Below are 70,308 nucleotides of genomic sequence, written 5' to 3'. Positions count from 1 at the left end.
GTTTGCTGCTTACTGCTATTAGTACATGCTGCGGGTCTGTGCCCAGTCGCTGGGTAGAAGGGGGTCCACTGCAGCAGGTCTAGATGTCATACGGACTTTGTTCCTGGCTCTGTAGTCTCCAGCCCGTGTCCTCTGGTCATCCAAGAAATTTCATGAGCCACCTAATATCCTTTGTAAATTCCCCCTCTGCATAAATCAGTCAGAATGGTCTCTGTTGCTTACAGCTAAAAATCCTGATTGAAATGGAAATTGGCTCCAGGTTATTTCACTGTGATTCAATTCAACAGACATTAATTGAGTATCTGCCATATGTTGGATCTATTTTAGGCAACAATGATACAAAGATGAATAAGACAGAATCTTACTATTAGATAATAGCTAACATTTATTGAGCATTTGGATTCTGCCGGACACTGTGTTAAGTACTTTTCCCGCTATATCTCAATTCTCACAACTACTTTGTGTGGTAGGTACTACAATTAGCCTCATATCGGAGACTCAGAGGAGTTAAGTAACTTGTCCAAAAACCACACAGCTAGAAAATGGTGGAGATGAAATTAATGAGAAGATGGTGGATGTGCGGCCAACTGACTGCAGTGACTGTGCTTTTAACCATTTGCCTTCGGGTGACATCTGTGTTTAGTGGGAGCTCTCATGGAGATCCAGGAAGAGATGTTGTCTGAGGTAAGTCATGAGGGAGGTGGGGAACTAATCAGAGGAGGGGGCGTGAGGAGGGCCCTCCAGACTGTGAGAACTGTACGTGCAAAGGGCCAGGGGAATGAACTGGCATGACTTGGCATGGCCATATTGCAGTGTAGGGTAGGGGGCACGGGAGGGGAAGAAGGCAGGGCCCAGATCCCACAGAGCCAGGGGCTCAGACCAAGAGCCTGAACATGATCCTGGAGGCTGTGAAGAGTCATGGAGGGATTTTCAGTGGATCTGCAATTCAGAAATCTCTGGCAGAGCAGGAGGACAGGTTGTAGGGTGTGTGGGCTAGAAGCAGGGAGCTATGGGAGGTCTTTGCATAATCCAGGTGAGAAATGAGTAGGATGTCACTGAAGCTAACCAATACTACTGCGATGGAAAGAGGAAACGGATGGAGGGCATGGATATGAGAGACACAGAGCCGGTAGAATTTGCAGGTCTTGAATGTGGATTTGAAAAGGAAATTAAGAACTCAGAGTCTCAGGTGTAGCTGCCGGGGTGATGGGAGAAATAATGACCATTCAGTGAGATAAGAAACACAGGAGGAAGAATGAGGTTGTAAGTTTAAAGTGGAGAGCTGGGCAGCCTCAAGGAGACCCAGGGTTAAGATAGAGCTAACAACAGCTAACAGTTACTGAGTGTGTGCAGCCCGCGGCTCTGTGCCAAAAGCCACCCTCACAGAGACATGGCGAAGATTAAGCGAGTTAATACATGTAAGGGTAGAATAGTGCTTCTTACAAAGTAAGCGCTCTGGAAGAACTTACTATTATTACTATTACAAGCCTTGTTTTACAGACAAAGAAACTGGGCTGAGAGCGTGTAGCTTATCCCAGGGTCATGCAGCCAAGAAGTGGCAGTTTGACTCCAGAGCAGTGCCCCTGGCGTCACACCATGCTGTCTGCAGGTCACAGTGTCGGGGGTGGTCAGAGCCACGGGGTGGATGAACTCACACTGGGGAAGTATGAAGGGGACAAAAGCTGGGGCTCAGGGGACACTGACAAAGCTGCCCCCACAGGCGCTCAGCCCCTTGTGTGCCCTGGGCCCCTCTGGTGCCTGCAGTCTAACACACGTGCTGCTCCCCCCTGCAGTGTTTTTAAACAGTATGTTCCCGATATGTTCCCATGTCCCATCTAAGAACCTCAGCTTCAGTCCTTCTGGAAGGGTGGAGGTCCTGGGCCCACCTTGAGAGACCCTGGAGATCCCAGTGACCTTGTCCAGCACAGGAGTGATGCTGAGTGTCCTCTACTGAAAGATGGGAATGCAAACACTACCTCATAACAGGTTGTGGAGAAGGTACCTGTACTTCAGAGAGTGTAGGCATGATTGTTTTTATTGTTACTATTGGCCATTATCGTTTTTATTGGTGCTCATGTTTGAATCTCCAAGGTTTAGCACAGCATCTAGGACTTAACAGATACCTGTGGAGTAAATGTCTAAATCGGACTGCCTTGGTTCTGGTTCTAGCTTCCCCTTGGGTGAGTCACTCAGAGCCTCAGCTTCCTCATTTGCAGACCGGAGACTCGAATCCCCACCTCACAGGGTTCCAGGATGAAATGAGAGAATACGGGCCTGTACTTTGAGGACTGCAGTGTGTTCTACAAATGCAGTGCGCAGTCACACTCTGTGTGCCTTCCCTGGGGGCGGTGGGCAACAGTCTGGGGAAGGCCAGTGGGAGGCTGCCTTCCTGCGCTGGTGGGCAGCTTGGTTCTTTGTCAGACAAGTGGGACGAGGTCGGCAGGGCGGCTCGGAGGCCGTGGGCTAGCCGTGGGTGGCCACTGACTCACCGGGTCCAGGAGGGATCATTGAGGCTAATGGACTGTGGCCTCCCCCATGCCTGTCCCAGCTCATGTCTAATTGTTTGGCATTCAGTGGTGTTGCATCCTGGATGCAGGCTTGCCTCTGCACATATGTGGGTATATGTCTGTGGGCGTGCACATCTGGGGGAGGCTTAGCCATCTCCCAGAGTAAGGAGGTGGAAAATATAAAATCTTCCTTGAGAAGCCTCCTCTCATGTGTCGTAGAGGTCATTGGAGGACTTGGAGCATTTGGGTTTGTCGGAGGGGCTCTCCCATTGTCTGTAAGCCAAGCATGCTCAGGTATCTGTGTGAGCTGCTTAACAGTCCTGGCGAGCCACACACAGGCAAATGGCGGGGCCAGTGGTGATGACAAGGCCAGCCCGGTGGTTATATACCGTGGCATACACTGGTGGTGGCAGTGTCACTGGTGTTGAGGGCAGGTAGATGGCTTTGTGGCTGCCCCTTTCACACATTGTAGCCATTTTTCCTGTAGGTTAGGCCCTTCCTTGAGAAGGAAGCGTAATGAGGAGGACACTAGGAGGAGGATAAAAGAGAGGTGTCCTTACGTCTCAGCACCCGGTGTTCGACCAGCAGCCTCAACCTGGCAATCTGGCTCTTACGATATCCATTTTTTTTCCTCCAGAAAGTAGTTCACTTTTGCTGTGTGACTGGGGAGGGAGGTAATAGGTGGGAGTGACTCCCTGCTTTGACGTTTTTATCATGTCAAGACACTCAACTTGGCCCTCCCTCTAGACCTGCGCTCAAAATGCTCCCACCATCCAGCACACCCTCCCTTCAGGTTGACATCTCACCTATCCCTAGACCCTCAGTTCAAAAGTACCTCCTTTATTGTGCCTTCCTAGGCCTTGCATGGTAGAATTAAATTCTCTGTTCTTGGTACTCCTAGGCTGCAAAGACAAACTGTGTGGTTCTGAGGCCAACAGATTCGGATCGGCTGAAGTTACACCATAAACTGGGTCAATGTCCTTCTCTGGTTTAGACTGTAAGTTCTTGGGGTTCAGTTTTGTGTGGCCCAAGACACCAAGACCTGGCACAGTGTTATTTTAGTAAATGTTTAATAACCTGCTCTCTCGGGGAAAGGCCTTGATTAGTACCATTCACCAATTTCTATGGTGTAGCTTCACCTGCCGTGGCTGACTGAAGATGCCAATGTGACGCTCTGAAGGTGAAGATGAGAAGAGATGTGATTGTACACAGATGTCTCCAGTTCTGTGAGCTGGTATGAGCCGGTTCCAGTGTACAATTGTTGATTCACGTCTGTGCTCTACAAATGTTGACACCAGCTTGTGCCTGGCACACAGTAGGCCCTCAATACAAGTTTGAATAAATGATAGAATCAATGAATACATAAATAAATGAATGGATAAGAGCTGGATGAGTGGGTAGTGTGTCCAGAGCAGTGGTGACTCACGGCTGGCTCTGGCAGGGGGAAGTGGGAGGAGAGAAGAGGTTGTGTCTGTGTTGGCCTGGGACCTTGATGACCAATGCTGGGCAGATCCAGGCTCCCAGCCCACCACCAGAGGGCCTGCCTGCTACTCCCGGGCTTCCTCCAGTCCTGAGGCCACTTTGGGTCTCTCACATGTAACCTGTAAGGCCACTGAATGCAGTTTTCTTGTTGGGACTTTTGTGTCTTCAATCATGACAAAAGCCCACTAACAAGGTATTGGAAAAACCAAGTCCTGCTCCAGGCCAGAGAGTCTGGGTTGAGCACACAGGGAAAGTATGGAGGTCACTAGGGCTGGGAGGGAGAAGGGAGCTGGAGATGTTCCTACCACCCCTGAAGGGACAGAGATTCAGGGGCCTTTGTTTGGGTCCCTGTCCCTTGGGCCTGCAGTGCCAGATGGGGATATTTGTGGAGGCTGGAAGGTAAGCGCTGAAGCCCCAGGGTCTTCGGGGCCCACTTGTGGTCGTTGAGAGGGCTGCTGCTGAGACCTCGCCAGAGCCTGGCCAGGACAGCCTGGATGACTGAGCCTCGGCCCAGGTTTCAGGAGCCAAGGCAACGGGAGTTAATTACCATGGCAACCACAAGGCCCTGAGGCCTCATTTTCTGGGTCCCAGATCCTTTTACCACCCTGGAGACATCACCCAAACATAACTAAGGTTGATTTCTCAGCACTCTGGCAAATGGAGACTTGGAGTCAGAATTTATTTGACTCAGAAAAATAAAACAGTATGACATATATTGCATGTGGATGTTGCAGAGTAAATTCAGACCCACTCTAGTGCAGAGGGACTTGGGTACCTCTGCAGGAAGGGGACTGAACTGAGAGGCACGCACACGCCCGTGTCTGCTAGCAGGCCTGGCCAGGCGAAGCCAAACCCCAAGTGTGGCCTCCTGACTGCTTGGAGGGTTGAGGAGGCCACAAGGGAAACACTGGAGGAACTTTATTTTTTTAAAAATGTATTTGAAAATCACATTTGTTTATTTCTGATTATAAAAATAATATACACTGCTTGTAGAAAATTCGGGAAAAATAGAAACATATAAAGACAGAAATGCAAATCACCCATAATCCCATCGCCTACGATAATCATTAAAATGGTATTATCTGTCATTCTCATCTTTATTTTATATATAGCTTTTTAGATAACTGAGACCATATTAATGTTATTTATATAACTTATATTCTATCTATAGCTCAGGCCCCTGAGCTCTGTGTGGTGAACATATGAAGAACACGCACATAAACACTCCCACACAAACACACACACTCACACATTAATTTACACAGACAGTGGAGAATGGAGCATGGAAAGAATATTGAACAGTAATAAGTCCCTACCCTGCTACTAAACAGCAACAGGACCTTGAAGAAATTACTTTATCCTCTCTGTGCCTCAATTTCTTAATTTATAAAATGGAGTTGATGACACCTCATTCAACGGCTTCTCAGCATTTTGGGGAGTGTCCAATATGAAAGTCCTTTATTAACAATAGTGGTATCATTAGGCATTCAGTGGAATAAAAAGAATTAAGAGTCCCAGGTTCTTGGCATTTAATTTGCTGTATGGCTTTACGCTAGTTCCTTAGTTTCTGTGGTCCTTAGCTACCTACTTTGTTAAATGAAGGACTGGGCTATGTTTCCTAATAATAAAACCAACAATTTGTAGTCTACTTATCATGTGTCAAGCACTGTAATTGAGCACTTTAAATGCATTTTCTCATTTAATCCCCCAACAGTTCTTTGGGGTTGGCACTAATCTTATCACCGTTTTATGGATGAGGAAACTGAGACACAGAGAGGTTAATTAATATGCTCACAGTTGCTCAGCTTGTAAACTGTAGAGCTGGAATTAAAAATAAGGACTCCTGAGCACTGCTACCAGTCAAACTCCTATGGTGTGGAAACAGTTTATATATGCATTGTCCGATACAGTAGCCACTGGCCATGTGTGACGATTGAGCATTCAAAACATGGCTACTGTGTCAGAACCTAAATTTTACTTTGTTTAATCTTAAATAGCTACTGAGATGTCAGCTTTGACCTCTCTTCCATAGAGAGGCAGCACTAAATAGCGGTGAATAATATAGACTATAATCTCTGAAACCGGACTCTCTGATTTGAACACCCCCCTTTACCACTTAAGCTATGTGACCTTGGACGTCTGACTGAACTTTTCTGTTCCCCAGTCCCTTCATCTCTAAAAGGATGATAAATCTACCTACCTGGTAGGGTGATTGGGAGGGCAAGTGGCCTTTAGGCTCAGCATTGTGTGTGTGTGTGTGTGTGTGTGTGGGTGGGTGTGAGAGAGAGAGAGAGAGAGAGAGAGAGATGCTCCTTCGGGTCAGCCCTGGGTTAGGAGACAGAAAGGATGGGACGAGAGGCCAGACCATCCTCATTGGGCTGAGTGAGAGGGTCAATTAGCGTCCCCCTTTCCATGCCTGGCCAGATATGGCTCCTGAGGGCCCCCAGGGTGGTGGCATTGGGGATCCCTGAGGATCCAGACAATAAGCGGAGTTAATCAAAAGGCAGCGAGCCCCCTAAGCTCGTGATGCGTCTGGAACGACAATCGTGCGGGGCGGGGCCTGGAACCCTCCGTTCCCCGAGCAACCTGCGGGGGTGGGGAGTGGAGGCAGGCCGGGCGCGACCTAGAGGTTGAGGGGCCCGAGAGAGAGCTGTGGTGGGTTGGGAAAAGAAGGGGCGGGAGGGGGTGCCTGGGGAGGGAATGAGTTACAGCGTTGGATGCCATGAGCTTGTCCCGGGTCTGGTCAGACCAGAGGGAGCTGCAACAGGGCCATCACATTGCACTCTAGGGGCGGAGGTGGGAGCCTTGCCTGTCGTATTCTATGTGAATGGCGCCCCCTGGAGTTCATGCCGTGTAGCGATTTTGTGCGTGCGCGTGTGCGTGTGCGATAATTCCACCCTAGATCCCGCCCCCTTCCCCGCCTGCCCTTGCATGGGTCAAAAGGAGGTGGTGGCTAAAGGAAGAATTTGCTGAGGAGGTTAGACAGAAAGGGAACAAAGAGAATCACCGGCCCTTTCCCCGTGCCCAGCTGGTCCCTCCCCTCGGGTGACCTCGGCTTCACCTGCCCCCCCCCCTTCCCTCCCTTTCCCTCCTCTCCCCTCACTCTCCAGCCTGTCCTTTCAAGCCTGAGAACATTTGATCCTGCTTCTGAAAAGCTGCCCCGGAGAAGGTGAGGAACACCAGCTCAGCGAAACTTGACGCCTTGCATGGGGTTGCTGTGGCCCTGGGGGCAGATGCCAGAGGACAGAGCCACCCTCAGCCAGGCCGAGCCCCACACCTTCAGGAAGCACACCTGATCCAGACTGCCCCTTCTAGGAGGCATTCCAGGATGAGGCAGCAGTTGGGGTCACTTCCCTCTGCCACTTATTTACACAGGATTTCCCAGAACATTCTACCCCTCACTTGCCTCCTTCCCTTCTCTAGGAATTTGCTTCCCCTCAGCCTGTACATATGCGAACATGTCTTGTGTATTCATTTCTATTTGTCCCTAACCCCTAATTTGGACCTCCCTTATCCTGATAATTCAGGTCTTGCCCAGAGCTGATTTTTATTTGAATTAGGGTAATCCGACTCAATTCATTTTAATAAGCTGACATTGAATGGCTACCATGTGCTCAGCCCTGCACTGGGTGCTGTGGGACACCCACCCTGCCCATGAGCTCACAGCACATGTGGAAACAGAACATACTGCACAGACATCACTCTAAGCCTGGGGTGGGGGTGATATTCATGAGACTGGACTAACAGGTGGACCGTCAGGTCTCCAGATGCTCTGCAGTCCCCTTGGCCACATCTGTCTCCCTAGGGAGGCCAGTGGTGTGAGGTGAGGAGGGGGCTTCTTGCTGGGGTTGGGTCTGTCCTTGAGAGAGAGTAGATTCTCCTCCCTCTGGGCACTGACTGCTCCCTGCTAGCTTCACAGTGTTGCCTTCAAACAGGCCTGGTTTCTAGGAGCCCAGAGAGGCATTTGCATGTGGGCAAAATACCCAAATAAACACCTGGCTGCTTTCCTCGGTCTTGGTTGAAACTTGGAAGGCTGCAGGCAACCAGGCTTAAAGGGTAGGGAACGATATTGCTGCAAGAGCCAAGAAGTCAGAGCAAAAGGCTCCATCCCCTTAGCCCTTACCCAAGCAGTAAACATTTCATTACTGTACTGGTTCCTAGATCTGTATCCTGGCTCCATTTTCATACCAAGATCTATAACCCTATAGTAGCATTCTCTTCACTTCAGCTGGGAGCCCTGGGGAAAAGGCTGCATCTGCATTTGCCCCCGAGACTGGGGCTCCCTGAGGGCAGGGCTGTGTCCTTAGTCAGTGGATGTCTCCAGCAGGGTGCCCAGTATGATGCATACCTGACTCAATAAATATTTATTTAATTGACAAATAAATGGTCAAGAGAACCTGACTTTTCCAGTGGGTCACCTATTCCCCAGACCCCACAATAGGGACACAGAGCTGGGTAAAAATCAATGCTCCTTACACGTGTTCCGAGTGGGAAGACCATGTGTTTTTCAAGATGGTGTTAAAACCAAATTACTTCTGATCCACTGAACTCTCAGCTTAAAAGTTAAACAAAACTTCCCCTGTTCCAACGTTAGTGTGGACAAAGGGAGCTCGGACAGCCCTAGTGACCCGACTTGGGAAATGGTGGCATCCAAATATCAGGCCTCAGACACAGCTCACAAGGCTTTGGAGTCTGGGCTAGGGGATCTTAGACCCAGTCTAGGAACATCTCCTCATTGTGGAAATGAGAACCGGAGCACAGAGAGGAAAGATCACACAGTGAGGCAGGGCACAATTGTGACAAAGTGGCCAAAAAGCGGGAGGGACTCCTGTATCTTTGGTATCCTCCACTCCCATCATTCTAGGACTGGTATTTTCAGTAACTCACTGTTAAGCCAGTCAGTGAAAGTCTCTTTGCTTCAGTTTTCATATCTGTAAAATGGAGGGGGCCACCCATCTTAACTTACCTCACAGGGACATTTTAAGGACCAAGTAGGTAAGTGGGTGTGGAGTTCCTTGGAAAGTTCAAAGCTAAGGGTACCTTTGGTGACAGTTGTAAAATAATTTAAAAGAGAATCCAAATAGATTAGCCTTTCAAAGTGAGCATGGTTCCCAGACTTACAATGTAGCCCATCAATAGTCACACGATAAGCATTTATTGAGCACCCACTGAGTACCAGGTGCTAGGGATACTATAGCACCCCTTCAATCAATTCCTCATGCAGACCCAGAGCTTATAGTCAGATCCTGTCCCTCCTCTGTTCAAATCCTGCCATAGTTGCCATTTTACTCCAAGTAAAACCCAACATCCTGCAATGACCCTAGGACCCAAATGATCTGCCCCCTAAACCTTGGATCTCAGTTCCTACTACTCTCCTCTTACCTATCCAGGTGCAACCACACCCTCCTCACCATGGTAGGGCCTTTGCACTTGCTGCCCTCCTCCCTGCAATGCTCTTTCCCCAAATATCAGCACTGATCCCTCTTTTTTTTTTTTTTTTTCCCAACGTTAAGACTCAGATGTCAGTGGGATCTTCTCTGGACACTCTTCTCTCTAACATTTCAGCCTTCACATTTTCTATTCCTTCTCCTAGCTTTAATATTTTCTTTACCATATAATATTATTTATTTTCCTTATTTACTTAGTCTATTGTCTGTCTCTTCACTAGAATGTAACTGCCAGAAGGGCAAGGGTTCTTGTCTGTTTTGCTCACATTGAATCTACAGTGCCTAGAGTAGTACCTGACACATAATAGGAGCCCATTAAATATTTGTTAAATGAATGGATGGTGAACATACAGACAGGGTCCCTGCTATCCTAAATCCAGCATTCCAGTGTGGGAGAGCTCGCTGAAGGTATGGGTGAGGAACGGGTAGACAGGCTGCAGATGCTAGGCTACAGAAGTCTTTGAGACCCTTCCTCTCTGAAGGTGTCATCATGGATTGCATTATCACTAGTCTGGAACAGCAGCACGATTTATAACAGGAGTTAACTGCTTACTAATTAGCAGCTGGAAAAATTAATTGGCTATTTGTTAGAGCCCGATTTAATAAACCAGTCTTTCAGTGGGGTCGTAACTCTCCCTGTTGCTCATCCCCTCCCAGCCAGCTTTCCCCACCTGACCAGAAGGTGTCTTGCCCTCAGATTGAATCAATACCTGCCACTGCATGATTTTCAGAGACAATTTCCCTTGCAAGCCAAAGACAACATCCCCTGACAGACTCTTCCTTTCTTCCTCCCTCTTCTCTTCCAGTCCCTGACTTGCTGGACTGAGTAAGAGGCAAAGGAGACGCGAGAGCTTTCCAGTACACACACTCTCACAACAAAAGCCCCCAGCTGCCCTGCTGCACCAAGGTCTAGGCATCCTAGTTTCCTGGCCTCTCACACTCCATTCCCCCGCCCCCTCAGTCAGCAGCTAGTTCCCGAGGCCTTCTGGAGCCAAGAGCTGGGCTTTCTCTACAAAAAATAATGGGATTTTTTTCTTGGAGCACCTTGGGTGGAATGCAAGCATTGGTAGTTGGGTGCTGACCGCTGAGCCTCCAGGCCGCAGTCCTCAGCGTGCTCAGGTCCAGCGGTCTAGCTCTCTGCCCCACCCCGCAATGGCCCAATCTAGGGCTCAGAGAGTTGTTCTTTGTGTGTGAAGAAAACAAAAAATTTCTTGTAAAAAACACCTACTATGCACGTAAGCTCTTAGGTCTCTCTAGTACAGAACAGTGGGAAAAAGCAAGGTCACAGAGCCAGGCTACCTAGGTCAAACCCCAGTGAGGCCTTTAGCAGCTGTATGAGTCCCTAAATCTTTGTTAGTTTGAGAATAACAGCCCTATCTCACATAGTTGTAATGAGAATTAAATAATTAATACACATAAAGGGCTTAGAAGAGTGCCTGGCCTGTGGTGTGTCAGCTATTATTGTGTCTCCCAACCACTCTGAGAAGTTGGGATCCTTCCAACTTTACAGCTGGAGAAACTGAGGCCTAGAGAGGTTACAACTGGCAAGCAGGACTGATGGCTCCCAAGGCTAGTGCTCTTTTCCTTTTCTTCATTGCCTCCCTTTGTCAGACAGAGGGCTCTGGAAGAGGCAGCAGGCGGGGCACACTTGGGGGATGAGATGACTGAATTTACAGACACAGCAAACAGGCTGTCAAGGTATTTACACTGCATACAATTAGCTGCAGCATATTCACAAGTGGATTAGCTACAGCAAATGTTCAGTCCCAGCTTGGCTGCAATTTGGTCTTCTGCTCCCTCCTCTCCCCAGTCCCTCCCCATCCGGAGTCTTCTTTCTCCTCCAGGCCAGTCTAAGTGCTCTGAGATGACAAACTCAAGAGAATGTCAGCTGAGTCAGTGGGGTTTCCTGCCCCTCCAAAGCACCCCACTAACTGCTGTTTAGGGTTGGACTAGCTAACTGGGAAACAGGAAGGCAGTTTGCTATGACATGGGTAAGGGCTCATTCAACTCAGAATGGGCAAAGCCAAGGAAGGCGGCAGTCACTCTGATCACTCCCTGAAAGCTTCCTGGAAGAGGTGAGCGTTTCTAGGAACTTTTCAAGAATGGGAAGAAGCTGGCAATAAAAGAAGCTACTCATCATTTTACCCTTAGTGGGTGCCACTTCCTTTTCAGACTGGGTGGGGGAGGTGGGTAGGAAGAAGCCACTTACTTCTGCATCTCTGTGGAGGCAGAAAATGGATTTTTCTCTCAGATCACGGTTGAGGGATGGGGAGAAGAAAGGATGGCTGCACTGAGGGCATCCTAGGTCTGTGGTTCTAGCCTATGATGAGCATCATTCATTCATTCATTCATTTACCAAATGTTCAGCTGGCATCTGATGGGTATGGATTCCCTTATCCAGCCTTGGGCTCGCAGGAAAAGAGAGAGAAAGGCGGGGTGGAGGGGGTGCGTGTGAAGGAGGTGCAATTAAGTGGAGGTGATTGCACTTAATTACATCTCCAGCAATGGAGACTAGGATTCTTCAGATGCTTTCGGACTTCCAGAGAGGGACAGAAAAGGAGCTTAGGTTTCAGCTGATGGCACCCCTCTCGTGCCGCCTTGAATTTCTCCCGACACCTCTCACTCCTGCCCCGGCAGTTGGGGGCACGTACTTCTGTAGGGGTCGGCCCCTGGGCAGTCAGGAGAGGAGTCCAGCAGGAAATGGGCCTGGGGAAGGAGTAGTAATTATTACTATTTTTTTAAAAAATATGTTTTAATTTACATACTATATATTTTTTGGTGTACAGTTCTTTGAGTTTTGACAAATGCAGGGTTTTAGAACCAGCATCACAGCCAAGATACTGAATAGTTCTGGGGGTTGGAGGTCGGAGGGCTGATTATCTCCGCGTTCGTTAGCTGCTGCGGTTGTGCGCGCTCCCATACGTCGCCCTTATACAATATCTGCGCACAGACCGACATAACTAACGGCGACAGGTGGAGCAGGTGAGATTAGCTGGACCCGGGTAGGAGGACACAGACGGAGGCCAGGGGTGGCCTTCCGCCTTGCTTCCTAGTCTACACTCCTCCGCGCCGGCCTCTGGAAGGAGCGCTCTCCCCACCCCTGCTCCGGGAGGGCCGGGTTGAAGTAGCGGAGTCTGGGAGTGCCAGACCCCAGCAAGGGGAGCGGGCCCCGGGTTCAGCTGCCGGAAGGGAGTGCGCCCCTGGGGCGGTCGGGGACGCCTGCGGTCCTGAGGGGGGCTGGATGGAGAAAGGGGTGTGCTGGGAAGCATGGGGGATGGTCCGGGGTAGCTCTAGCGTTGGGGTTCTGCGGACAAACCTGTTGGCAACCTGTGGGCCGAGGCAAGGGCAGAAGCTCTAAGCGTGCCCTCTGAGCCGGCGGCGCAGCCAGCGGCCAGGCGGTGGCCCCACGCCTACGCCGGGAGAGGCTGAAGCGGCCTGGGAAGGGGCGGGGGCTCGGCCGGGGGCGGGGGGACTCCGGGCCGCACACACAGCCCTGCAGATCCACAGCAGGAAGACGGCTCGCGCTCCAGCAGAAGAACCGCGGCGCCCGGGCCTTTCCCTTCGACCCCCCGCTTCAATCTCGCTCCCAACAGTGCAAAACATTTCCAAAGTGTCCAGCACCCCGCAGGCTTGGGTCCCCCGGGGGGAGCGGCCGTTCTTGCCCTGCGAGCGCACTAGGATCGGTGCACCCGGCTCGGGCAGCCGGTCTGGGTTTGCAAGGGCGGGCGGAGAGCGAGTGTGCGAGCGTGCGGCTACAGAGCCCGCACCGAAACCCACGTTCCTCCGCCACGGTCCTCGGGATAGATGGATCCATTTCTGCTTTCTGACATTTTCCCGCCGGGGGTGGGGGTGGAGGGGCGGAGAGAGGGAGAGATGGAGGAGGAGCAGAGAGGGGGGCGTAGAGAGAGGGAGAGAGAGATTGAGAGAGAGAGAGAGAGAGAGAGACAGAGAGAGAGAAAGCGAGTGCGAGCGAGCGCAGGCAGTCTGCTTCCCCCATCCCTGTTTTGTTTTCTCTAATTGGTCCTGGGGGAGGCGAGGAAATTGGACAGAGGCTGGACCGGGCGAGCAGGGCTGCCTTTAATTGGCTCCTTTTTTTTTTTTTTTTTTTTTTTTTTTTAACTGGAGGGGAATCAAACAGGGGAGCGAGCGACAAAGGGTGGGAGAGCGAGAGCCCGAACGCGGAGACGCGAGGAGGGAGGAGGGAAGAGGAAGGGAGAAAGGGAGGGAAGGAAGGAGGAGGGGGAAGCGCGGAATGAAAAGCTCCGAGTGGGGAAAAAACAGCACAGTGAAACCTAAGTTGCGGAACGAGCGGAGCGCTCCCGCAGCCAGGAGCCCAGCGGCCACCGCGCCCGGGAGCCCGGCCTGACCCCGCCCGCTGTGGGCCCCCGCCGGCAGAGGCCGCCGGGCGGGGGCGGGGACGATCAACTTGGGGCGCGGCGCAGACCGGCTCTCCAGAGAGCGCCGAGCCCGGGAGCCTCGCGGCGGCCGCCAGACCGCGGGAGCGGAGCGCGGCGAGCGGAGGCGGCGAGCGGCGCCCGCGCTGCAGCCCCGGCCTCGGTGAGAGCGCGAATATCTTTCAAACGACTCAAACTTTCCTCCTTTTCCCGCTTCCTGGGGTCTTTCCTGACTGGAATTGCTCTCCAGATTCCCGTGGGGCGCCCGGGTGCGATTCCTCCCCGGGGTTCCTTGGTGGTTCAGCTAACTTCGCGGACCTGGGGCCCCGTGGCTCTCTCCCCTTGGTGGAGCCCAGCCCACGCTGCTCCCCTGCTCGGGAGAGCCTGGGCTGGGCCCCCCGGGAGGGAGCCCCGCTCGCCCCCTTCGGATCGGGCCCTTGAGCCCAGAGCACACGCCGCAGGACTGGAGACAGCGGATTAACCCGTGCGGAGACCCGGCCTCCCCGCCCCGCACAGCGAAGGGGCGTCCCCTGGGTGGAAGAAACGACAAGTTTATCAGTCGTCGTTGGCCTGTTGGATCGTAGCGCCGCAACCGACGCAGTGGGTCTCTGGCGCCCAGTACACTGAAAGGAAAGCCCTGGGGACCTGGGGAGACTCGGCGGCCGTGCTCCTCGGGCCGGGGCGCTGGCTGCTGCGCCGGGCGCGCGGAAGCACCCGGGGCCGGGCCAGCGCCCCCTGCGTCCTCACCCGGGCAGCGGCCCCGCCGGAGGAGAAACCCGGGTCGCCGCCGCCACCACCGCCACCACCACCACCACCGCCTCCTCAGTTTCCTGGTCTCCGTAGCTGCAGCCGCTCCCTCTGTCGCCTCTCGAGGAAGGGAGAGAGGCAGGGGGCATCGCGGGGCCTCGGCGGATGCTCCCCCCGCCGCCTCTCGGGCTGCGCCTCCTCGCGGGGATGAAGCACCGGCCGTGAACATGGAGGTGACCTGCCTTCTACTTCTGGCTCTGATCCCCTTCCACTGCCGAGGACAAGGAGTCTACGGTAAGAGCCCGTGTCCCGCTGCACTCTGGCTTAGCACCGAGCGGAAACTTTGCAAGAGGCGCAAAGTGCGCGCTGCCGGGGTTTGATGGGGGACCCCGGCTCGCACTCTGGAGTGGTTCTCTGGATCCCCGCCCTGTTCCTGGGCTCGAGTAGATCGAGCTAGCTGTTTCGGAGCGCGGAGACGGGTCGTAGGGTCTGGCGTGAAGCTGGCGATGCCAGGGAGAGGTACCCAAAACCCTGTCAGGGGTGGGAGTGACTCGGAACCCTGGAGAGCACCCAGTTAGCTCCCGAGACTCCGACAGACCCCAACCCGGGGGCTGGGGCAGACACTTGCACCGAAACCTGGTTCGGTCTCCGGAGTGGAAGGAAGCTGAGTGATGCGCAACCGGGAGTTGCGCGCGGCTTGCGGGAAAGCTGGCTACCGGCACCACCGCCGAGCCGCGGGCTGCCTTCCCCGATCTCGGGGAGGCTTCGCTTCTTTTACACGCTTCTTGACAGCTCGGGCGGATGCCACATCTCCTGGATCCGGCGCCGAAAACCCGTCATCCCTTTTCGGACCGCTCCCGAGCCAGCTCTTCCTGTCCCCGGTATCCAGCTACAAAACCCCAGCTCCACCTTCCTTCTCCGTGTGTGTATGTGTGTGTGTGTGTGCACACACGCGCGCGCGCGCGCGCTCACACACACACACACACACACGCACACACACACACTCAGCCACCGTCCGCAGGAAACGCAAATTCGTCACGCACCCTGTCACTACGTGTCGAAACTCTGCCTCCTGCCCCTCAGCTTTGCTCCCACGTCCCCAAGCCTCGCTCCAGAGCACCAAGGGGACTCCACTCACTCTTTCTTTTTCTTCCGTGGGTTTTCTCTGGGAAAGGCCCCGAGAGCAGGCATCATTCCTCTCAGGGACCCTCCTTCCGAGTTCTATCGCCTGAAGAAAAAAGTCAGTCGCTGGGGCCAGCGGCCCTTACTTTGCCTTCTCCTGACTGCAGGGCACTCTGTGTGGGCCACTTTTTAATGATGTGTAGCTGGAGTGGGGCGGATTCTCTTTCTTTCTCTAAGCTTGAGGGCCTACTTACTTGCCTTTAGATCCGGAGTTTGCCGTCTTATCGGTGGGGGTCGGGGGCTTTGTCCCTCCTCCGCCCCCCATACACTTTTGGCTACTAGCCTCAGGCGCAGATGCTAAATGCCTTGGGGGAGGGGCTCACAAGAGGGAGAGGTGCCTTGAGGGGTTTCTAGAAGGTGACTTGCTAGCTGGCTTGGACTTAATTCCCTGGGGAGGCTGGCCCAGGCATCTGGCCAAACTCCGTTTCTTAATTAGTTTGTGTGTCTCTTACTGCCTGGTCCTTTACATAGGCCAGGAAAGGAAAGGAGGAAGAATGTAGCAGGGACTGAGAGGCTGGCTTATGGGGAGGAGGTGGTTCCCACAGGCCTCAGCCTCCCCAGTGCAGAGACATCAGGGATGGGAGAGTGTCCATTTTCTTCTTTCCCCCAAAGGTTTCCCTACAGCCGTGATCACTGTCTGCTTAAGAGGTAGCCTAAAGAGGGACATCAATCAGGCCTTTTCCTCTTTCTCACCACACCCCAAGGGGCTCTGGAGAGTGACTGAGAGCCCTTCTGTTTGCTGGGGTCCATCACCTTGTCCCCGCTCTGAGTGCCGTTGGGTGGTGGGTCTGGCAAGCCCATCTCCTAGCCGTCCTTCTTTTCCATCCCCTCCACCTTTTCCAGCCTTCTCCAGGGTTGCATGGGGGCACGTCCTCAGGATGTGCCTCTGAGTCTAGCCTGGAAACCAGGCTAGGGTGTGGACAGGGAGTGGGATATAGGCACAGTGGTCTCTGAACCCCTGATTTCTGAGTACTTTTTAAAAGATTTTATTTATTTTTAGAGAGAGGAGAAGGAAAAGAGAAAAAGAGGGAGTGAAATAGCGATGTGTAGGAGAAACGTCACTCTGCTGCCTCTTGCTGGCTCCCAACTGGGGACCTGGCCAGGAATTGAACTGGTGACCTTTCGGTTTACAGGCTGGTGCTCAATCCACTGAGCACCAGCAGCCAGGGCTGCTATACCCTTTCCTTGGTATTTTCTCCTCTCCATGTGCCTGGATCCAAGCTGCTCTCACTCAGAGTGAGTTAGGTGGGTTGTGTGCATTGGGGCCAACCCTGGACTCTTGGGTAGCATTCTTTCCACCTGCCCTTTGAGAGTGTGCCTCCAGGGAAGACTGGGGCCTCAGGGGATTTGCTGGATGGAAAGTCTTTATGGAGGAGGATAGAGAGAGGAAGACCTATACTGAGGAGGAGGATGGCAAGAGGCTAATGAGTTCTTTGTGATGCTAGAAGCTTTGTCCACATACAGCAGAAGGGAGAATGAGGGTAGGCCTGGGTCTAGGATAAGAAATAGTATGGAGAACTGGCTTTTGGCTCCCTCCCCCACTTTCCCTCTATCCCCAAAGCAGGTGAAGCAGTTTGAGAAAGAGTAAAACGTGGGGTGAGAAGTGGTCACTAGCATCCATCACTATATGCCAGCACCCAGCATGGCACCTGCACACAGCAGGAGCTCAGCAATATTTGTTGTAAAAATGTAGGGCCATGGTCTGGAGGGAGTTCGAATAAGTGATTCTTCAAATTCTTCCTTTCCAATAAATCTGTCTAAGATGGTTTGTGGCATGGTAGTCTGGCATTCTTTGAGGGTCTCTGCTTCGGGTGCGTCACAGAGTCTTAGGCTGGCAGCGGTAGGGGTCCTCAAGGAGAAGAGGGTGGAAGCCAAGTGCTGTCCTGGCAGTGAAGATGAAGGCAGTTTTTACTCAAGACCTACAAAAAAAAGAAGTGTAAGAGTAGCCTGGGGAGGGAACACTCAGCCCCTGCCCCCCTGCCCCCAGGCCAGTGTGGCTGAGGGAGGGGCATGTTAGCCAGGCTGGAAGCTGAACGGAAGAGGGGAAGAGCAGGATGTGGAGGGCAGACCCATCATGACTTGGCCTGAGCTGTGAGCCTCTGCTGGGGCTGGTAGAAGGCAGAGGCCTGGAGCCCTATGCCAGGCTTCCCTCTGAGGGTCCTCTTGCCGGCTCTGAGCTGCGCTGTCTGCCATAGGACCATAGAAGCGCTGTCGGCCCAGCCAGGTGGCTTCGCTCTTCTTTGGGGCACAGATGCTACAGCAGCAGAGCACTAGGACAGATGGTCCATTTGGAGCTGGTTCCCTCTTTCCTCTTTGCCTCCCAGTCTCCTGGCCCAGTTTGTGGTGCTACAGGGTGGATCCTATAAGCTGCTTTCTGGCAGCCCAGTGTGGGGGGCTGGCCCCAGAGGCCTAGTTCTGGGCAAAGGAAGTAGCTCAGTGAAGGAGGAGTATCCTTTGTGAGGACAGCATCAGAAATCGCCTCCCCTGTCTTCCTTATGTCCTCCCATAGCTGCTGGACCTCCAGCGAGGGGCAGATTGAAGGGATTCTTCTCCCTTACAAAAGCACAACAAACCCCTGGATTATTTAATATGCAGGAGTGGGAATTGACATTATCCTTAAGACAGGTTGTTTGCAACTTACTGGTGGAAGTCAAAATATTTCACTAAAGGTGTCATCAGAAACTACTATCCTATGCTAATTTTTGTGGGAACATGAAGACAGATGTTGAATAATTTGACAAGAGCAACATAGCTTACAGAATTATCACCAAGTCAGGGTTTTCTCCCCTCCTCTGAGGGGCACAGAGAAGGAATTTCAGGAAGTGTATCTCCCAATGCCGTCCTCTGGGTGTTGATCTAGGTGTGGACACTCTTGGGATTTTCACTGGAATTTCTACCCCATGCCTTGAAACTGCCTGTCCAGATTGGACTCTCCCCTTGGAGAAGGCATCGCATTAGAAACTCTGGTACCCTGAGGGCTAACAGAAAGCTTAGGGTTTTCCAAATGTCCTCAAGAAGCTCCATTCCTCTGTCCTTCCTTCCTTCTCGGTTGTAGCAACTGCGTGAGGGAGAGCGCCTTGTGTCCCCAAATCCAGGCTGTTTTATTGGCTTTACCAGCATTGTCTGTACACCCCCTCAATTGATGTTGGCCCCTGAGGCTGCCTGAGGGCTCTCCAGTTCTGGAGTCAGTGCGAAGAGCCCCCTTAGGGTCAAGATCTGCAAGATTTTTCATTTTATGACTCTGTGCTTCCTGGCTGGTGGGGGTCCTAGGGGGTGGTGGGGGTGGTTAGGGAGGATTTTATTAGTCAGGAAAGCACGGTTGACGAGGCGCTGCGGACATGCCAAGGGCCTCCTTGTAATTGGCCGGGCTTGGCTGTGAGCTGCTGGGGCCGGGTGGCAAAGCCTCATTTAAAGCCTGGTATTAGCTCTGCTTTTCTGGAACATGGAGGGACGGGCGGGGGGCTCCATAGGGAGAATGGAGGGAGCTAATCACAGCAGCCAAGGCCGGCAAATGAATGATGCAGGAAATCAATACCTGGGTGCGGGAGTGGAAATCCGGGCAGTGGTTGCAGCCGTGGCTTCTCTGGCTGCCCAGGAGGCACAGGAGAGCCTGGAAGGAGTGAGACAGAGGCAAGAGTGCTGTGCACCCTCCTCTCCACTTCACATCCTCCCCACACTGCCCCCAGCTCTGCCCTCCTCCCCATCCCCACTCCTGCCTTGTGGCTGGGCTCAAAGAGCTTGGGCCAGGAGATGCCCCACGCAGCAAAGACAAGGGACCTGGGAGATGGAACCTTGGTCCCCTCAGTCTTGGAAGAGCCCTGCCCGGCTCCTACCTGCCTCTGTTCAAAGCCTGCCTAGGCTCCAGGTTCTGGGGTGTGTGCCTGAGGACCCAGCCCTGTGCACAGGGCACTGCTACTCCAGATGTGACCAGCAGGGGGCGGCCTTGGCCGCCACATTGCTTATTGCTTCTCCTAGGTTCCCTTGGCCTCAAGACTCAGGAAGGATGACACTCTTAATACCTTAGCCTGGGGTCCACGGGAGACGCCTTAGGCCTTCTACAGCTCCTTTCCTCCCTCCAGCTCCTGTTTCCCCTCCCAATGTCCCAGGGCATTCGCTTGTGGCCAAAGTCACACTTCCTGCCCCCTAACCCAGAAGAAAGCTGTCTGGGGGCTGATGGTGGGAGGCTCAGCTTCCTGGGCTCATGTCCAGGTAGAGCTGTGTGCAGAGCAGAGGCTTGAGCCCTGCCAGCGTTGCCTCTTTGTGAACCTGGGGTGTGGCGCCTGCCCTGCATCTTCCCCACCATTGTCAGAAGGCTCTGCTTTGCAGGCATGCATCTGCTGATGGCAGGTACTAGATGCTAAGGGGCCCCTATTGAGTTTAAATGCTGATATGGAGGTAAAAGTAATGCTTAAATCAAAGAAGTGAATCCTTTTTTTAAAAAAAAATTACAAAACAATGAAATCTCCCTTTCCCCAGGTCTATGAATAACACGTGCTCTTTATAAAACAATCAGAGACTACATAAAAATATAAGAAAGAAGGCAAAATTCACTTGACATTCTTCCATGCCTTTAGTGATGGTTCTTTCTGGCATCTCTTTGTGCAAAGAGGACCAAACTTTTCAGGGAGAATCATTGGTTATGACAACAATCCAGAAGAGGTATATGAGTGCCACAGGCCTTACCAAGCATTTTCACAACTCTCCCTCCATTGATTACATAACATTCTGAGAAGTCAGCATAGTAGGCCCTATTGCCCCCATTTAACAGACGTGGAAACGCAGTTGGGCACACAGCTGGCAAGGAGTGGCTCTGAGATTCCATTCCAGTGGATCTTCTGATTTGGGGGCAGGAAAGCAGTATGGTGTGCCCCTCACCATTCATTAAATATCACTTAGTGTGCCCCACGAGCCAGGCCCTGTTCTGAGAATTGACAGGGCCCCTGAGAAGATGGAGGTTCTGCCCTCAGGGGGAAGGGTGGGGAAATCACACACAAGCTGGTGGTTCCTGGAAGATCTTGATAAATGCCATGTGGCAAGGGCAGTTAAAGGGCTGTGGGAATTCGAAGGGAAGGGAGATTACTTTCAAGGCTTTGTGGAGAACGGGGCACTTGGACTGTCCTTGACAAAGAGAAGAAAGAACTGAGAAAGGCGTCCCAGGAGGAGGCAAAGGCATAGAGGAGAAAGAACCTCAGTGTGTGGGGAACAGTTCACTCTGCTGGGCTGGAGCATAGGATGGAAGGGAACTGAGACAGTCAGCGTTGGAAGAGTAAAGGCATCATAATAAAAATCACTAACGTTTACTGCCAAGCAGAGATCGTGCAAGTGCATTGTCTTTGTTCTTTCTCAGCACACCCCCTGAGAGAGTCATTCATAGCCCATTTTACCGATGAGTACACTGAGCGCTCAGGAAGAAGTTCCTTGTCCAAGTGGCAGAGCTGGGCTTAAACCCAGATCTGCTGATGGCAAAGCCTTGGCTTGGAGGGAGTAGGCTGGACTCCTGGGCTTGAGAGAAGCTGATGGGAGGGCCGTGAGCAGGGAAATGGGTTGATGTGAGCTGTATTTCAGGCTGGGTAGCCGTGCGGCGGTGTGTTCGAGGAGGCCAGGGTCAGGAGGAGGGAGACCGGTCGGGAGGTCCTGCAGTTGTCCAGGGGAGTCATATGAGAACTTGGTCCAGGGCGGCAGCCCTGAGAATGGATAGGAGGGACTGGGCACAAGAATTGCATTCATTCCACAAACATATGAGGAAAGACTCTGTGTGGAGCTCTTGAGATATTTGGGGAGAAACAAGTTCTTGCTTTCTTGGAGTTTACACTCATATTGAGGGGAGACAGGCAATAAACGAGTCAATGAATAAGTATGAAATGTATCCTATGGTGATGAGTTCTGTGAAAAAGGGGTAAAACACCCAAGGGGCAAGGAGTGGTAGACTGTGGTTCTAATTCATATATAACGGTCAGGAGAGGACTCCCTGAGTAGATGCCCCCAGAACAGAGACCTGAAGATGCCTGAGGAAGAGGGAGAAAGCCTGGTGGATATCTGCAGGAAGTAGAGTCCAGACAGAACAGCCAATGCAAAGGCCCTGGAGTAGGAGCATGCCTGGCTTGTTCAGCCACAAGGAAGAGTCAGGATGGCTGGAATGGAGGCGGCCATGGGGAGAGTGGCTGGGGCCAGATTGTTGCAGGCTATGTAAGGACTGTGTAAGGCTGTGTGGGGGCTTTGGCTTTTACTCTGAGTGAGGTGAGGAGCCATTGGCAGGGTTTTGAGCAGAGGGGGAACATGAACTGGCACCTTTTTAATAGAATCCCACTGGCTGCCATGTGGAGAATAGACTGTGGGGCGTTGGGTATAGGGGAAGGAAGCCAGTTAGAGACTCTTGCAAAAGGCGAGAAATGAGACCATACAATCTTTAGGTCCTAAACATGCTTCACGAAGAGCTCAGGCAAGGGATAGGAGCTGAAAATGGCCCTGAGGTGTGGCGCTGGGAGGCTCGGCACACCATGGCGTTGAGGGAGAGCAAGAGGCACAGGAAGTCAAGACAGGTCTGGGACAGTGCAGTGAAGTAGTTCAGAGCCTGGACTTCTGGTGAGAAACCTGGGTCTGATGCCCAGCTCTGCCTGTACCAGCTCTGAGAGCCCAAGTTCCATCTGCTTCCTGAGGGGTGGCTTGTCCACGGGTCAGATGGAGACCATTGTACCTGCCTACCTGCCGCGTGGGTTTGTGATGAGGTAGGGCCGGGGGAGCCAGGGGAGCTTGCGCTGAGCGAAGCCATAATAGATAGCTTTATTTTCCCGACAATGCCAGTGCATTTTAAACTTCATGGGGTTCTGATGTGAGATGTCTGGGAGATATGTTGTTGGGGCTGGTGAAGTGAGTGCTGGTACTCAGGACACAGATCCACTCTGAAGAGGTAGATTCACACATCTGAGCTTGTGTGCACAGCACTGAAGCCAGGAAGTGGAATAAAATTGCCAGGAAAGAGTGGAGTGAGAGAGGACACTGGGCTGAGACCAGCAGTTTGGGGCGGGAGGAGAAAGTCCCGACAGAGCAGGTGGTCTCAGAGAGGTAGAAGGAGACCTGAGAGGGAATAGGGACTGGAAAGCCAGGGGAAAGGATGGAGTCTGGGGGAGGAAGGGCATCTGAAGTGGTAGAGGAGGTGGAGGAAGGGCCATCTGGGGACTGGGAGGTTGGCAGGGAGGCAGCTGCAGCCAGAACGGCCCCTTAAGGCCCAGCGGGAGGGCCCCGGGGGTTTTCAGATCCTGACCCAGTGGGCCTGGGCTAGGCCGAGCGCCTGCGTTTCTAACACACCTCGGCGTGGTGCCAGTGCTGCGGGGCGCAGATCAGTCTTTGAATGGCAAGGGCGCACGGGAAGGAGGACTGGACGCACATGGGCAGACCGTGGGTTGGAGGGCCAGGTGGGCAGTGTGCTGCCTCTGAGAGACCCTGGACCAATGGCTCACCTCGCTGAGCCTCAGTTTCCCTGTCTGAAAGACTGGTTCAGGCACACCCACCCCTTGGAGTTAGAGAGGAGCCCGAGTGGTAGCACTTTGAAAACTCTCAGGCTGACTGTGGGGACTCTGTTTCACGGGTGGCAGACAGATGGCGGGGAGCCCTGGGTGTGGGTGGCCTGTGGAAGCCAGAGGTGCAGGTTGTGCTTTTGAGAGATGTGGCAGTCCAGCGAAGGCCGATGGCAGTTCCCCCTAGAAGGTCTAGCTCCCAGCTGCGGGCCTGTGGGAGGCTGGGGCTGCAGGGGTGAGTGACGTCAGTGCAGGAGTGGCTGGGGGTGTGTGGGGCTGGGGGGTGGGGCAACTCGGCAAGCAGGACTTAGCTGTCTTTGGAGATTGTACCTGAGGTTCTTCTTGGTTCCTTTCCAGTCCCAGAAACCCAGCCGAAGCAGCCTTGGATTACCTGGCGGATTGGAAGCTGTGTAGAGGAGTGCTTCTCAGCCCTGGTGGCCTGTCAGAACCACCTGGAGAGCTCTTTCCACAGCAGATGCCTGGCTGCGCCCCGGACCTCCTGAATCAGAAACTCTGCAGGAGGCGTCGAGGCAGCTGTGGTCGCAAGAGCTCTCCAGTTGGTTCTCAGGCACAGCTGGTGTAGACAGTGCATCAGAATGAGTCAGGCCCAAACAGCTGTCTTCTTCCCTGGGGTTTTCTGAGGGCATTTCTGAATTCTCCAGGTCGCTGCCCAAGCTTTGTTTCAGACAAGCTCATTTGGACCCTGGGGTCTTTAAAAAATCACACACGTATTATTTTTAAAATTATGAACAAGGAGACTTTCTATTTTAATAGTGGTAGCTGGAAGGTCCAGGTCAGGAGCTCGGGACACTGGCCCCTTGCCCTGCTTCTACCCAGGGAATTTCCAGTCCCAAACCTAGAGAGACTGAAAGAAACTGCCCCATTTGAAATGCTGCATTCATTGATTTGCAATAGGTAAATCCTGTTACCTTTCTGAAATATGGCCCTTTTGTTTATTCTCTCCCCTGTTTGGTTTATAAACAAATGAAAATCTCAGAACTGAACTACATTGTAGCAATTCAATGTAACCCAAGCAAATAGTTCAGGAGAACCTGCTAACTCTCTGGAAGGGTGGTAGGCGCTGTGGCTGCAGGGGTGAAGGCACCTGCCCCCAAGGAGCTCAGGGTGGAGTGGGAGAATGCACCCCTTTCCAAGGCCCTCATTTTTCAGAGGGAGAAGCTTGAGCGACTTGCCAAAGGCCCTGCCGTCGGCAGGCCAGGATTTGAACTCAAGCTTACCTAATGCCAAGTCTAGTGCCTGCCTGCTGCTCTGAGTGTGAGGCTCCTCCGGGCAGGATCGGGCTGGTTTTTCTTCCCTGGGCTGTACTGTGAGGAGTTAGGGATCTCTTTCTGTTGCTGGAAACAAAGACCTGATGACAGAGGCTCCAACAAATTAAAGCTGACTTTCTTAAGTTCGGAGGTAGGCTGTCTGTCCACAGCTGCTGTGATGGCTCCTTGGTCCCTGGAGGTCAGGCTCCTGTCAGCTTTTTGCTCTGCTCTGCTTACAGTGCTGGTTCCCAAATGGCTTCATATTAGAATTACCTGGGGAGTGTTTAAAAATCCCGAGGCCTAGGTCATACCTCTTACCAATTAAATTAGAATACCTGGGAGTAGGAAACAAGAATTAGCACTTTTTAAAAAAGATCCCCAGGTGACTCCAATATGCAGCAAAGTTTGGGAACACCTTCTTTTGAGCATTTTGCCTCACAGTCACCAAAGGGCCGCTGGGGCTCAGCCATCATGACACATTCTAGGTAGGAAGGAGAGAGAGACGTTTAAAAGAACAGGCCTACCAGCTGAGTCACTTCCTGTAAAGAGCTTCTCCAGAAACCCTCTCTCGATTACTTCTGCTTATATCTCATGAGCCATTCTTAGCTGCAAGGGAAGCTGAGAAGGGCACTTTCTCACCTAAGAGAGTATCAGGGTTTAGTTAGAAAAAAGGGGAGAATGGATATTGGGTGGGTAATATGCAGTCTTTACCACAAATCTCCACCTCATGGTCAGTTGGTGTTTCTTGAAATGAAAGAAAATTAGGTAGATGTGAATGCTGCTCTCCTGCATCTCCCCCAACCCTGGCAGCCTAGCTCAGTGGGGTGGGGTGCTCTGGCTGCTCTGAGGGTGCCCAGAAGGAACTTCATAGAAGACTGGGAGCAGAGCAGGGGAGAGACTTGCTTGGGGTCACCCAGGCATTCATGGAGGGTCCCGGCTTCCCGTCTGCCAGAACTCTCCTTCCCTCCTCCCACACCATGCCCTGTGCTCACTTTGTGAAGTTGTTGATTTCTGCTGGTTGGTACCTCTCTCCTCTGGCAAGTGGCTCCTTTCAGTACCAGCCACAGGAGACCTCTGTGGAATTTTGGGGAACAGAAACTAAGAGGCTGTGCCAGAAGCCATGGGCTAGAGAGTACTGTAGAGCTGATCTAGCTCATCTTTCTGCCTCTTGGCAGGCCCACACCCATATGAGACCTGGGAAGTGCACCTCTGTTTGCTCAGTATCTCTAGTACTTTGCTGTTGGGAAGTTCTCATTGTCTGACCTTCATTCAACTTGCTGTAACATAACCTCTTATCAGAAAGATTCAGGAGCTGAGGCCTCTAAGCTGAACTTGATTATTTCCTTGGCCTTGAGACTTTCCCTCTGTGATTGTAAAGAAACTCTTAATGAGGCACTCTTTCCTATCTCTGAGAGGGACATCAGGAAGGTAGTGGTGGGGAGGGAGTTAGATTTTAGTGGCCTCACCTACCTGGGTTTGGTTCTGGTGTTCTGGTAAAATGGTGAGCTTGGAGAGGTCAGTTTATTTTCCAGCAAAATACATGAGTGCACCAGGCAGGCTAAAGTTCTGTGCTGTGGTAAGGCCTGGCTTTCCTTTCCTTTTTGGGATCAGGCCATGGAGTATATAGAGAGAAGGCCCTGAGTGGGGCCCGAGGGTGGAGCAAGGAGTCAGCTGCCAGCCAGGGGCCCTAAGGGACCCAGCAGCCGATCTTTGAGATTCAGTGCGGGAAGAAACTAAGACCAGAGAAGGTAAGTGGGTTGTCAAGGTCCCTCAGCAATTAAGTGCGAAGGTTGAAATTAAAAACTGTGTCAAAGGACTCTACAGCTGGATCTTTCTCATTCTCCTACATAATCTTGTAGGCTCAGGGGAAGCCAGGGCATGTCTACATGGTATTTATAAGCTCATTTTATGCCTGCATCTCTATAATCCCCGTCCCCACCCCCCCCCCCCCGGCCGCCAAACCCCATTTCTTATTCCCAGGCTTCATTGCATCCAGACTACAAAATGTGGGGCTTGTTCTGGGTCCAGGACTCCTGGTTAGAGGCACGTTAGGGTTACCAACAAGTCAGCCAGCAGGAACACGGCCCCTGTTTCCAGAAGGTTGCTCTGGGAATACCCAGTAGCCCTTCAGCCTTTTCCCAGTGGCTCATGTTGGTTGATCAGATGAGTTGGACCTTGAAGCATTGGGATTTGGGCGAGGAGGTTTCCAGAGAAGCGATGGATGGAGGAAGAGTGTATGTGTGTGCAAGTGTGTGGTTGTGGGACAAGATGAGGGCCCTAGGTTGTGGCAACATGAAAGATTTAATAGAGGACACTGTGATGATCATAATTGGCTTGGACTCATGGTCTCAGTTTGGGTTCCCCAGGAGCAGACCCTGAGATAAGGAGCCGAATGCAAGTAGTTTATATGGGAGGTGAGCATGGGAAGCTCAGGTAGGGGAATGGGGATGTGAGATAGGGAAGCAAAGGGAACCATTGTCAAGCCAGTTACCACCATGTCTCACTGGGGATCTCTAGGACCCTGTAAAACACGTGCTTCAGAGTTTGCCCATCGTGGTGAGGGAGCTGGGGCAGGTATACAACAACTCCCAGCTGTGGTTGGCTGCGGCTGCCCCTGTGAAGCTGCTCTTGTGCTTCGCTGCACACGTAGGCAGTGGGACTCTATCCTCTGGTGCCGGCGCTGTGCATGGCAGTGGTCAGAGGAGGTGAGAGCCTGGACTTCATCCTGCCCAAGCCTTTCATCTTGCTTTTTCGGAACCAGACTGTTTGGCTGAGCTCCTTGTTCGTAGGTCTTGTCTTCTGGGCTGTGTGTAGAAGCCCTGATTCCAGGCAGAAAAGTCTCTCCTGTGGCCTCCAGACGCATAAGCTCCTGCTTAATTTCCTTGGATTCTGTAACCAGAACTCTAGCCCGTCAATTTTTCCCAGGCCTTCCTGGTAGAATCCAGGCTCTCCCTGAAGGATTGAGGGGCCTCACGCCTGGGGAGAGCAGAGCTGGGAGGGTCATTGAGGACCAACCCAGAGTTTCCAGGGTTCTTTGGGCACTGCCATAGGGCACCATTGTTAGCTCCCCACCCACTGAGTTCAAAACTAAGAAAGAGGTGGGAACAATCTCTGAGACTAGAAGATCGCCCCTTCTCTCTGCAGGCAGGGCTCTCTGTGGGCCGTAAGGTCGATCGCATTCTGTCCACTTCCCTCTGCAGGAGAGAACTCTCCTGCGGTGATGAGCGGGCTAGTCTGCACCCCGGAAGACCCCTGTCTTGTTAGTCCAGTCAGAGTGGCACCTCCGTCCTGTTGTAAATTTATCTCAGCTTTTTCACTCCCACTGGGACCTGAGATTAATTAGTTAATTAATCAAAACTTTCTTGAGTATTGTCTATGTGCCTGGCATTGTTCTGGGTGCTGAGATACAGCAGAGAACAAGACAAAGAGATGATTGAGAATCCCAGCATTGTGGAGTGACAAAGCTAGGGGAGACCTTGGGGCAAATCTCGTCATTTGCCAGAAGGGAAACCTGAGGCTGAGAGAGGGCAAGAGAAGTCTTCAGGCCACACAGCCAATAGGCGGCCCAGCTTGGAATTATGAAGAGGTCAGAGGTGACGGGCTTAGAGGTCACCTGGCAATAAATGCTCAGTTTTTAGAGGCAGAAACCAGTAGCCAGGAGTGAACGGTCATGCCAAGATAGTGGCACTGCTTTGCCTGCCAGTGAACAAAACCTCTCTTCCACATCTATCTCCCAAGCCACATCTGGGCTCTGATATACCGAGGGGTGTGTATGCCTGCATGTGCGCATGCGCGTGTGTATAGACCCATTGACATTAGATAAACTTCTCCCACTGAGTATCTCTGCAGGAGCTGAAATACATTCCGCATCTTCTCTCTACTTTGTGTGTGTACACTGTATCTGTATTTTTGCGCACATGTGAATAACATGGGCATGCATGTGCTGAAGGTATGCATATACATGCTGTTGTTGCACTCAAGAATATGGAGATATGTTCAGGAGGCTATGCTTGACTGTGGGGGATGCTACAGACCTCTTTGGGGGCTTCTCTGGGTCCACCTTTATCCCATTGGCCCTCCTGGATACCCTTGCCTTGGTTCCTAGACAGGGAGGTGAGAACGGACCATCAGCTTGCGCTTGTGTCTACCCTGGGTTATGGCGGCCCCCCTCCCTTCTAGGAGTCCTGAAGTGGGGGGCAGGGGCAGGCCAAGGCTGACCTGGAGCTCCAGGCTAATTTTCCCGGCCTTCATCGATCCAGCAGCTTCTCCTGAGTCTATTAGCAGTCGGCGAGTGAAAATATCCCCCATCGTGAGCCCTGACCTGAGACAGGGAGGAATCCATAGCAATTTGTTCAAACAGAAGAAAGCATTTTTCTCTGATTTGTATTCCAATTTATTCCAGGCAGGAAGGGGGCCAGGGTGGGGAGGGGGTGAACCCTGGCACTCCAGAGCTGGGCTCAGGCCCGTCAGCCCTCATGCCAGCCAGGGTGGCAGCTGGAGCTCCCCATGGTTCCTGGGGGAGGGTGGGCCCCAGCAGGGGGACGGGAAGAGAGGCCTGCCAGCCTTCCCAGCAGGCCCTGTTTGGCTGGAGAGATCAGTTGTGGATTTGGTTTTCACAAAACACAAAGCCGCCCACTTGGAGCCTCTCTCCCAGGCACTGGGGACTGTGCCAGGCGTGCGCTCACCCGCTGCGCCTGTGCCAGGGTGGGGGCTGGGCTGGGCGCATGGACACAGTGGTCCCAGTTGGGCTCCGTGGCAGGGGGCCTATTCTTCTCCTGAAGCCCTCCCCAATCAGCTTTGCAGGAACAGAGTTGCTCAGGCTCAGACGGGACCTGGCACCCTGGAAAAGCTCTGTGTAGGGCAGGAGCGCCTCACCGAGAGCCCCTCACCACGGGAGCCCTGAGCACATCTCCATGATGCAGTGCTCATGTTTTGTTCCTGGTGTCCTGACCAGGAGACATTTTGAGCTGACAGTTATTAAATGCCTGCTGTTTGCTGGGCATTGGGCTAGTGCTGCCAAGTACCTAGTCCTTGCAGGATCCAGTCTTCTTTGTGTGCCTCAGTTTCCTCACTGAAGCTTCCCCCACCCTTCCACATACTTCTGTCACCTCCTTCACCCATCTCTGCTCAGTCTTTCCCTTCTCCTGGGAATCGTTTTTCCCTTCCACCGAGGGTGGGCCTGATGAGGGTCTAGGTCTGATGGCTCTGCAGCCCCGTTTTTCCAGAGGAACCCTATAAACAGGCCAGCTCTTTTCCTTCTGGGTCACTTCCTTTAGCCCCCCCTCACCCTCCCCTCCCAAGCAGGGCCCAGACCTTTGCCGAGATGCCATGGCAACCACAGAGGAAGATTCTGGGAAGGGTCAGCCTAGTGGTCCTGCAGCCCCCCTATCCCCACTGCTTCCTTCCCTCATTTGTCATCATCCCCCCGGGGTGGGGGATAAATGGAGAAGTTCTTCACATTGAGGTGTCAGCGACTAGCAGCTCTGAGATCAGCGGTGGCACATGACTTGCCAGGCTCCATGACACCACTGAGGTCTAATTTCAGAAGCAAGCAACTAAATATATCAAAGTCAATGAATAGTCATCTCTCTGGCTCAGGTGGGATTATAGGGAGGCAGAGTGGCCTGAAAGATAGTAGAGGCTTCTGAACCAGATCTGAGTTCAAGTTCTGCCTTAGCCACTCACTGGCTGTGTGATCTTCAAGAGGTGATACTTTGTGCCTGAATTTCCTTATGCACAAGATGGCGATAATAATAGCACCTTTCTTAGGGGGCTGTGGTGAAGAGGAAATGGGGGTGCTTGTACAAAGCCATTCTTTACTCAGTACCTGGCACGTGGGGAGTAAATGACCCAGCTATTCAGAGGAGGGCCTGCTAAGTGAGTGATTTCAGCATCCGGTTTGACTCAGGAAGCTGATAAGTCACAAGAGGCTGCCACCAGGGAAGTGTCATGTGAGCCTCTGGGTATGGGCATGTGACACAATGTTGGCAGAGACGGAGCAAGATCCAGGGCCTGGTCCAGGAGGAAGAGTGACAGAATTCCAGCCCTCCTCCCATTTTCTTCCTGAGGAAGTTTAGAGCAGGAATGTTCCCGTGGAACTACTTTATAGGTGGGGAGACAGGTGTGTTTGCCTTCAGGCTTTTGCTGCCGCCCCTACCACTGCCCATTCCAGATCTCACTTTCCTCCCAGGAGCAGTCCCTCCTTCCCCCGCCTCAGCCCCTGGGGGCTTCCTAATGGCAGAGACTTCTGTGCCTGGCTGTGATTGAACTCTGGTCCAAATGGCCTCTCCCAACCTCAAGTGCTTCACTTTTCTCCCCCAACCTGCTGGGTTTCAAGTCATTTGCAAGTTGTTCAGAGGCTCAGCATTGTAATCAGATCCTACAGTGCATGCCACTTATGTGGTTTCTAAAATTTTAGCCTAAAAAGGAGAGAAACCCTTCAGTGATGGAGAGAAAAATAATGAGAATAATTAAGGGGGGATGGGGGGCAGGTATGGCATTTCCTGATTTATAAATATGCCTAATGCTAAAGAAAATACATTCGTAAACTTCATGCTTCTCAAATTGACTCTTGGGGAAAAAAAAAAAAGATTGTTCATCCCTTTCACAGGTATAACATGCTTTCCCTCCCAGGGGTGTTGACCTTTTGAAAGGGGCACAGAGGATAGGCAAGCGACAGTTTATCATGCCAGGTGTTGATGAGTGTTGGGAAGAACACATGAAGCAGGGAAAGGGACTGAAGGAGATGGAGGGTGGGAGGACCGGCAAGCTGTCTTCAAAAGCGTGACCTGGGAAGGCCTTCCTGGAAGAGAGCTGCAGCCATGGGTGCGCCCTGGGAATCCGGGGAGGAGCGTCCAGCAGGGGGAGCTGCAGAGGCAAAGGCCCTAAGTGGGAGTGGGCTTGGCCTACAGAGAGCAGGGGCCACAGTGGGAAGGCGGGCAGGGAATGCAAGGTGGGGATGGGAGCCCGCGACAGGAATGTGTCAGGCTATTGAAAAGCATTGGCTTTGACTTCAAGTGAGTTGGGAGCCGTGGTAGAGTTTTGAGCAGAAGAGGGATCCCTCTGGTTGTGTGTGGAGGACAGACTACAGCAGGCAAGGGAGGAAGCAAGGTACGCGGCTCAGGAGGCTGCTGTAATAATCCAGGCAGGAGACGGTGGTGGCAGCTAAGGGGTCAGAGTCAGGATCAGGTTTGAAGGTCGAGCTGAGAGAGCTCACTGGTAGACTGGGCTGGGATGTGGAAGAAGAGGTCAGCGATGGCTTCTAGGTTTCTGGCTGACACTTAGTCAGCAGGGAACAGTGTGTTTTCACTAACGGGTGGGCGAAGGGTGGCTCTCAGGCCTTGGGGGTGTTGGGGGTCATAAGGGCTGTCCCTCTGAGGTCAGTGGATGAAGAGAGGCATAAAGCTAATCAAGCCCCTACATTTGGCTCCCTGGTTTTTAACCTCAGAACCACCCTACCTCCACCTTCTGAGCTGGGATGAAGGCCTGGCAGGAGGAGCTCTGCAGAGGCAGCTTTAAGAGGTTTCAGGCAGTTGGGTTGTGGCACCCATAATCCCACCCCACAGCTGGGTGGCGTGATGCCCGGGAACCCCCAGTGGCCTGGGGTGGGGGATCAGAGTTCTGCCTGGTGGTGGTAGATGCCCCCGGAATACTGTCCCTCCTTCCTTACCCTCTGTCCTGGGGTCTAAGACCCCACCCGCTCGCAAGCTGCAAGATTGATTTTGCTTTCAGGGTTGTTATTGTTATTATTACTCACTTAAACAGCTTCACAGGGGAAAAAAAGGAACCCAGTGACCATCAAACATCAACCATTCATTCTAAATTCCCTGCCCATATCTGTCAATATGTTTTTACATAGCAGTAAACAGTGGTCTGTTCTGCTTTCTTGGATGACTTTATCTCCTACACACGTCTCCTGGTATTGACTGAGCCCTCAGACCTGTCACTTTAATGGCCTCAGGGCACCCCCTGCATCGATGGGCTGGAGTTTGGTCACCATTTCTCCATTTGCTGGGCGTTTGGGCAGATGCCAATTCTCCTTTCTTCTAAATAGCCCTGCCGTGAATATCCTTATGTGAATTACTTTTTCCTTTTAAATTATTTCCTTGGGGCCTAGTCCCCAAAGTGAGAGTGCCTAATAGGTCATAGGATAGGAACAGTTTTATGGTTCTCATTTCGCATTGCTGGGTTGTGCTATAAAAAGGTTGAGCCAGCCCTGTGCACAGCCCAGCCACAATGGATTTTATTATTTTAATTTATTTTCACTGGTTTGATAGGTGCATTATGGCCTGATTCTTAACTTCCAATTTTTACTTCCTGGAGCTACATTTGGGTCTTTCACCTCCTAATGAGCCCTGATCTGTGCAGAACTTTACAGTTTACACGTCGCTTTCTGGTATGCTGTCTCATTTAATTTATTACTGGTCTTGATATTACTGGTATTACTGGTCTCTGTTTTATATGGCAAACTTGGGCTGGGTGAAGTTCAGTGCTAGAGTGGAGCCTTCAGGCGGTACTTGCGGATTTGGTTGGAAAGGACTCCCACCCACGTGCCACCATCCCTTTTTTTCTGACGGTCCAGGGTCCCGAAATGTTCATTTCAGCCCAAATCCAGTGCCTCAACCCTGTGTCTCCCCTCGGCTCCCACAGCCACACCTGTGCCCTAGGTTGTGCCCTGTACTTCAAAGTGGGGCTTAGAGGAAGCCACCGGGCTCTTGGGTCAGGTGGGGCTTTGAGGTTCTTTGCTTCAGCAAAGCAAAGCCACTGCTTCCTCCATTCCCTGCCCCAGGACTCTGTGTTTTGGGTTGGGGGTCTGGACCTAGTCCCACCCAGGATGTGCCCCATCCCTAGTGTTGGTCACAGGTACTCTGGAGCCTCAGGCTCCTAGGGACAGGGTCACTCAGGGGACTGTTGGGGTCCTCATTGGACATTGCAATGATACTGCAACTCTCAGACTCAGGGGACCTTCTCATGGAGGACACATCTAAGGTATGAGTTTGGTTTTATTCTGCTCCCCTCTAGCTATACTTCTGGAGTATCTACAAGGCCGCCTGTACTGTGCATGGTAGGTGCCATTCTAATAGTATTTGGTACTCACGATAGGAAACACTCTTATGCCCATTTTACAGTCAGGAAACTGAAGCCCTAAATGAGAGCATTAAATGATTTGTCCCAGACCACACAGCAATTACTGCAACAGCCTGGATGAGAGCCCCAAGCCCACGGCTGTGTCTCCGCAAGCCCTGTGCCTCCTATGGACTGGGTCAGTAGGTATGCTTTGGCACATGGGCACTTGGTCATATCTAGTCTGGGTTGCTTTCAGAATGCAGGGCCAAGTGAACTGCAGTGATGGAGTCCCCAGGACTCCCAGAGCTTAGTAGGTCTGGGGAGCTGGGACCCAGGCAGGAAACATTTTTTTTAATCCTCACCCAAGGATTTTTTTTTTTTTTTTTTAATGTGAGAGAGGGGAAGGGAGGGAAAAAGAGAGGGAGAGAAACATCGATGTGAGAGAGAAACATTGATTGTTTGCCTCCCATATGTGTCCTGATTGGAGATCAAACCCACCACCTAGGTATTCACCCTGACTGGGAATCGAACCCTCAGCGTTTTGGTGTATGGGGTGATGCTCCAACCAACTGAGCCACCCGTCCAGGGCCAGCCAGGAAAATTTCAAAGGAGTAACCCTCTGTCCTTGGGCCCCATATCCCTAGGCCAGGCAGACTCAGGTCCTGGGTTCTAGAAGCCATTCTCTGCCCTGATAGGTGGCAGCCTCTTTCTCCCACCGTCTTCCTGTATGTCCTCCTGGGGAGAGCCTTCCTTCCAGTGATTACCTCTTCCAGCCCACCTTGATGTTCGGGTCTGTCAAGATGATAGTTCTTGGCATTCCCCGCAAAGTAGACTTCCTCATTCGGCGGTACATTTTCCTCTTGCAGGCCCTTGGGACAGGTTCCCAAAGGGTCCTGGGTGCTATTTTCAAATGGTAAGGGAACTGAGACTTGCTGAGCACCTACTCGGTAATAGTCACTGGGCTCTGTACCCAATGCACATTATCTTATTTAATCCATACAACCTAAAAGTTATAGCTGCCAGAGCCTCAGATGTAGTATTATTCCCCCTTTTGCAGATGAAGAAACTGAGGCTTCAAGAAGTTAAATAAATGACTTGCCCAAGGACATGTAGTCAGTCATTAGGTGAGCGCTGGAGCCCTACCTCCTGCCCCTCCCACCACACCACGTGGGCAGCCCCTCAGACTCAGCTATAGCCTTGGATGGAGCCCTGCCTGGCCTGAGGCCTGTGCCTTTCTGCTCTCTTCCTGAGTGTCCTGCCTGCACTGGTTAAAGCTGCCCTATGTCCACTCATTATTGAGAGTTTTGATCCCGGTGTCCTGGGGCCCAGCAGAGGGAGAGTCCCTCCACGGTTTCCCACAGGGGACCTCAGAGCCCTCACTTACAGGGCTTGCCCAGTGGCCTGTCCTGGTATCCCAGTGTTCCGTATATGGTGTGCAGATTAGACTTCCACTGATACTCAGACAATGAAGAGCCTGTGAGCATAAGCTGGCACTCTCAAAACCTCTGTGCTTCTGATGAGGCCAGGATGTGGATGCAGTGGTGCCGAACATTCCTAGGGGCTGCAGCACAGATGGACTGACCATCACTTTCAGCAGAGAAGGGCTGCTAAGTGTGCCAGGCCGTGCCAGAAGGCTCTGGAAATGGGCCTCCGGCCCTATAAATGGTAGCAGGCTGGGCAAGCAGCAGCAGGCCCTGCATCTGACTACGAGAGCACAGCTAGGTTTCACGCTCCATTATAGTGACAGTGTGGCAGCCTGTGCACTGATCCTTTCAGCTATGCCTGCTTTCCACACTCAGTGACAGCACCCTTGTACCCAGAGGCCAGCAACATGTACACTGGGGCTGGGGAGAGATTTTTGCTGTCAAAGCGGTGGTTGGTTGAAAAAGGGTTTGATTTTGATGAGCAAAGAAGCCCTTGCGGTGGAGAGCAGGTTTTAATGTGGTCTGCAGCAAGGGAGGGCAGAGCGTCTTCAGTGAGGGGGGCTGGGCCTCATTTGGCTCTGTGTCCTGCCCTTAGTGGAGGTGCTTCACATAATAGGTGCTTAGGAAATGCTACAGAGGAACTGATGAATCAACGGCACACTAACAGGTGACTGTGTGTGCCCTTGGAAGGGTTGGGAGTCCAGGGAGCGAGAAGGAGGATGGAGAGGGAACTGGCTTGGACCAAGGCCTGATGACCTGAGAGAATGCCCAGGCGTGGACAAGGCAGTGTACTTTGCGTCCCCTTTGCATCCCCTCCAGATGACCAGCCTGAAGGTGAGGCCAGAGGAGATGATGCGGGATGGGTGGAACTGTTTTAAACTGGTTTTCCCATCAGAATCGCAGTCTCCCCGAGACTCGGAGTGCTCCTGAGAAGCTGCCTGGCCCATCCTGGCTGGCTGTGAACAGAAGATGGGCTTCAGCCAGCTCCGAAGCCAGCTGGGTCGGCGCAGAGGGCAGGGCAAAGCCCCGCTGTGGAGGGTACAGAGGGCACGGTTCCTCTACGGTCAAAGGTCCACAGGAGAGGCGTGTAAGCATCATCCCTGGCAGAAGGAGGCCCAGGCGGAGCCGGCCAGGCGCCTGCCCTGACAGCCTCCTTCCAGACCCCGGCCACCTTTTCTGAGCAGCTAATTAAAGGAGAAAAGCCTGTTAATATTTCAGCACTGTTAATCCCACTGAAGTATTACGTGTACATTCGCATTACATGCATAAAGGGGTCAATAAACATGTGTGTACCAGGGGCTAGGAGGGCAGGGAGAGGTGGTTTCCAAGGATGCTGCTCGGGAATGGCCCACCAGTGACTCAGTCCTATGTGTCCTCAGCACTCAGGACCTGGAAATGCATGAGGCTGAGCACAAAAGTCAGAGAGTTAGACCAGACTCCCAACCAGCAAGGTATCCTTGGCAACCAACTTAAACTTGCTGAGCCTCAGCTTCCTCATCTGACAAGTGGAAACAATAATAGGCTTGTTATGAGCAATGGATAAAATAATAGATATAAAACACTCAATGGGATGCTGGCACAGAGTGAATTGTTATATTACGTGTACATTGTTATGCTGCGGGGGGAGACCTGAGACATAACTCCAGCTCACAGCAGTCCCGCCCTACTTCCTTTCTGACTCTTCGCAAGCCTTATCCCAGCTCTTCTAGACTATGCACTTCCCTAGTGTATAGGCCTGGTGCCATCGCTCCCTGTACCCCAGCATCGAGCTCAGCCGCTCACACTCATGAGGATTTGTTGAGTGTCTGTGGAAGCGAGGACCAGAACACAGATTGTGATTCCATATTGCCTGGCTCAGAACACCCAGCAACGCTTGCGGGAGGCAGTTAGGGTGGTAGTTGCCCTGCCATCTGACGACTGGCAGATAAAACCAACTCCAGGTGGGGAAGTCTGCAGCCCCCCTTCTCCTTTTCGTTCCTCGCCCTTCCCCAACTCTGCTCTGTTTGGAAGTTTCCCCAGCCTGCAGACACACTTTCCCTGAAAGAGTCAGGAGCAGGGAGCAGGACAACAGCCCTCACTTGGCTATGACTGACCTTTTCCAATGAGACAGGAGAGGAAACCTGAAGAAAAGCTGCTGGGGCTTTAAATTCTGGTTTTTCATGCATTTTGCTGTCTGCTTGCCTTATTTGGCTCTACATATACTGTTGTATCCCCACGCATTTGATGAAATTCCCCATCTAGGTTCCAGAGAGAATTCTCTTTGAAAGCCCAGTGGGCAAATTGGAATTAGCCTTTATGTGAGTTTTGAGAGTTTGTGTCTTCTTCACTGGGCCTGTTGGGTGCCGGCAGTCCCCACCGCCACCTCCAATTTGAGGTGTCTACTTTGGGGGGAAGAAAAGCATGAGCTGATTGGCCAGAAGCATTCTGCCAGGGACTCACCATTTCTGCCTCAGACGAGCTCATGATGATGTCGCCTCAAGGGTGACATCTCTCATGCCACTTGACTATTCTCAGCCAAGGGACGTGTGTGTGTGTGTGTGTGTGTGTGTGTGTGTGTGTGTGTAGGGGGGGTGGGTGTTACTTGACTCCATAGCCTTAGCTTTGTATCGAGCATCGGATCAGCATTTCTCCACTTGTGATATACAACACTTCTGCTTCGCAAGATGTTAAGAGACAACTCTGTGAAGAAAGGGCTCTATGGTCAAATACATTTGGAAAGCACTGGATTAAACCAAGTGTTTATTGCAGGACTTTTCAGAGCCTTTAATAATATAATCTTATGTGCTGGGAACGAGGAGAGAGAAGATGCAGTGTCCTTATTCGATGCACACTTTATGGCACACAGGTTGGGGGACAGTTTTCCTTTTTTCATGGGGGTTTATTGGTAGAGCTCAGAGAGTGACACAGGAAAAGTTTCAAGACCAGAGGCAGGGAAACATACTTTGTTCCGAAATCCTATTTTGTCCACCAATGTGATATCAAGCAGAGATGATCAAATCCTGCAGTGCCTCTGAAATTCCCAGGAACATGTTACAAATACAAACTCTGAGGCCCGTATCCAGAGAGTCAAAGCTGGTGGTTCCTGTGGGCCTGGGAATCTGTGCCCTGACTGGCTGCCCTGTGACACAAGGCGGGAGTGGGGAGTCTGAGGGTGACTGAGACAGTGGACTGAGTACCAAGCTACCAGGAGGAAGGCCGGGGTTTGAGTCCCAACTCGACTACTGCCCTATGTCAGTGAGTGACATGGACATTTGCTTCTCCAGGTCTGTTTCCTTCTCTCCCAAAGGAGCAAAATAGGACTTGCTCTTTCTGCCTCTCAGAACTGAGGCAAGGAGCTTGGAAACATTACAGCAGACCCAGGAATGCATCAGCCCTCTTTGTCTGTGGCAGAAAAGCCAGGGTCCTGTCGTGCAAAGGGCTTCAGGCCCCCCCGGGGAGGTGGGTTCCTGAGCAGAGTGCAGGTCATTTATAGAATAAAAATGCTGGCCGACGCGGTTAGATTGCTCGCTGTGTACCAGACACCATTTTAATCACCTTACATGAGTTTACTTATTCCTCATAATAACCCTGTTTTATAGCTAAGAAAACAAAGGCTTAAGTAACCTGCAGAAAGTCACAAAATAACTTGCTGAGAGCCTTCTGAAGCCCTGCGCAGCCCTCAGCATGAGTCTTGACCATACTTATGCAACCTCCCTACTGGTTTAATGTCTGTTTTGAGTGTTTCTGCCCCTGGCATGTAGAGGGGCCACAGCGGGTGCCCTCCTGTGCCATCTCTTGCTCCTATTTTATCATCTCAGGAGCTGTCATTTACTGAGAGAGCACATGCTCTTTGGCCAGGTGTTTTACATACATTGCCTTAACCCTCCTGCCAGCCCTGGGAGAAGGCATTATTGTTCCCATTTTACAAATGAAGAGGCTGAGGCTGAGAGAGATTAAGTAACTTGCCTGTTGTCACCCAGCCAGTGGGTAGCAGAGCCAGGGATTCATCCCAGACCGTCAGCTCTCTCCGCCTCTCTAAAGCAGGTCTCTCCTCTGCCCACTGTTCCTTGTCACATGCCTCTGCTTTAGAGTTGTCTTAGCACTTAGCACACTCTGAAACTGCCCTGTTCATTTCTGCTTTCTGGTTTGCTGTCTGTCTCCCCAAAGATTCTTTTTCAGAGCTGGTCCTTGTTTGCTTTTCATGACAGCCTCTTCAGCACCCAGCACAGCGACAGACTCGAAGCATTTGTTGTTTGACAGACTGAATGAAAGGATTATGTCATGGTGCCTCTTGACACAGGCCTGGTTGCCTTTGGAATCAGAAGATGCTGCTGTTGGCAGTGCCGTCCTGGGGTGTGTGGAGGAGGAGCCTGAGTTTAGGTGGGACAGAGTCCCTTGGGGGGGCTGCCACTTGGCAGGGGTGTTCTGGTCAGAAACCCTGTTCCAGACATTTGAACACTGAGCAAAGTGGGGGGGAGACTGACTCAACTCAGTGGGGGGGCGGTGGGATGACGGACACCCTGAAATGCCAGCCAAGGTCAAGCAGGTCTGGGTACTTTGCTGTTTAGCCAGTGCTCCTCCAGAAGGAATATCTATGCCTGGGAAAAGTCAGACATGCGAAGTGGCTCCTTGAGTAGGAGGCAGAGTAAAGGGCGTGAGGGGTTGTACTGGTTAGAGACAGAAAGGAAATGGGGAACCTCGACGTGCAGGGTCATCAAAGGGGGAGGGATGCTTTTTTAAAAATTGAAATGTAACTCAGATACTGTAAAATCTTAAGTAAATAATGATACATTTTTACATGTGTACCTACCTGTGTAACCACCCCTCAGATTAAGATGTAGAATATTTTCTTCCCACCAGATGGGAGCCCAGGAAGTTCTCTTTAGGGGACACAGTTTTCCTCAGGAAGTTCTCTTGTGCACTTCCCAGTAAATAACCCCCTAACCCCCAAGTACAACCACTGTTTAGACTCTGTTACTGTAAGGTTGGTTTTTCCAGCTTTAAATTTCAAATAAATAATACTATATACTATTTACTTTTTTGTATCCAAGTTCTTTCACTTATATTGTGCCTGTGGGATTCACTAGTGTTGTGTCTACCAGTAGTTAATTTTTCACTTCTGTGTAACATTCCATTGCATGAATATACCAGAATTTATTTGCCTGTGCTACCCTTGGTGGACATATGGGTTGTTTCTTGTTGTGAGCTATAATGAATAAAGCTGCTATGAATAGTCTATTGTTTGGTTGTCATAAGTACTCACTTCTACTGAGTATATACCCAGCAGTGGAACTTCTATGTCATGGGTACACACTTGTTTAGCCAAAATCTCTTCAAAAGTGGTTCTGCCATTTTAGATTTGAATAGTCTTAATAATGTCATCAAAGGGGGTTGGATAATCTTAATGATGTCATCATCCGTGATACCTACTTATAGCCCCATCTCTACTGAGGAAGCATACCTGTTAGGTGACAAGAGGCCTTCTGCCTGCTGGCCAAGCCCCATCTTTTCTGGCCTGTGCTGGCTGAGCCCTGAGAAAGTTTAAATTCCTAGCCCTTTTGTAATATTCCTTATTAATCACCAAAACTTCTGTCATTACAACAGTGCCTGGCTGTGTGCAAGCCACAGTGTCCAAGCTTATAGCTTACCTTCCATGGGAGCCTGTTAAATCAATGTCTTCCGTGTTGAGAGACATGCCAGGCCTCTTGTAGACATCCATGTGGCCTCCTGGTCTTATCAGCAATGCACATCATGCATTGGGGGCCTGTTTCCTGATAAGATTTCCTGGAGGCCCTGGTCACAAATGGCTCTCTCTTCCTTGTTGTGGTAGGGGTCGTGCATTTTCATTGCAGGGGGGCGGCAGTGTCAGACCCATTCCTCAGATTCTAGGGTGCATCTTATAGAGAGACTGTGTGCTGATTATAAAAACTCATAGAAAGTATGAGTTGTAAAAGACCACAGAGGTCATCAAATCCACCCCCGTCCTACAGCTGGGGAAGCTCAGGCGCAGGGTGGTCTGACTTGCCCAAGGTCACACAGCTTATCTCCTGACAACTAGTCTAGGTTCATTCCTCTGGGGCACCAGGCTGGCAGGATGGCCACTGGGACACTCAGATTCTGGGTCGGTGGCAGTTGCCACTGTTTGCAGAACCTGGTGCTGTTTAGAGAGACTCTCATATTTAAATGTGGCCTGTGTCACTCCTAGCTGCTGCCTTACTAGTTTCTCAACCTGCAGCCAGGCTGCCTCTGTGGACCCCTCTGTGACTGGTTCATGGCTGTCCCATCAGGTTGCTTGGAGAGATGCTGTGAAGACACTACTCTGTCATCTGCAGAGCATTAAAGGTCTACTAAACACTCCTCATTTATGCTGTGTTACTGTTACATCCACCCTTATGAATCCTCAGGGTTTGCAGCATTCTCTCCATTTTAGAGATGACAAAACAAAGGTCCAAAGATCACTACTGGCTCACTGCTGGTGAATCATAATACCTGGCCCTATCGACTGGCATGTAGGCCCCCTGTTCTTTGAGGTCTCATTCAAGAGCAGCCTCTTCCATAGAGCCTTCTGTGGTTCTTCTTCCTCCTTCTGTTATTCTTCCTTCAGTGTTCGGTGATAGCTCTCCTCTGTGACCTCTCTTAAAATACTTAGCAACTTCACCATGGGATATTCTTGTAAATTCATTAATTCAGCATCTACTGAGTACCTGCTAGGGATACCAAGATGGAATTCATAGCCTGGTCAGCAGAAAGACAAGACCCCTGAACTTGATAGACACATAGATTGGTGCTTTGTTGTTGTGACTGGAGAGTGACCCATACAAAAGGATGGATGGTGCAGGTCAATTATGGAGGCGCTTCCTAGAGAAGTTACACTTTTTAAAAAAAATACTCATCTGAGGGTATGTTTATTGATTTGAGAGAGAGAGAGGAAGGGGGAAGGAGGGGAGAGAGAGAGAGAGAGAGAGAGAGAGAGATTGATCAGTTACCTCCCCTATGTGCCCCAACTTGTGATCGAACCCGTAACCTTTTGGTGTACTGGATGATACTCCAACAAACTGAGCCACCTGGCCAGGGTGAAGTTACACATTTTATGTACAGGTTTTATCTCACCTCTGTTCACCTCTTAGAGCAAGGACTGTGATCACGCCCTGTGTCCCTTGTATTCTCATCAACTCTCCCACCTCCATTCTCTCTTTTGTCAACTGTGAGCAGACAGGTGTGAACTTAGTGGCCTTACTCTCCTTCCCAGAACCCAAGCATTTGTGGGGTGGGGCTGGTTTACCTTTAGGGCAGTGGGGTTTGACACTGAAGGAGGGGCTGTAAACTTCTCCAGTTCAGTTATTTCCCCCTCCCCAGCCCTGGGCATTGTGAGAGAGGTCAGGGAAGATCCAGTATTTTTAAGAACTTCTGGGCCCCCTGGGAGAACTTCTGTCCCTTGGACAAGAGGCACAGGGTCAAGGAGCAATGAGGGAAAATTAATAGGGCTTTGGGTAAGGGGAATGTGTAGTCTGCAGGGTTGGGGGAATCTCAGGTTAGGCTCTCTAGAAGCAGAGCATGGGATGGTTGAGGGTAGGTACAGTTCAGGCAGGTGATTTGCTGAGAAAATATTCCCGGGAGAAATTAAGGGGAGAAGGGAAGCAGCTGGGCAAAAATGTGATTCAGCTGACAGCCTCACCCTGTTCGCAGGGTCATGGGGTCCAGGGTTCAGGGGTGGGGGCTCTGGAGTATAAACAGCGCCATAATCATCCCATCTTGAGGCAAGAGGGCTGGGCATTTGCCAGTCATTGGGAGGGTGTGTGTATATTGGGGAAGAGAGTGAAACTCCTAGGCATTTCTGGGCCAGGGAGCTCCCACTGGCTAAGGGCAATTCCCTGGGGAAGGTGAGCTCTGTGCACCCAGTAGCTATCACTCTGAGCAGCTGGGAGGGATGCACCAGCCAGATGCAGGGAGCTGGGTGGAGCACCAGCAACCTCCACTACAAGGGGCTGCTAACACTCTCTCTGGATTACACAGCTCCTCACCCTCGTTGGCTGATTGATGAGCACAGATCTCTTGCGGGGGGCGGAGGGGATGAGAAAGAATTGCCCTTTTTCTGAGTTCTTGGCCCTTCTGGTTCTGGCCCAGGGTGTCTGGGAGGGTTCTTTCCTGAGCTCAATGGGGTCAGGCCTCTGAAGAATGGCCTGGGGCGGCCTGGGCAGGCCTGGGCTGACCTCTCCCCCGACATACTCAGGAGGGAGCCACAGGCCGCCTGCGGCCCTGGTGCTCCTTGTCTAAACCTCCCCGCTCTTTGCCAGCTCCAGCCCAGGCTCAGATCGTGCACGCCGGCCAGGCGTGCGTGGTGAAAGAGGACAACATCAGTGAGCGCGTCTACACCATCCGGGAGGGCGACACCCTTGTGCTGCAGTGCCTTGTCACCGGGCACCCTCGGCCCCAGGTAAGCACCCATCCAGCCTGTGTGGCCTCTCCTGTCCTCAACTCCTCACTCTCCACCCCCACTCTGGGATCAGAGTTTGAGAAGCTGCAGCAGGTGTAGGGGCTAGAGGTGGCAGTGGCGGATATGCAGAAGACAGGAGCCGGAGGCTGGAAGAGCTGAAAAATGAACTCTGGGGAAGGGCTGGAGGCTCTGGGCTTATTCACCTGAAAACATTGACGGCCAAGGGGAAAAACTGAATGTCAGTTATTCAGTTCCACTCCATCTCTCATATAGGTGAGCAGACATATTCTCAGATGCACCTCAGCACTGTTTGAGAGCGGACAGTGTGCCAAGCACGATGCTAGGTGCTTTCTCCAGTGTTTTCTCTTTGGTTCCTCACAACTGTGCCATGATGAAGGCATTTGTGCCCCTATTTTACAGCTGAGGAAACAGAGGTTCAGGGAGGCTGGGTAAACTCCCCAAGGTCACACAGCTCTTGTGAAGGTGGGAGCAGAATTTGTATCCAGAACCAGTGTTCTCTGTAGCCTGGCCCACTTCTTCCCAGTGTATTCATCTTTGGATTGGGGGCTCCAGGAATTACCAACAACATATAATACAATCTCTACTTCAGGAGGCTCTGGTGGGCAAGGCCTACACTCTTGAGGTTAAAAGGCCCAAAGCAATTAGAAAGCAACAGATGCTGAGTGTCTGAAAATGCCAGGTGAATTTTGTCGCAGACAACTGAATGGTTCAGACAGGAAGTGTAGGCCGGTTATCACTGAGAGCTGTTGGGAGGAGGCGGGAGGCGATGGGCTGGAGGGAAGGGTGGAATTTGCTGGTGAGCTGCTGTGACCTTGAAGAGCAGCAGAAAAGGTTTAGATTGGATCCTAGAAGGAGAATGAAATGTGAAATTCTTTTATTGGGATAATTTTGGGAACAGGGGTGGCTTTAGTAGGTTTGGCCCTGAGATAAGCAGATGGCCAAGGAAACCCCTGCGGAGGTATCCGACCTGCGGCCCACAGGCTGCATGAAGCCTAGGAAGGTTGTGAATGTGGCCCAACACAAAACTGTTAATTTACTTAATACATGAGATTTTTTTGTGATTATGTGTCACAACGTGTTTAATGTGTGGCCAAGGACAGCTCTTCTCCTTTCAGTGTGGTGCATAGATGCCAAAAGTTTGGACATCCCTGTAAGACTCTTTTCACCTGAAACTATGACCACTGCTTGCTCCTTCTTGAAGGTTTGTTTGGGAGTGAAAACAATGCTGCCGGGCTTCAGGTTGGCATCAGGTGTAAACCATTAGGGATGGTTCATCCTGATGCCAGGGATGCAGCTGGGCCATCTCGCCCTAAGGCCACGCTGGCCATCTGTGTGTGTCCCCTTGTGCATCACGTGCGTGAATCATCTGTGGCTGTATGTACACGTGTTTGTTTTTCTATTTGTATCCATGGTTTCATTGTTTTTCCTGTTACCCAGGCTCAAACCCCTGGGCTCATATTTGACTCTGTCCCACCTCATTTCCCACATACAGCCAGCCTCTGACACTTTTTTTTTAATGTCCTTGCATGGGTCTCTCTTCTCTATTCCTCATTAGTCCTCTAGGTCAGACCTTCGGTCCTATTCCTTGGTCCACTGCAGTAGACTCCAGTTGGCCTCGCATTCTCCCAAATCTCCCCTTCCAATCCATTCCTGCACCCTGATCCTGATCCCAGAATTCTCATCCTCCAGCCTGCTACATCATATCACTTCCCTCTCAGAAACTTTTGATGGCTTCCCGTTACCGGCCAGGCGCAGTTCAGGCTCCTAGAGGTAGAATTGAAGACCCCCCACAGTCAGCCTCCACCTGCCTTTCCTGTCTCATCTCCCACCGCCATCCTCCTTATACCCTGTGCTCCAAGCAAACTTGCCCAAGTACACCCTGTGCACTCCTGCTTTAACCGCTGCTGCTTGCCTCTCCTGAGATGCCTTCTATTTCCCTTTTCACTCATTTCATTACAAAAAATATGCACTGAATACTTGCAATGTGCCACGCACTTGTTTATGGGGCCCAAGGATACAGCTGCAGTTCCTGTTTCATGGAGCATCTCGCAGGGGAGCAGCATCATCTCATGGCCCACTTTGTGTCAGAATAGGGGATTGAGTGGGCATGGAATTCTTCACTCTGAATGTCAAGAGGGAGGGAATCCTTGGGACCAAAATGAAGAAGGAATCTATAGTGATGGTAGTGAGCAGGAGTTGAAGATCCTGGTCCTTGGAAGGACTTGGATTACTTGGGCCTCAGGGGATGAAGTATAGGGACTGAGTTGAGGCCATGGGCAATCTATGGCTAGAAGCTGGAACTGGACTCTCTCTAAAGCTGGAAGCCCAACAAGAGTGGTACCACCTATAAATGGGGGCCAGAAGACCTTTCTCCCACAGCCCAGAGTCATAGCAGGGAGCATACTCTCTCCTTCAGGATGTGTGTGAAAACAGTCACCTGTGAGAGAGCACGACCCTAAGCCTGTCTGCCTCTTGCATTACCCAAGTGGTGAGGAAACCCTAAGCTAAGAAACTAACGAAAAAACTGGCAGGAACCTGTGAACCCATGTATCTTGGCCATAGGCAACCATAAAGCTACACCACAGACAGGCCGGTCAGGGCCTACGTGGGACTTCTTCGGAAGATAATTCCCACTGATTATAAGCTTGTGGATTAAAATTTTAAAATTCATTTAAAAATACAGCACCAGGAGTCCATATACTCAAATAATTGAACAATTCATATCTGAGGAAACAGATAATAGAGCAATTTGAAAGGATCTTTAAAATAAATGTTTAAAATGTTCGAAGAAGTAATAGGAGTAGAATCTACAAGACAGAGACTGTCAAACCTGATCAGTCAGATATGGAAACAAAGCAAATAGGAATTCTAGAAAATGAAATAAGTTTTGTACTGTATTTATTTTTAAAGATTTTATTTATTTGTTTTTGGAGAGGAGAACGGAGAAAGACAGGGAGAGAAACATCAGTGTGTGGTTGCCTCTCATGCGCCCCCTACTGGGGACCTGGCCTGCAACCCAGGCACGTGCTCCAAATGGAACCAGCGACCCTTTGGTTTGCAATTCACTGAGCCACACCAGCCAGGGCTGAAATAATTTTTTTTGAAAAATTTAGCCTTAATACCATAGAGATAACTAAAGAGAAAATTAATGAATTAGACACTAGACCTGAGGAGAAGACAAAGAGATGGAGATGTGAAAAAGAAGCTGAGAGACAGGAGGATAGAATGAGAAGCTACAATGTAAACTTAAGTATTCTAGGTGAGGCCAGAGATAACCAAGAGGAAGCAACATTCAAAGATTAAAACTGAGGATTTTGTAGACTTGAAGAAAGTTATGAACCCACACATGGATAAAGCAGGCCATGTCCTAGGCAGTATGTAAACAAACCCCATCTAGACAAATCATATTAAAACCACAAAAGTACCAAAAGAAAAAAAGGCTTCATGGCCATTTTTCTCTCCGAAGCGCCCTCTGGTCTAAGTATGGATTACCTGAAGCCGCCGCCTGTAGCCGTCCCCAAGGTTTGTAAGCTCTGAGTCCACGAGGGCATAGGTGAGGGTGGTGAGGGAATGAGAGGAGCACCATTTTTGCCTGTAGTGACCCCTCCCGGCATGAGAAGGTTGCCCTTTCACCTGTTTTTCCCAGCTTTCTTGGTTTTATGACCTCTGGCCTGAACTGCTCACCAGGATCAGGGCCCTTGCCGTATCTCAGTAACAAGCCATTCTCCTCAACTGTAAGATGGAAGCTTCCTTTCATCATCCTCCATCCCTTAGAATTTAGTAATCTGGACCTGATCAGTTTTTCTTAAATTTCTGGTTATTTGAATAGTATTCAGTAGCTCCAGTTTCTTGCGTGATCTTTGTTAGTGTCCCATAATCTAAGGCAAGGTTAATAATAGACATTTGTTGAGTGACTAATATATATCAGGCCCCCTACTTAAGTGCTTTACATACTTTGTTTCTAAACCTCACAATGACCCTGCAAAGTGGAAATCATGCTGCATAATAATTATGGTTATCTATTGCTGCATAGCAAATGCTCCAAAATTTAGGAGCTTAAAACAACAAACACATAATGTCTCGTAGTTTCCGTGGGATAGGAATCCAGGGGTGGTTGGTTCTGGCTTGGGATCACTTACCAGGCTGTAGTCATTTGAAGACTGACTAGGGCTGCAGGGTCCCCTGAGGTCCTCTCCATAGGGTTGCTCATGACAGGACAGTTGGCTTTCCCCAGAGCCAGTTACCCGAGAAAGCAATCAAGATGGGCGTGACAGTCTTTTATAACCTGATCTTAGAAGTGACATGCCATTACTCCTCCTGTATTCTATTGGTCACACAGACCATCTCTGCTGCAAAGTGGAAGGGAACTACAGAAAGGTGTGACAACCAGCAGGCAGAGATCATCTGGGGCCATCTTGGAGGCTGGCTGTCACATAGAACTCTTGCACAGAACAGAAATCTGAAGCTGAGAGATGAGTAACCTTAGTCTTCCAGGCACTAAGGATACAAGGTCTGTCCAGAATGCATCCATCCGTGTAATATGAAAAATAAAGACATGTATTTAAGAAGATACAAGATAGAAGAAACCTTGTATATAGGACAATGATGCCTCAGTCCTCTTCAAGGCAGACACCTTGGGGCCTCACACGGTTCTACCAACCGCCATCAGCTGCCCTGTCATATTTTCCTGAATCTCATTGACGGTCTGAAATCTCCCCTCCCCTTTCAAAGGTGATTTCAGTTTTGGGAAAAGCCAGAAGTTGCAGGGTGCCAAATCTAGGGTTGTAGGGGGGCTGAGTCACCTGGGTGATTTGATGTTTTGCCAAAAAACTGCACAAGACATCATGCACGAGCAGGTGCATTTGATGAAGCTGCCAATCACCAGTTGCCCAAAGCCACGGCCTTCTGAATCATCCGAATAGTTTCTGTGTAGGAATGTTCAAGCTTAATGCAATATTTCAGGCGGATTAATTGCCCTACTTGCTCAGTCATTTTGAATGTGACAGCCACACAGTACACATGCTCACTCAATGGTGCCTACTGCCCCGAGGTGCCTGCCAAACCCTGGGGCTGGAGGTCATTTCCCTAGTTATTGGTACTGAAAGGGGCAGGGAGGCATGGCCTGGACTTCACTAATGCCCCACCTCTGCCCACAGCCTAGTACAGTAAAGTTGTCAGTGTTCACACATGGGCATTCCAGTCCACCCTCCTTGGCTGCCAGGTTAGATTGATGTCATGCAAACTGTTCAAACCATTTTCATTAACAATGGTTGGACTTTTTCTGGGCTGATCTTGTACATTAATTAAATCCTTCCAGGAACTGTAAGAGGGGGTAATATCCGTTTTAAAAATGAGAAGAGGAAGGCAGGAGAGGTTGGGTAATTTGCTCACAAATCCATACCCATACTGCCTTCTTGAAAGCCTCAGCCACCTGACCCCCGATTCCCCAGGCTCTTAGCTGAGGCGTCCTACCCCATCTCTGCATTTCCACAAGTCTGTCCGGGTTAGCTTGCTAAGCCTGTGTATGCCCCACACGCCCTTGTGAAAAACCATGGGGGCGAGAGGGGAGACAGTGCAGGGTTCCCCGCCCTCACTGCGGCGTCTTACTCTGCCCTGCCCTGCCTGCCCAGGTGCGGTGGACCAAGACAGCTGGCAGTGCCTCAGACAAGTTCCAGGAGACGTCGGTGTTCAATGAGACGCTGCGCATTGAACGCATCGCACGCACACAGGGGGGCCGCTACTACTGCAAGGCAGAGAACGGCGTGGGCGTGCCCGCCATCAAGTCCATCCGCGTGGACGTGCAGTGTAAGTCGGAGCTGTCCCTGTCCATTCTGGCCCCTCCCTGCCCACCCTGGTGGGGGGCCGCCCTGAGGAGGAAGAGACTCAGGCTTAGACTAGGAAGGAGGAGTAGGGGTGGGGTGCCAGTGGAGAATCGACCCCTCCGTGGAGGAGGACGGTACAGATGTCCTCTCTTCCATGCTAGAGAGCGGCATCTCTGCTGTTCCTGTGATGTGTGCTACCCTGTGCCACTCACACATTCCCCTCTGTAGTCCCATATGAACCCCTAACATCCCCGTAAAGTGGTCAGGGAGGGCAGGGCAGGTTGGATTATACCCATTCCACAGATGAAGAAACTGAGGACAAGGACTCTTGTCTTGCTCACAGGCATAGATCTCTTCATTTTGGTCTAGTGCCCTTCCCACAGTACCTCATGCTTCTGCTTTTGCCCCGGGACAGCTCTGAAATTTCTTACCCCACCATATGCAGGAGCATGTACCTCTCAGTCCTTGCTGCTGCTTGAATGAGAAGCCTTCAGACCCTACCCGCCCTCTACGGGTATTCCCTTAGCCCCAAGAGGCTGCCTCCCTGCTTGCCACCCCCTCTGTGCCTATCCAGGCTGACCCCGGTACCCAGAGCCTGCGGGGCCAGGCCTAGGGGCCTGTTTCATACCATCTTAATGTCTACCATGAACCTACCTACCCATTAAACAGGCCTCACACGCCAGCAGTGGGGCCCGATAGAGTGGTGAGCAATGGAACCCCAGACCCTCTCCTGTCCTGCATCAGCCACTCAGGCGCCTGCCAAACCCTGGGGTTGAGGGTCATTTCTCTAGTTACTGGTGCTGAAAGGGGCTGGTAGCCATGGCCTGGACTTACCAGTGCCCCACCTCTGCCCACAGCCTTGATAATGACCTCTATCTGAGTGGGCTGTGGAAGGAGGACAGAATGTTGGGATGTTGGAACATTCATTGTAGGATGTTTGACTGTGGAATTGTTGGTGCTTTTGGTTCACAATCCTGGTTGTACATTAAAATCTCTAGGGGATCCTTTTGAAGAATACTGATGTCTGGGTCCTACTTCAGAGACTCTGATGTAATTGATTGGGGATGGGGCCCAACACTGGGATTTTTTTAAAAATTGAGGACTACCCCACATACAGCAGAGAACACTAATCTGAAATGTACAGTTTAATGAATTCTTATGTGTGTGTGTGTGTGTGCGCGCGTGCGTGTGTGTAAACACCATCCAGTTCTAGAGAATTCTCAGGACCCTAAAAAGTTTCCTCACGCCACCCCCCGGCCCCAGTCAGTAATCTTCTTAGAGACAATCACTCTTCCTCTGATTTCTGACACCATTGATGAGCTCTTCCGGGTATCAATATTAAAAAGAAAACTCTATGTGATTTTATTGTGCAAATGGGCAAGAACTACCAATCTCGTCCAATTTACCAGCAAGGAAACAGGCAGAGAAGAGACTTAGGTCACAGTACAAATTAATAACTGGCCTGGGATTTGAACCAGGGTTTCCCAATTTTCAGTCTGCAGCTGCTTCCTCCATCCCATGATGGGAGAGTGAATTTAGACAACCCCCATGCAGGTCTCTGGGAAGGGACAACTGGGAAGTCTTTAAGTCCAGTCCCCTAATTCTAACCGTTGGTCAAGCTTGCAGGGTTGGGAGAGCAACTGGCTCTTTGGAAACATCTTTTAGGGTGGCTCAGCTTTCTCTGAGGGCTGCCGGGAGCCCAAATCCTCCCACCTTGGGGTCACCCAGTCCTGACTCCACTGGGGCTGTGCCCTTGCAGACCTGGACGAGCCGGTGCTGACAGTGCACCAGACGGTCAGTGATGTTCGAGGCAACTTCTACCAGGAGAAGACGGTGTTCCTGCGCTGTACGGTCAACTCCAACCCACCAGCACGCTTCATCTGGAAACGGGGCTCCGACACCCTGTCCCACAGTCAAGACAATGGAGTCGACATCTATGAGCCCCTCTATACCCAGGTCAGGATGGTCAGGGGGGCTCAGCTTTCACTCTTCCTCCTGCACCCAAGAAGGGAGAGGGGCGCGGGGACTGAGGCCCCACCATCTGCAGTTCTTGGGACTGCCCTGACTAAAACAGTTCTGTTCTGATGTCAGAAGCATACATTCTGATTGGGCTTTGGACACCCTGGGCCGAGTGAAATTGGGACAGTGATGGGGACAGGAGAGTTCCCAAGGCAACATGTCCTTCTGGAACACTGCCAGTTAGGGAAGGCACCCTCTAGAGGCAGACAGGTTGTCCCTGGCCACTGTTGGCTGTCAGAGTATCAGGATCCCTGGGCATACACAGCAGGAGTTGGGGGAAGAGTGATGACTTCACTCCCTATAGGCCTCATACTGTGCCAGAAAATCTTGATGAAGCCATCCTGCCAGGGAGGGCTTTCAAAGGTGGCTTTCCTAGGTGGCTGTCAGAGCGTCACATATGACCATGGCCTGTGGAGCCAGCGCCATGTTTGGTTTGCCCTGGTGGCAGGGCTCCCCGCTTACGCTTCCATTTCTCAAAGTGGAGAAACTGAGGCCTGGTCCTGGCCAGTATGCACCAGAGCGGCCTCAGACCCAAAGAAGCCCAGGGTTTGAAGAGTGCAGCATCTGCCCCACTCTCAGGCTCCCTGGGGATAAATGGTGTGGAGGTTGGGAAAGATAGGAATTAGAACAGGAATTTGCTTTAGCCTCTGGTGCTGGGTGGATATGTGGGGGATCCCTGAAGCCCCGAGCAGACCCCTCATACCAGTGGTCCACTGCTGCCCAGGGGGAGACCAAGGTCCTGAAGCTGAAGAACCTTCGGCCCCAAGACTACGCCAGCTACACCTGCCAGGTGTCTGTACGCAATGTGTGCGGCATCCCGGACAAGGCCATCACCTTCCGGCTCACCAACACCACGGGTACAGGCACTTTCCTGCCCTTACCTTTGCCCACCTGAGCTGACAACCCAATCAGGAGGCGGTGCCTCACCTCACAGAGGACTCGGCACATCACCACGAGTGCATCCCCGCCTTGCCTCTGCCTGCTCCCTGCCTTCTCCTCTTTCTTATCCCCCATCCTTCCCCAACCCCACGGTTTCCCTAGCTCCCTGTATCCTGACATTCAGCCGTGCCTTATGATCCCCTAAGACTTCACCTCCTTGTCCTCTTAGCACCACCAGCTCTGAAGCTGTCTGTGAACGAAACTCTGGTGGTGAATCCTGGGGAGAATGTGACTGTGCAGTGTCTGCTGACAGGCGGTGATCCCCAACCCCAGCTGCAGTGGTCCCATGGGCCAGGCCCGCTGCCCCTGGGGGCTCTGGCCCAGGGTGGCACCCTCAGTATCCCTTCAGTGCAGGCCCTGGACTCTGGCTACTACAACTGCACAGCCACCAACAATGTGGGCAACCCTGCCAAGAAGACCGTCAACCTGCTGGTGCGATGTACGTGGCTCGGAGGGGTGGGAAGGAACTTGGAGGCAGACAGGGTCCCTGTCTTGTAGGAGCTACCAGTGATATGAGACAGGGACCTGTCTTCTTGGCAGGTGATATACGCTGAGGAGGCATGTTCCAGGCACTTTTATTTCCCTGCAATTAAGATGTCTGCCAGCAGAGAGCAGGATTCAAATTTGTGTAAAGTTTTATTTACAATTTACAATCTACATTTCCAAATATAACCTCAGCAATGTAAAAGGTAGGAAGGACTGGTATAGAGTACCTACATTAATTTTTTAGTTTTGGAAACTGAGGTTGCAAAAAGCTAAATATGGACCTCCAATCTTCGAGAGAAATTTCCTGGTTTTCTTTTTGTACACTGGTTTCCACATGAGTCACTGAATTAAAGTGAAAATAAAATGTTTCCACATATGTCACGTGTAAATCTTTATTAGCAAAGCATTTTAGTGCATCTGAAGATAATTATTAAATATAAAAATGATACAAAACTTGGAGTACAATCTAAAGAAGTACAAACGCTTTGCTTACTAAACCTCAACCTCAGTAATTAGTATTAGCTGCTTGGTATGATCTGGGCTTTGCTACTCTGCTTCAAGGAGAAAACTTTAAATTCTCCTGCTTATGTTAACTTTAGGTTGTTTGTTTGTTATATGTTTTTTGAAGATACAGGTTGTTTGGAGCTCTTTAGCACTTGAAAGTAAAGTATAGCTTCCACCAAATTCAACTCAAAGTCTTCTGAAGAAGTGAGCTCTTTCTGTTGTTCTTTCACTGACCAGTCTCTCTCTCTGCTTCCCCTCACAAGAAGAAGCTAGATCTCTATGGCTTTTTAATTAGAGAAAGAAAGAACGTATCAAGATTGTGGTTCTCATTATAATAACTATTTTTTCCTTTGATAGTACTTTTCCCATCAGAAGATTACTTTTCTCCAGCTGTTTTTATATGGCCTTTAAAACCTGGGTTGATGAGATCTCAATTTACATTAAATACTTATGGTCACTTCTTAGGGTGACAAACGCATGCTTGGCCCAACCCTGTCCTGGTTTATGGCCATTGTACCAGTTTCCTGTCCACTTAGCATCCAATATTAAAGAGTTCTGTCTAACTCTTGGATTACATTAAATAATATTCAGATTTTAAAAAGAGGCTGACCCTTTTCTTTCTAAACTCTGTGCCTTAATGCAATTACGTGTAAAATTACTGTATGGGGCTTGATTATAAAAATTACACAAACTTGCTGCAAAGAGTTAAATAGCACAGAAGGGTAAAATGTACAGATTAAAATTTCCCCTCAATTCCTCCCAGTCCCACTGTCTAGATAAAACCCCTGTAACACTCTGGTGCATCCTTCCCAAATTTGTATTTTGTTTGTTCAGGGTTTAAAACAAGAATACAGATAAAAGTAGTGCAGTGGTTAAGAGTGCAGGCTCCGAATTAAACCGTCTGAGCCTTGGTTCCCTCCTTGTGAAATGGGGACACTAATGTGCCTCCCTCACAGATTGTGGGGAGTTAAATGAGTAAACCTGTGTAAAGCGCCTGGAACAGGGCCTCTCACACAGTGTGTTTGGTCAACAGTGACTTTAATGATTACTAAACTCACTTTTCTACAGCAAGTTTTTCTTAACTTTTAAAAATGCATCTGAAAAAGGAGAACAATTTCCAAGCAAAATGGTGTGTTTTTGTGGTGGGGGTGGTGGTAGCTCCCCACCTGCAGGAAGGCCACTTTGAGGGGAGGAACTGGGTCTGGATAGGGGTGGGATGTAGACCCTGGCTTTGGGCCAGCCCCAGCCACCCTGTCCTCCCCATCCACCTGCAGCCATGAAGAATGCCACATTCCAGATCACCCCAGACGTGATCAAAGAAAGTGAGAACATACAGCTGGGCCAGGACCTGAAGCTGTCGTGCCACGTAGACGCAGTACCCCAGGAGAAGGTGACCTATCAGTGGTTCAAGAATGGCAAGCCGGCACGCATGTCCAAGAGGCTGCTGGTGACCCGAAATGACCCTGAGTTGCCTGCTGTCACCAGCAGCCTAGAGCTCATTGATCTGCACTTCAGTGACTATGGCACCTACCTGTGTGTGGCTTCCTTCCCAGGAGCACCTGTACCTGACCTGAGCGTTGAGGTCAACATCTCCTCTGAGACAGGTGGGCAGCTGTACGGACAGTGGGGAGGTGAGAGGGAGCTGCCGAGGCCCACAGAGTGGGGGTGGGGCAGCAGCTTGGGAACGGGAGGCGCTAGGTGCCGGGGTAGAGTGGTGGAACTAAGGAGGAAAGCAACATTTTTCAGACAGTCTCACAGATCTGTTACCATAAACTGTTATTCATGAGAATTAGGAGAGTTTCCTAAGATAGAATCTTTGATCTGAGACGTGAGGAGGGGCAGAGTTTTACGAGGCAAAGGAGAGTAAAGGAGGGTGGAAGAGAAAGGCAGGACAAGGAATCTGCACGTGAAAAGGCACTGAGGTAGGGAAGAGTGTGGGCTATTTGGAGAACTGAAGGAAGGAGGGTGTGGCTGGGAGAATCGACTGAGCGTGGAGAGGTCTGCAGGGGCCAGATTATTCAGGGGATTCGGGTCTCTATTTCAACAATAATAACAAGAATGAAATAATAAGGGCTGACACTTAATGAATATTTACTGTATGTTCTGATGTTACTCTGTGTTACTGTATCTCATTTGCATTCATGACTTATCCTATGGGATAGATAGTTTGTCTTCAGTTTTTAGGATGAAGAAACAGGCTCAGAGAGTTCAAAAAACTTACCTAGGTAACACAACAGTAAGTGATGAAGCTGGGATTTGAACCCAGGCAGCCTGCCTTCAGAGCCTGATCTCAGACACCCCTAAAGATTTCGCACTTTGAAAATGACAGGAGTTTGGAGGGGATGACTTTGGAGAGGGTTTCTAGATTCGCATCTCCAGTCCCAGGCACGTTGCACTGAGGGGCTGGCTGACCTCGGTTAAACCCCTTTAACTCTCTGGGTCTTAGCTTCTCTTCTGTGAGACATTGAACCAGATGGCCTTGGTGGCCCCTTCCATCCTGACATTTGCACAAGGGAGAGGCCAGGTGAAGCTAAAGGGGTCAAGAAAGGCTTCTGGAAGGAGACTGACCTGAGCTGGGCTTTATCAGTGGCCTCCACAGATTCCGTAAATCTGTTTTGCCAGTTGCTATGTGCCAGGCCCTGGGTGAGGCTACACAGCCCCATCTTCAGAGCCCACTGCCCAGCTTGGGAGACACACCTGTTCGGATAAAGCAGGAATTGGAAAGGCAAAGCTTCGAAAGGACAGAGGAGCTAAAGACAGGGCCTGCAGAGCATTGTGGGGACATGAGAGAAGGACTAGCACGTTGCTAGGGCATGCCAGGGAAGGTTTCACAGAGGAGCAAGCCTTACTCCATGAGCACATTTGCTAGGTTGGTGGACAAGCCCAGGAGGGAAGGACTGGGGAACCCTCAAGATGTATGAGACTTGACTTGTCCAGGGAGCATGTTCTTCACAAGTGGATCCCAATTGGGAGAGGGAAGATGAGGCCGGGGGTGGCAGAGGCCAGAGCACAGGGGCCTTGTTTACAGAGCCAAGGCGCTGGAGCTTTAATGTGAGGGTGGTGCAGCCTCAGAGAGGGGAGACAGCCAGTGAGCTTGTGGGGGTGAAGAAGGGTTGGGAGCTGGGATGTCTTAGAAACAGGAAATCAATGGGGCACAAGGCCATTTCCTCCATTTAGCTCATAAGCCTAATTCTTAGGGCATGGGAGCTTTTCAAGGGCCTGTGGAAATGGTTTAGACCTGGAAAAAGAAATTAACTGGTATCAAAATACAAAGAGAAAACTGCAAAATTAAAGGCAATAAATGTATAAATGCTTAAAAGAGTTAAATTATGCTAACTAGATAACTGGACCTCAGCATGCTTTGTAGAGTCATTTGCAATTTATATTTAACGTAGGACATTTTAATTAGTATGATGTGATGTGGGATGGGACCCATGGAAATCTTTAAAAAGACCCTCCCTTTGGGCATGTGTTGGGTTGGATTAGGTTTGGCTGTGAATAATAGAAAAACCCTAAATAAAAGTGGCTTACATAAGCTCGCTGTGTATTTCTATTTCATGCAAAAGTAAGTAGTCCAGGCTGGAATAGTGGCTCTGTTCCACTAAGTCCTCAGGGCCCCAAACTCCATCTTGTCGTGCTGTTCCATTATCCTTAGCGTGTGCCACCTCCTTTGCAGCGGCAGTTCCAGCTGCAGTGTCAACCTGCGGGAAGGCGGAAAAGAACAGCGTGACTCCCCCCTTTAAGTACACTTGTTTTCTGTCAAATCCCACTGGCCAGAATTCAGTCACATGGTAGCCATAAGGCAGGCTGGGAGACAGTCCTTATCCTGGCCATGTGCCCTGCTAAAACCCAGATATTTTATCACTTTGAACAAAAGGGTAAGGATGTTGGGGATACAGACTAGTGATCTGTGATAACCTACAGAAGGAGAAGATGGTGGCTTCAACCAGTTAGAGCAGGATTGATGGGCAGGATAGAGGAGATTGAGGGAGGAGATATTTAGTAGAATTGTTTAAAAGGTGGAATCCCCAAAACATAATAATGTTGAGGTAAGGGAAAAGAAGGAATAGGCCAGGCAGGACAACTTCAGCTTTTTCTGAGTTGGGAGAGCCTGAGGTAGAGACCCAGGAGGCGGAGAGGAGTTAGGAAAGTGAGTTCTGCTTGGAAATACTGAGAGGTCTGTGGGACCTCTGGGATGAGGAAGGGGGTGTTGCACTTAGGGGTCGGGGGCGGGGGAAGCAGAAGTCCCATAGCGGAGGCCAGGATGCTGGGGGGGGGGCGCTCTAATCCGCTCCTACCCCCGCACAGTGCCACCTACCATCAGCGTGCCCAAGGGCAGGGCCGTTGTGACCGTGCGCGAGGGATCACCTGCTGAGCTGCAGTGCGAGGTGCGGGGCAAGCCGCGGCCGCCCGTGCTCTGGTCTCGCGTGGACAAGGAGGCTGCTCTGCTGCCCTCTGGACTGCCTTTGGAGGAGACCCCGGACGGGAAGCTGCGGCTGGAGCGAGTGAGCCGCGACATGAGTGGGACATATCGCTGCCAGACTGCTCGCTATAATGGCTTCAACGTGCGCCCCCGCGAGGCCCAGGTGCAGCTGAATGTGCAGTGTGAGTGCTCATCTCCCACCGGATTACTTCCTGAGCTGCCTCCCTGCCCTCTGCAAGGTCTACCTTCTCTTCATCCCTTCATCCACCCCAGCCTAGCCAAAGCCCTCCACCTACTGCTGGTATCCCTAAACCTTCATTGATACCTTGACACGTTTTTACAAATAGGGAAACCAAGTCACAGACAGGTTAACTTACTTGAGTGTTCTCACAGCTGATTAGAGACAGGGCTGGGATTAGACTCCAAATTCCGACGTTATGCTGCTTTTCATTATATGGGGCCTGAGGGCGGCCATTTGAGGCATGAATAGAAGCCCAGTCTGGGACGCATGCCTGGAAGGAATGGCCAAAAGGGAGTAGGTATCTGCACGTCGAGCGATATGAGCGTGGTTATTGCATGAGTGTTGTGAGTGTATATCTGCCGTGACACCGTTCCAGAGTGGGTGGCACGGGAGTAGGGGCTAGTGAATCACTTTCCCCATGGGGCCGCTCCTCGACCCCACTGACCCACACCTCTGCCCCCAGTCCCACCAGAGGTGGAGCCCAGCTCCCAGGATGTGCGCCAGGCACTGGGCCGGCCTGTGCTCCTGCGCTGCTCGCTCCTCCGAGGCAGCCCCCAGCGTATCACCTCAGCCGTGTGGCGCTTCAAAGGGCAGCTGCTGCCTCCGCCACCTGCCGTCCCTGTCGCTGCCGAGGCCTCGGACCACTCCGAGCTTCGCCTCGACGCCGTCACCCGCGACAGCAGCGGCAGCTACGAGTGCAGCGTCTCCAATGACGTGGGATCCGCGGTCTGCCTTTTCCAGGTCTCGGGTGAGTGTCCAGTAGGTCCCACCCCAGCCAACCAGGCCCACTTGGGCCCAGGCTCCGCCCCAACTCCAGCCCTGCGCAGGCCTGACCCCGCTGGCCCCGCTGCTTTCCTGCCCGCCTACACTAAGTTCAGGCCCCTGCTTTTCCAAGACCCGCCCATGCCACCGGGATCCTACCAGGACTTCTTACAGCCCTGTCCCCTCCACCCATACCCACTCCAGATCTAGGCCTTCCCCTTTCAGGGTCTGCCCAATACCTGTTGTAAGCTCCGCCTGTTTTAGTTTAGTCCCCTCCCTTGGGCCCTGATGGCCCCGCCCCGCCCAGGCCCCTCCTTGACCACGCTCAGGCGTCGTCCCTCCAGCCCTCCGTCTCCAGGTCTGGACCCTTTTACAGGCACAGTCTTGCAGCTTAGGTTCCGCCTACAGAAGGCATAGGCTCCACCCCTCCTAACCTTATCCAATCCCATCTCTCCGCTTCTGGCTGTTTCTGTAGAAGTCCCCTCTAGTATGGCCCACACCCAGTTTAGACCCTCCCACTCAAGCCCGCGCCCGCCTCAAGCATCCCGTTTCAAGCTTCTCCTCCTTCGTCCAGAGACCGGATGGGGAACCTCTTCTTTTCCTGACCGCAGGTCCAATGTGAGGGGCCTGAGCTGTAGATTATGGGAGAGAAGACGTCCCTCAATAATGTATCTAGAACCTCGTGGGTCGTGCTGGGCCAGCTCGCACGCATTTTCTCAGCTGTCACCCTAAGAGTTTCAGGCCCCTCTGCGCCCAGAAATCCCTCTCAGCCCCATCTCCCATCAAGTCTTTCCTGGCGGGGCTGATAGGGCTGCGGAGGGGAGTGGGCGGATCAGAAACGGGTGGAGGTCCTGGTGAGGGGATTGGAGAGGGGCTGACGGGGTTGCCCATCTTGTCTCTCTTCCTCCATTGGGGGGGCATTTCCCTGTCAGAGCTGGTGACACTGCCCCTAGAAGAACGCAGAGCATGCCTGTCCCCCATTCCACCACACTCCCAGCTCATCCAGCAGCCCCAGACTGACTGGGTGCCGCTTTAGCTTTTGTTTGGATCCCATTACTCAACAGCAGGGGGCTAGCACCACAGGCCACTGGCCACCTCCCCAGCCCTGCCAGCCAGAGGACCCTGTGACATTTCCCACCTCCTCCCCCTCTCCCCTGTTCTCCCACACTTTCCCTGTTCTCCCCACCATTTTGCCTTTCCTCTCTCTTCTCTTCCTTCTACCTCAATTCGGTGGCCCTTCTTCCTGTCTTTCCCCCAATCCTTTCTTGTGTTCTAATATCTCTTCCGTCTCCCCAAACTTCTCTCTGGTCTGTCTTTCCCTTGGCCTTTCTGCTCCATTCTCACCAACACCACCTCTTGGAATTCTCACTCTCCTTTTTCTCCATCTCCCACCTTCCCTCTACCGCACCCTCGTTCTTTCCGAACCCCTCTTCTCTCCCATCTCCTCTCCTCACAATATTCCCTTCTCTTTGTCTCTCCCATCCCCTCACTCTGTTCCACTCCGTCCTCTCTGTCTCCCTCACCCATGCCACCTCTCTCTGTGTCTCTCCCCATCACCCACCCTCCACGGCCCCATGCCCACCTCCCCGCCCTCTCAGCCAAAGCCTACAGCCCGGAGTTTTACTTCGACACCCCCAACCCCACCCGCAGCCACAAGCTGTCCAAGAACTACTCCTACGTGCTGCAGTGGACCCAGAGGGAGCCCGATGCTGTTGACCCCGTGCTCAACTACAGGCTCAGTGTCCGCCAGGTGGGCCAAGGGGGACAGGGACCCCAATGTCAGCCGACCCTGGAAGTGCTCATTGAGCCTGGGAAAGGGGTTGGAGATGGTGGTGGGACACACTGATCTTCTTATAGACAACTCTTCGGTGCCAGAGAGGAAGTGTTCTGGACACAGCAGCAGGAGCTTGGAGGTGCTAGGCACCTGGCCCCTTTGGACTCGTGCTCTAGGCACAGCCCTGAAGATTGGGCAGAGGTCAACGGAGGGGGAGAGGGACAGAGCCCGTTCTGCTCATGAAACACACAGTCTGCTCTTAATCAAAAGCTTAAGGCAGAAACGTAAGGCATGAGCTTAAGTCTTACCCACGGGGTCTCTAGAATGCGAGGCCAGAGCCACTGTGCTGGTTTCACGTCCTGTCTAATTTCGTGTGGTTCTGCATAGGCCATGGGGCACTTCGATGGAGGGTAAGAGTGTGACTCTGGGCAGACCGCCCAAGGTAGGACCCAGCCTGTGTGAGCGTGGTCAAGCTACATCTGTTGGGTCTGAGTGTTGTCATCTGTAAAATGGGGGTAAAATTATAGTATTCTGCCTCATGGGATCCTTATTTTGAGGATTAAGTGAGTTAATAATTGCACAGCATTTAGTGCCTAGCACACATTAAGTGTTTAATATGTGTTGCTATCATTTATTATTAACACACCCTGGGAGGCAGGCATGGAAAGGGTGATTGCCTTGTCCCACAGATGTGGAAACTGAGGGCCTGGCTTCCTAGTCCTTTGCTCTTTCCGCGGCTTGACACTGACCGCCAGAGTCACACCAGGGCCTGGGCTGGTGCTCTGGTGGAGGACATGGCCTGCCTAGCATATGGGAACTCCCTGTATCTGCAGTTGAACCAGCACAATGCCATGGTGAAGGCCATCCCAGTGCGGCGTGTGGAGAAGGGGCAGCTGCTGGAGTACATCCTGACCGATCTCCGCGTGCCCCACAGCTATGAGGTCCGCCTCACACCCTACACGACCTTTGGGGCTGGTGACATGGCCTCTCGCATCATCCATTACACAGAACGTAGGTGGTGGTGGTGGTGGTGGTGGGGAGGGTGGGCCCATCTTATATCCAGCCCTCCACCCTCCCCACAGGGCTCCTGAACTTGGGGCTCCGCACAGTGCAATGTCTTGCTCTGTCACTGTAGGCAAGGTCCCTCTGGCCCCCAGTCCTGGCTCTGGGGACCCTGCCCCTGGTCCTATGCTCGGGCACCCTCTGCACAACCTCACTCGATTCTGACTTGGTTATCTTGCTTGCTTTCTCAGCCATCAACTCTCCTAGTCTGTCAGGTAAGAAATTCCTACCCACTTTTCCTTTTCCTTAGAGACACAAAAGCATCCCTGGTGGGAGGAAAGGACTCGAAGAGATTCCTGGAGAGAAAATGGGATGGAGGCCAGTGGCTGGAAGAAGAAGCAGAAAGGAGCAGGGCTGGGCTTGGAATTGTTTGCATCCAGGGTTGATTTTGGGCCTTAAAGGTGAAGGACAGGGGTGGAGTCAGGGGACATCTCTAATTCAGGGCCTCAGCACCACTCGCTGCCCCCCAAAAGTCCAGCTAATCCACATTCCCCATTCTTTGGCGCAGGTGTCATTAATCTGAGATCCATGGACCCCCAAAGGATCTTTGTACAGAATTCAGGGGGTCTGTGAATCTGGAACCTGAAAGGGCATATACTTCTTTATTTTCCCCAGTTTCTAGCAGAAATGTAACAGCTCCTTCAACGATGAATGTAGGCAACCAGCCGCAGTAGTACAATCAGTACTTGTGACTCTGTCTTCAGAAATCTGATGTTTTCACACCACTTTAAAGTTCTTGCAGCTCTCTCTCAATATTATTTACATTCATTAGTATTTCAAAAGTATGGCAGTTATTAGACCTAACACTAGATCTTCTGATTTAATTTGATAATAAAGAAGCTGACTTATATCACAAATTTGTTTAAAAATATTTTACACCTCTTAGTATAACTGATTTTCTGTGCAATCCTTTGTATTTCATTTTATGTATTTTAAGGTATATTCTGAGATGGGGTTTCTAGACTTCAGTAGTTGCCAGAAGGGTCTGTTGTGGCACACAAAGGTTAAGAAGTCCTGTTCTGGGGACAAATCAGTCAGGTCCCTGTTGCCTGGTTTTTCAAGCCTTGGCGTCCCGGGCCCACTACATGGAAGCTGCCTCAGGCGTCGCCAGGGAGGGCGAAGCTGGACAAGGGGACAGCAGGAGGCTGACCCTCTTGTCTCACCCCCGTTCCCCACCCCAATGCAGACAACACCTGCCACTTCGAGGATGAGAAGATCTGTGGCTACACCCAGGACCTGACAGACAATTTTGACTGGACACGGCAGAACGCCCTAACCCAGAACCCCAAGCGTTCTCCCAATACTGGTCCCCCGACGGACATCAGCGGCACCCCTGAGGGTGAGGACACGGCCTATTGCTAGGAATAGAGGACTGCTTCAGGGGTCTAGCCTCAGGGAGCCCCAGTCGGAGGGGAGACATGGCCCTGTCCTGACAGGATCAGGAAGAAGAGGAACTTAATAGAGTCAAGAACTCAGAAAGACTGGCCTAGACCCTGCGCTGTGAGGCAGGGAGGATGGGGTGTGATGGGGTAAGGCCCCTGCTATTCATTCAGCTGAGACTAAGGCAGGGAAGGAATCAGGTGGAAAGAGGTCTGGGTGGGGTGAAGAGGAAGCTGTTGGTGTATCTCTCCCTCCCCCACAGGCTACTACATGTTCATTGAGACTTCAAGGCCCCGGGAGCTGGGGGATCGAGCTCGGTTGGTGAGTCCCCTGTACAATGCCAGTGCCAAGTTCTACTGCGTCTCCTTCTTCTACCATATGTATGGGAAGCACATCGGTGAGTCAGGGGACCAGGTAGTCTGCCCTGTGTGAGTTTGGGGCTGGGGCAGGGACGGGGTTCCAGAGGAGGCTAAGAAACTGCCTGCATGTGGCCTTATTTCCCAACTTGGCTGAATACACGCAAAGGGGATGTCCAGAACCATCTTGTGTGAAGTTTTTAGATGATGAAGGCTTCTTGGGACTGGGGAAAAAATGGCTCCAGCAGAATGAGATGGGGATCTTGGAGAGGACTGAGAAAACAGCTAAGATGTCACTGTATTGATTATCTGCCAAGTACCAGGCGACATCTCGGGTTCTCTGCATCTGTGGTCTCATTATCTCTCACAACTACAAGGTGAGGGAGGTGTTCAGAGAGGTTAAGCATTTGCCCAAGACCACACAGCAGCCCAAGTCTGTCTGACTCCCTCAAACCCTAAAAACAGGGCTGGAAGTGTGCTGCTTTGTGATCAGTGACAAGAAGTCCTGCTTTCTAAGCGTGGGTGTGAACCTAAGGAATGCCCTTTGGAAAGAGATGGCCTTGGTAGGAGCGCACATTAATCAATGAACTCATCAGTGCAGACTTCACGTCCAGAGCTTCTGCTCTGTGCCAGGCATTGGGTGCTACAGAAAACCAGATGGACAAGCTCACCCTTCTCTTGGCACCTGCAGTCAAGTTAGAGACACATTAAACAACTAATTGTAGCAGATAAGATTGACCACTGTGACATGTGTCCACAGCAGAAGGACCGGGGCTAGGACAGCTGGTAGTAGGGACCAACTCTGGGGCCTGGTTATAGAATACTCTGCTAGGGAATTGACGTTCTAAAAAACTTTTGTTTGTTTGCTTGTTTACTTGTGAGAAAGGTAATGTATTCTGCATGGGTCAAAAGGTCCAAAAAGGTATGTGATAAGAGTCCTCCCCATCCCAGTCCTCTTGCCACCTATACCCCCACTCCAGAGGCAATCAATGTATTAGATTTTGGGGGAAATTTCCAGAAATACTTTATGCATATAGAACCAGTACAGAACATATACTATTCCCACCCCCCTCAATTTTACACACACTGTTCTGGGCCTATTTTCCCTCTGAACCGTTCACCTCAGTGACCATGCCTCATCACGCTGCGGCACATTTAATTGTTGTCCAAGGCTGCACAGTGAGGAAATGACTTTCAGCGAGTGTAGACCTACAGGCTCATTATGGAGAAGTTTCCACAGCTCACATGATGGCCCAAGCTGAACCAATGAACTGGAATGGGGTGGAATGGAAGGTTCTGCACCCCTTGGGGCCCCCAGACCATTCACACAGGCCAGGATGGCCATGGCTGGGTCTGGACTTGGTGAGAAGCTTCCTCTGGGGTGAGCGGGGTGGGTGACCAGGACTGCCTGCTCTGCCCGCCCTCATTTCCATTTGGCTTCCCAGTTGCCTTTCCCAGTTTTACACTGAAAGTCCTGCATCGCTGGCACACTTGGAGAGTAGGTCACTTTATCCCCAACTCAGATGGGACACTGGGGACCCAGCTGTGAGGAGGAGCGTGTTGGGTCCAGTAGGGCCCCGGGAAATCAGGCCTTGTGAGCTGGGATGCCAAGGCACCTGGGAGCAGCCTGGGCTCCAGAGCTTGCTTTGTCAGTGAAAGCTTCCCAGGAGCAATTTGATTCCAGCCGAAAAAAGACCCTGGAAGCATCAGATGTGCCCAGCAAAAGAATGGGCTGTCTGTCCTATCCCTGGATAGGAGGACTGTCTGGTAGGGGTGCTGTGGGCGGGGGGAACCCCTGTCCGTGCCATGCTACTCCCCAGCTCTGTCCCGTTGCATCACCATCTTCCCCAGGCCGCCCATCCCCGACCAGACCCTGCCTGCTTCTCTGACCTCATTTTCTGCTGTTCTTCCTCTGGCTACTGCTTGGCCTGAGCACATTGGTCTCCTTGCTTTTCTTTAAATGCTTGAGGCAGGTTCCTGCCTTGGAGGACTTTGTTCATAATGTTCCCCTGGCCTGGAACATTCTTCCCCTTCCCTTATTCAGGTCTTCTCCAAGAGGTCCCTGATAGCCCCATTTGAAATAAGTCTTCCTTCCCTTCCCTGAATTATTTTCTTGGTAACACTTATCACCAAGGGGACACAAGCTCCAGGAGGGCAGGGATCTTTGTCTTATTCCCTGATGTATCTCTAGTGCTTAGAATAGTGCCTGGCACATAGTGGTGCTCAATTAGTTGAATGAATGAATGAATGAATGAATGAATGAATGAATGGTAGGGAGGTCTGAACTTGATAAACCCCAAGGTAACTTCTAATCCTAAGTCTCTGTGGAAGTCCTTTCTCACTCCTGATGACAGTTGTGAAAAATTCTTCATTTGGCATTTAATTATTGAGAACCAGTAGCAATGGGATGGAGACTTTCCCTCAAGGAGTCACAGGGAAAAGAAGATAGGAATCCCAACGACTACCACACCCCAGAGCAGAGAGTGGGCTGGGCCTGGAGAACTGCACTGTAAGGACTCAGAGTTCCCAGGAAGCCTAGAGAACTCTCTGCTTAAGCCTAGGAAGGCTTCTTGGAGGAGGTGACATTTCAGAGAGATCTTGAAGCACAGGAGGGATTTGGCTAGGGGAACGTTGTAGGGAAGGACATCTCAAGCAGTGGGAACGGCTTAGCCAGAAGTGCAGAGCGGGAGTATGTCCAGGCTCCAGCACGCAGTTGCATTTGGCTTTGGAGGAGGTGAGGAACATGGGGGAAGAATGTGGTGAGCAGGGCTACCTTTAAGGGAGGTTGAAGACCTTGGGCTCTGGCTGACACCTGTGAAAGGCTGTCAGGAAGTCCCCAAGCAGGGGGATCTCGGAGCTGATGGGGTGCTCAGGGAAGGGGGCAGAAATTCACTTTTTGTTTCAACAATGAAAGGGTGGGGTTTCCCCATTAGCATCCTTGGGGCAGGGTGATGAGGGAGGAAGAAAAGGTATGAATGAGACTGAATTCCAAGGGGGATAGGGTCAGGAGAAGATCTCTAGGAAGGGGAAGAGAAAGAGGTCCCTTTGGGGCTGGTGGGGAGCCCCAAAAGCACTGGGGCTTGAGCCCTGCTGAAGCCAGTGTGGCACCTCCTGGCCCACCGGGTACTGGTGGCAGCCCTTGCGTGGCTCCATCTGCTGGTGAGGAAGCGGGTGTTTTTTGCCGTCTTTGTCCCTCCTCTTCTCTCCCCTCCCACCCTACCTGGCAGCTCTGGGCACCAGCTGTCCCTAGACCTTGTGTTTTGCGGGTCTTCTTGGTCCAAGCCAACTCCTTTTATCTCAGGCAGGTAACATTTGGTGGCTCTCCCCAACTAGGGGTCTGTCTCTCTGCTGTCACAGATGGTGTGGCTTTGTTTGTGGGCAACGCTATGGAAATGCCAGCCACCAGGTGCCATCTAAGTTGACTCTTCTTCCCTCTGAGCCAGGTCTTTCATGCTACTGGGGGCTGGAAGAACCGGGAAGGGGACATGGTGTGGCCTGAGTGCCCTTAGCCAAGCCGCGGTCCCCCCTCCCTTCCAGCGTCCTTCAGCACGGCCAGAACTCCAGGCCCTGTGGCTGTGGGCAGATGGGCTCAGCACCCACAGGCTAAGGCCTCCAAAATTTTTCTTTCACTCCTTTTACCACAGCTATGTGGCACGTATACTAATCTCATTCTTTAAGTCAACTCATTCCTTTTTTCTTCGCTTTCTCCTAAGCATCAATATTAGAGAAATTGTGGGTTTGAAGGGCTAATTTTAGTCACCTCTTAAACACACATTAAATATTAAAAATTTTAAAGTCAGTTCCTATACTTTCAGAAATCATCCCACATACCATGTACTGCTGTGGGTCTGCATTGCGTATTTTGGAACCCGACTGTGTGCACAGACATAGGCCCCAACACCCTGGGACAAGTTCCCTGTCTAGAGGGTGAATGGTAGAGTGTGTGTGTGTGTGTGTGTGTGTGTGTGTGTGTGTGTGTGTGTGTGTGTGTGTGTGTGTCTGTCTGTCTGTCTTGAGAATGGGGGATTAACTGATCCAAGAGGAAGGGAAGAACTGAAAGAAAATTTGCAAATTGTCCTGATGAACTGAAGCCCTGCTGCTGTTTCTCTGTCCTGTGTTAGCCATTGCCCCTCCCTTTGGCCCCAGGATTATGGGACGTGGAACCAGTAGGTGGTGGAAAGAAGGTCGGTCTGACAGGGACAGTGCTGTGCGCAGTGGTGGGAGAGGAGGGCTTGGTGAGTGAGGAAGGGGAAGGGTGCCCTTGTTCACACCTCACTGGCCCCCTTTCTTCACACCCACCACAGGCTCCCTCAACCTCCTGGTACGGTCTCGGAACAAAGGGGCCCTGGACACGCACGCTTGGTCCCTCAGTGGCAATAAGGGCAACGTGTGGCAGCAGGCCCATGTGCCCATCAACCCCAGCGGGCCGTTCCAGGTGAGTGTGTCAGGCCCGGAGGTCCCTCCCAGGCTCTCCCCGCCCTTGGACGGCTGCTCGGGCCAGGAGTCACTTCGGAAGGCTTAGTGTTGTTGCTGGGAGCCCATGCGGAAAGCAGGCCGGGTGTGGGGATGGGGGCTTCCGGGGCCACTGAGGGCAAGGGGTGGCAGTCTGTCTGGAAGAACCTCCCTAACCCCTACTTCCTTCTCTCTGACCCCACCCCAGATTATTTTTGAGGGAGTTCGAGGTTCGGGCTACCTGGGGGATATCGCCATAGACGATGTCACACTAAAGAAGGGAGAGTGTCCCCGGAAGCAGATGGATCCCAATAAAGGTGAAGACTGGAAGGGGAGTGTGGATCTGTGGGGAGCTCTGTGAGTAGGCACCTGTGTCAGGGGGAGGAGAGTGTTCGTGTCTGAATGGGGGTTCGGAGCGGCTCGGTGACAGGCTGTGTGTGTCAGTGACTAGATGAACACTTGGACCCCAGCTTGGCTCAGGCTGCGGGGCACATGTGGGGCAGTGAGAAGGCCAGACCTTGCCCTCCCGTGAGCATGCTGAGCTGTTTTCGTACCCGAGTGCCTCCTGTGGCTGTGTCCGGGCACATCTCTGCACGTGGGTCCGGGGGTTCCCCCAGGGGAACAGGCGTTTGCAATAACAGCTCAAGTTTACTGAGCTATTACTATGTAGCAGGCAAGATGCAATATGGGTGAGCTCATTCAGTCCTCAGAACAGCCCTCTGGGGTAGCTCTGACTATTAGACTCATTTCACAGATGAGGAAACTGAGGCCTACTGAGGTCGAGTAAATTGCTATGTGTCTTAGTGAGCCACAGAGCCAGGATTTGGGCTCCGCAGGCTGCGTTAGCCCCTACACCACACCACACCACCTCAGGTCTGTGCTGATAAGTGTGCCCATGGGCATGGAGGGCAACGTCTGCCTTCAGGTCTCCAGAGAGAGAGGGCAAAGTGACGGGCTCCCCATGGCCTGCCTGCCTGCCTGCTCCTCCCTTCTCCTCCCGAACTGACTGGAGCCCTGGCCTCTCCCCTCTCTCTCCTTCCTGCCGCAGTGGTGGTGATGCCGGGCAGCGGAGTGCCCCTCCAGCGCCACCCGCAGCTCTGGGGGCCCATGGCCATCTTCCTCTTGGCGTTGCAGAGATGATGAGAGCTGCGTGGCCCCCCGCCCCGCCCCTGGCACACCAAAGTGTCTGCACCGTACCAAAGACTGACCCCGCCAGCCGGGGCGCCCGGGGCAGGACCAGCCCACCAGGGAGGGGGCCTATGTGGACTGCGAGGAGGAGCAGAGAACAAGGACAGAAGTCCAGCGCAGAGGCCCTGCAGACAGTCGTTTGACACACGCACACACTCACACACCCACACTCACACAGAAATATATTAAAGCACAAGTTTCTATCCGACCTGCCAGCCAGCACCTTCTTTACTGCAGTGACGGGAGACTCACCTGAATGGTGTCTGCCACCCCAGGGACCTTGGCGTCATTTAGGCCTTGTCCTGGCTGCACCTGTGGTGTGTTTCTGCCCTCACTTCCTCCCTAACTTAAGGCTGAGCTCCAGCCCTGTGGCTTTACCAGAAGGGGAATGGACACAAGGGCCCTCCCTTGAACAGACTTGGACCCCCTGGGATGGGGAGGCTGCGGTCAGTGTGGGCCAGGGGACGCTTTGTGAGCTCTGTGAATGTCTCCCTGCAAAGGACAAGGAAGGTGAGGCACCTGCTGCTTGCAACTCTGTCCATGGGGCAAGGGCTAGAAAGTGGAGACCCCAGGTCACCCAGATTCCCTGACCTGTTCCTGGGATGTCATACTCCACCCCCCACCCGCTCTCTGTGCCCCCTTTGAAGGGACCCAGCATGGGGTCTTGGGCCTGGGCAGTCTGAAGATCGACACCTCCCCCCCGCTACTCCAACCTTCCCCCGAAGCATCTGGATTCCTGAGAGCACTGGGCCCACCCTGGAAGGCCGGCCCAACCTGAGCCCCCAGCTGCATCTCCAAAGAGCCAGGGGAGTGGCGGCCAGGCCATTTTCTGGGGCGAGGCCTGACTCTGAAAGGGGCAGAGGAGAAGTCCTGCTTTCACAATTTTGTGTCCCCATATCCCATCCATTGGGAGTAGAGTGGAGCCTCCGTTCCTTATGTTCTTGGCATGAGGGGCTGCCCTGGGTGGGAGGGGGTGTGGGGGGAGGCTGCCCCTGCCCTCCTCTGCTGGGAGTGCTGTCTAGTTGGCTGTCCCGTCCCACCTAGGGTCAGTGAAGGAGGAGGGGTTTGTACAGCTGGGGTGGGATGGGGCTGGGGCCGTTGCTGGCCAGCCCATTCCCTGGGAGCCTAGCTCATGCCCCCCAGCTGTGAAAGGGCTCCCTGTCCTTGGGATCCTTGGATCCTGGGTAGGGAGCCTGAGTTGGGCATGATAGGATCTAGACTTCTCCTCAACAGCACTTCTGAGCCCCCACCCAACTGTCCATGGGAGAGAGGAGGCCCAGCCCCTTCCAGGATGAGTCTTTATGCCTGTGTGCGTGTGGCCATGTGTCTCTTTGGGAGGGGGGGTATGCATATGTGTGGGCCTGTTTGTGTCTACGTAGCTCTGTGGGTACATCTCTGGGCACCACTGTGTGCAAATACGAGTCCGTGTATGCAG

At 51.8% G+C, this 70,308-nt stretch overlaps 1 protein-coding gene across 1 annotated transcript; it reads left to right on the top strand.

The window, feature by feature from the left end:
• Positions 1-14,678: 14,678 nt before the first annotated feature.
• MDGA1 (MAM domain containing glycosylphosphatidylinositol anchor 1) lies at positions 14,679-69,542 on the top strand. Its single transcript, XM_054569312.1, has 17 exons — positions 14,679-14,871; positions 43,305-43,444; positions 49,096-49,270; positions 51,047-51,243; positions 52,031-52,163; positions 52,415-52,684; positions 54,510-54,839; positions 57,544-57,840; positions 58,363-58,647; positions 60,260-60,411; positions 61,269-61,446; positions 61,689-61,712; positions 62,684-62,836; positions 63,140-63,274; positions 67,538-67,668; positions 67,894-68,002; positions 68,734-69,542. Exons 1-17 carry the CDS (start codon positions 14,805-14,807, stop codon positions 68,823-68,825), a joined length of 2,868 nt encoding a protein of 955 aa, XP_054425287.1. The 5' UTR covers positions 14,679-14,804; the 3' UTR covers positions 68,826-69,542.
• The last annotated feature ends 766 nt before the right edge of the window (positions 69,543-70,308 follow it).

The sequence above is a fragment of the Pteronotus mesoamericanus genome, unplaced genomic scaffold, assembly GCF_021234165.1.
Source record: "Pteronotus mesoamericanus isolate MK-2021 breed Mesoamerican mustached bat unplaced genomic scaffold, CSHL_Meso_final contig_20, whole genome shotgun sequence".
Classification (NCBI taxonomy): Eukaryota; Metazoa; Chordata; class Mammalia; order Chiroptera; family Mormoopidae; genus Pteronotus; species Pteronotus mesoamericanus.
Note: the sequence above shows the minus strand (reverse complement) of the source record. Positions and strands in the feature narration are given on the sequence as shown.

Bases quoted from the DNA above. Each gene is read 5' to 3' on its own strand.
- MDGA1 (XM_054569312.1), top strand. From the start codon at position 14,805: ATGGAGGTGACCTGCCTTCTACTTCTGGCTCTGATCCCCTTCCACTGC. The intron at 49,271-51,046 runs GTAAGTCGGAGC...GTGCCCTTGCAG, and splicing joins CATCCGCGTGGACGTGCAGT to ACCTGGACGAGCCGGTGCTG. The intron at 61,447-61,688 runs GTAGGTGGTGGT...TTGCTTTCTCAG, and splicing joins CATCATCCATTACACAGAAC to CCATCAACTCTCCTAGTCTG.